We start from the raw sequence: 72,089 nt of genomic DNA, 5'->3' as shown, positions 1-72,089 counted from the left end.
TCTCGCGATATTTCAACCTACTAACACGTAACTTAACAGGAAAATCTACCTAATAAACGATTGACTTCATTTTTCTGTTGAATATATCACTGAGAACTGACATACAAGTTAAGTTTTCAACTTGTGTAAGAAATTATACTGTCGCTTTGAAATGACAACAGCAAGTAGTAACTTGCCACTGGTCGGCGCTTCGATCAGCCAGCAATCGCTATACATGACTTGTATGCAAACTTGGATACAATGGTGACTCACGCATGCGAACCTGTATGCGATGGTGATTTTCAACGTATTTTCATTTAAATGTTTACACAGGTTTTTCGGGAAAGTTTGTTCTAGCTTATAGGTCTGTTCTCTGTGAATATATTGTATATCACTAAAAAGTTTGAAAATGATTGGACATTAACGACAACACGTCCGGGCGATTCGCCAGTGCTGCCACTTCCCAATTCATAGATTCATAGTTTCTATACACAAATACTGAAGATAAAATTGTGTTACTCTAACTATACCCGATCAGAGCACTACACTAAACACTTATTGTACAGCAATTTGAAGATACCAAACACGTTGACTTTTTATCGCCTGTAGCGAACCCCGAAGTAAGTAATTGGGACATAACCATTATTTGAATCCCACGATTTGCGAAGAGACAAACGTCCACTGTGTTAGAGACTCGCTTATCGAATCTCTAACACAGTGGACAGACGTCTACTGTATTAGAGATTCGGTACGGAGAAGCACCTCGACTTGAGGACTCCTGTTTTCAGTCGCCTCTTACGACGTGGAAGCAGGCCCGATGAGAGGGGGGGGTCAGCCGGGGCGATTGCCCCGGGGCCCGGATCGTATTTAGGGGCCCGCGGTTTTACCCGGAAGATGGGCGAAAACGTATTCACAAAAGAGCAATAAAAATGGTGATTTCTTTGTAATTATTCATTTTATTAAATAGTCATATAATGAAAGCGGAAAAAAATCGAAAGACATTTTAATTTAATAACTTGAGAATTCGAACTCCTGTTGTGGATACCAGAACTTTATTTGATATTTGACTTAAAAAAAAAAAACTTTCGTAAGGGAGTTGTCTACTTTATGTACTAGATCAAAAAAGCCGAGTTTTATTGTTTGAATCAACGGAATACGCGCCGAACAGGAATGCAAGCGCACGGACGTATCCGTTCTCTTCTGCGTTCGATTCTTTGTTGGTGGTACCGGTTGTTGATTTGGAGATACTGAGAACGATTTTTATTGAATGAATTTTTGTTCCTGTAAGACCCGTAAATCTTGGTTTTGAAGCTTTTTGTGGGTTGCCACAAGGAAAGTATCTATTGTTTACGGTTATAGTGGGCGGACTTTTCTAAGCTACTTCTGTGCAATGTTTTCCGTGGTGCAGTGTCTTTTTGCAGAATTTGATGAGCAGGTTACATTTTTTTTTATTAATAGCCCGCTTCTTACCCCCACAACAAAAAGCTCACAAACGGAGCCCCCTGGTAGTGGACACATCAGTTCTCAGCGTACAAAAAAAGGTCAGCACAACAAAACAAAGTTACGAATCGCGGAAACGCTGAGAACAAAAAAAAAAACAATACGAGACCGACAAAACACAAAATTTGACAAGAAGCTACGGCGAGTACCCAGCGGAAAAAAAATCCTTTTAAGGGTCCCATCGTAGCTTTGCAGGAAGCTCATAATAATTTAAATTTATTTATTACTAATTGCTAGAAAAAATGCATTTATCAATTGTTAACCAATTATAGCTAAAGGAATAAGCTCGATTGGTGGTGAACGAAGTTTATATTAAAAATTCTCCTATTTTATTTTTTAAAATTAGTTTCAATTTTGCTTGGAAACGAGTGCGATATGTTATTTGCTTTAAATCAGTAGGAAGCTGGTTGAATAACTTAGGTCCGATGAAAGAAATGCGTCTTTGACCAAGGTTCGTGGATACTCTGGAGTATAATAAATGATTGGCTTGTCTAGTGCTGTGAGCTCGAATGCCTGTTGTAAATTCTAGATTATTATGAGCAATAGTATTATGCAAAGCATTGTGGATGTATATTATTGTTTGGTAGTTAGTCAACCCAAGCAAAGGTAAAATGTTATGGGCATTATTATTGTATAACAAAATAGTAGGGAACATAAATGGTTTTTTTATAAATAATTTTAAGACATCTGTTTTGAAGCGTTTGTAGCTTTTTCAGATTCGAGATACTGGCACGGCCCCACACAGATACAAGGTAGTTCAGCAATGAGTGGATTAAAATTTTATTATGCGCATAATAAAATTTTAGAAGTACATGCTGGGGAACAAAAAAGCATACTTTACGCATAGCCCCACATAACGATGCAATTTTTCTCTCTATAGATGTTATATGCTCAATCCAGGAGAGTGTGGGGTCTAAGTGAAGTCCTAAATATTTGAAGCAGTTAGTTTCCTGAATTACAGACTGTCCCATTCTTGGGTATGGATGCACGCCTATAGCTCTTCTAGATGAACGAAACAGCATATATTTAGTTTTTGATAGGTTCAAGGAAAGAAGGTTTTCGTTGAAATAGGTCGTTAGTGTTTTTAAATCCGATTCAATGTGGCGTACAATATCCAGGCAGTTGTTGTTCGGGTAGAACAACGCGGTGTCATCCGCGAAAAGACGAGGAGTCCCTTTTAACCCGAGTCTACCTAGGTCATTGATATACAATAAAAATAACAGTGGCCCAATATTACTGCCTTGGGGCACTCCTATTTCTATTGGTCTATGAGAGCTACACGAGTCTCCAATAGATACGAATTGGTTCCTATGCGACAGATAGCTACGAATAATATGATTTGATAATCCTCTGATACCATAGCATTCTAACTTCTTAAGCAGGATTGAGTGATCCAGAGTATCGAATGCTTTTTTTAGGTCCAGAAAAAGGGCACCAACAATTCTTTTGCTATCAATTTGACTAATGATGGAGTCAATTAGTTCGGTCATTGCAATTAAAGTGCTGCAGCCCTGTCTGAACCCATACTGGTAGTTGTAAATTATGTTGTGTTTGTTCAAAAACTCGAGTAGTCGAGTGATGAGCAATTTCTCAAGAATTTTATTGAAAACGCACAATGTTGAAATTGGTCTATAGTTGGAAGGTTGGTTTGGATCACCAGCTTTGAAAATTGGAATTACTCGGGCTATTTTTAAACAGTCTGGGTACCTGCCGGTTTGAATTATTAAATTAAAAGCTTTGGTTAGGATGTTTGCAAAAGTGGTACAGTTACTCTTAAGAACACTAGCGGGGATCTTATCAGGAACATCGGTTGATCTGCATAGAATAGTTATGTAAATAGGAAATTGTTTGTTGACAAGCATTCTTACCACAGGAAATGAGTTGGTAATACCCGGGAAAATGTTCCTCAAAGTTAAGTGATCCACTTCCTCGTATCTTGACATATTTTTTTATCACCATGTCAGGAGTGAGCGGAGATAAATCATGTAAGCGCACCTGTCTAGAGCCGTTGTATATATATATATATATTATATATATATATATATATATATATATATATATATATATATATATATATATATATATATATATATATATATATATATATATATATATATAATATATATATATATATATATATATATATATATATAATATATATATATATATATATATATATATATATATATATATATATACAACGGCTCTAGACAGGTGCGCTTACATGATTTATCTCCGCTCACTCCTGACATGGTGATAAAAAAATATGTCAAGATACGAGGAAGTGGATCACTTAACTTTGAGGAACATTTTCCCGGGTATTACCAACTCATTTCCTGTGGTAAGAATGCTTGTCAACAAACAATTTCCTATTTACATAACTATTCTATGCAGATCAACCGATGTTCCTGATAAGATCCCCGCTAGTGTTCTTAAGAGTAACTGTACCACTTTTGCAAACATCCTAACCAAAGCTTTTAATTTAATAATTCAAACCGGCAGGTACCCAGACTGTTTAAAAATAGCCCGAGTAATTCCAATTTTCAAAGCTGGTGATCCAAACCAACCTTCCAACTATAGACCAATTTCAACATTGTGCGTTTTCAATAAAATTCTTGAGAAATTGCTCATCACTCGACTACTCGAGTTTTTGAACAAACACAACATAATTTACAACTACCAGTATGGGTTCAGACAGGGCTGCAGCACTTTAATTGACTAATTGACTCCATCATTAGTCAAATTGATAGCAAAAGAATTGTTGGTGCCCTTTTTCTGGACCTAAAAAAAGCATTCGATACTCTGGATCACTCAATCCTGCTTAAGAAGTTAGAATGCTATGGTATCAGAGGATTATCAAATCATATTATTCGTAGCTATCTGTCGCATAGGAACCAATTCGTATCTATTGGAGACTCGTGTAGCTCTCATAGACCAATAGAAATAGGAGTGCCCCAAGGCAGTAATATTGGGCCACTGTTATTTTTATTGTATATCAATGACCTAGGTAGACTCGGGTTAAAAGGGACTCCTCGTCTTTTCGCGGATGACACCGCGTTGTTCTACCCGAACAACAACTGCCTGGATATTGTACGCCACATTGAATCGGATTTAAAAACACTAACGACCTATTTCAACGAAAACCTTCTTTCCTTGAACCTATCAAAAACTAAATATATGCTGTTTCGTTCATCTAGAAGAGCTATAGGCGTGCATCCATACCCAAGAATGGGACAGTCTGTAATTCAGGAAACTAACTGCTTCAAATATTTAGGACTTCACTTAGACCCCACACTCTCCTGGATTGAGCATATAACATCTATAGAGAGAAAAATTGCATCGTTATGTGGGGCTATGCGTAAAGTATGCTCTTTTGTTCCCCAGCATGTACTTCTAAAATTTTATTATGCGCATAATAAAATTTTAATCCACTCATTGCTGAACTACCTTGTATCTGTGTGGGGCCGTGCCAGTATCTCGAATCTGAAAAAGCTACAAACGCTTCAAAACAGATGTCTTAAAATTATTTATAAAAAACCATTTATGTTCCCTACTATTTTGTTATACAATAATAATGCCCATAACATTTTACCTTTGCTTGGGTTGACTAACTACCAAACAATAATATACATCCACAATGCTTTGCATAATACTATTGCTCATAATAATCTAGAATTTACAACAGGCATTCGAGCTCACAGCACTAGACAAGCCAATCATTTATTATACTCCAGAGTATCCACGAACCTTGGTCAAAGACGCATTTCTTTCATCGGACCTAAGTTATTCAACCAGCTTCCTACTGATTTAAAGCAAATAACATATCGCACTCGTTTCCAAGCAAAATTGAAACTAATTTTAAAAAATAAAATAGGAGAATTTTTAATATAAACTTCGTTCACCACCAATCGAGCTTATTCCTTTAGCTATAATTGGTTAACAATTGATAAATGCATTTTTTCTAGCAATTAGTAATAAATAAATTTAAATTATTATGAGCTTCCTGCAAAGCTACGATGGGACCCTTAAAAGGATTTTTTTCCGCTGGGTACTCGCCGTAGCTTCTTGTCAAATTTTGTGTTTTGTCGGTCTCGTATTGTTTTTTTTTTGTTCTCAGCGTTTCCGCGATTCGTAACTTTGTTTTGTTGTGCTGACCTTTTTTTGTACGCTGAGAACTGATGTGTCCACTACCAGGGGGCTCCGTTTGTGAGCTTTTTGTTGTGGGGGTAAGAAGCGGGCTATTAATAAAAAAAAATGTAACCTCTCATCAAATTCTGCAAAAAGACACTGCACCACGGAAAACATTGCACAGAAGTAGCTTAGAAAAGTCCGCCCACTATAACCGTAAACAATAGATACTTTCCTTGTGGCAACCCACAAAAAGCTTCAAAACCAAGATTTACGGGTCTTACAGGAACAAAAATTCATTCAATAAAAATCGTTCTCAGTATCTCCAAATCAACAACCGGTACCACCAACAAAGAATCGAACGCAGAAGAGGACGGATACGTCCGTGCGCTTGCATTCCTGTTCGGCGCGTATTCCGTTGATTCAAACAATAAAACTCGGCTTTTTTGATCTAGTACATAAAGTAGACAACTCCCTTACGAAAGTTTTTTTTTTTTAAGTCAAATATCAAATAAAGTTCTGGTATCCACAACAGGAGTTCGAATTCTCAAGTTATTAAATTAAAATGTCTTTCGATTTTTTTCCGCTTTCATTATATGACTATTTAATAAAATGAATAATTACAAAGAAATCACCATTTTTATTGCTCTTTTGTGAATACGTTTTCGCCCATCTTCCGGGTAAAACCGCGGGCCCCTAAATACGATCCGGGCCCCGGGGCAATCGCCCCGGCTGACCCCCCCTCTCATCGGGCCTGCTTCCACGTCGTAAGAGGCGACTGAAAACAGGAGTCCTCAAGTCGAGGTGCTTCTCCGTACCGAATCTCTAATACAGTAGACGTCTGTCCACTGTGTTAGAGATTCGATAAGCGAGTCTCTAACACAGTGGACGTTTGTCTCTTCGCAAATCGTGGGATTCAAATAATGGTTATGTCCCAATTACTTACTTCGGGGTTCGCTACAGGCGATAAAAAGTCAACGTGTTTGGTATCTTCAAATTGCTGTACAATAAGTGTTTAGTGTAGTGCTCTGATCGGGTATAGTTAGAGTAACACAATTTTATCTTCAGTATTTGTGTATAGAAACTATGAATCTATGAATTGGGAAGTGGCAGCACTGGCGAATCGCCCGGACGTGTTGTCGTTAATGTCCAATCATTTTCAAACTTTTTAGTGATATACAATATATTCACAGAGAACAGACCTATAAGCTAGAACAAACTTTCCCGAAAAACCTGTGTAAACATTTAAATGAAAATACGTTGAAAATCACCATCGCATACAGGTTCGCATGCGTGAGTCACCATTGTATCCAAGTTTGCATACAAGTCATGTATAGCGATTGCTGGCTGATCGAAGCGCCGACCAGTGGCAAGTTACTACTTGCTGTTGTCATTTCAAAGCGACAGTATAATTTCTTACACAAGTTGAAAACTTAACTTGTATGTCAGTTCTCAGTGATATATTCAACAGAAAAATGAAGTCAATCGTTTATTAGGTAGATTTTCCTGTTAAGTTACGTGTTAGTAGGTTGAAATATCGCGAGAAAAGCGTGATTTTGCATAGAAATTTGTCGTCACAACTTTGCCTTTGAAGTATGTGAAGCAAAACGCGAAAAAATACGCCAGTTCGTTCCGCTTAGCGCCTGCAGCGCCGCCTGGATCTGAACAGCTGATGCAACAATTTCACGGATGGAGGAGAATTCTTCACAGAAATCTCATGAATTTATTTGTTCAGAGCTAGTGAGATCGTTTCATGTCATTTTTCAATGCTTGTTTACCTTCATAAATATTTTTCTTTTTGTAAATACGTGCCAGAATAAAAAAATATTTTCATTCTGGAAGTGCAAATATATTGCAAATATCCAATTGATACGTGGATGTATTCGCGCGGGGCTTATTGTATATGAAGGCGGCCTCAGAATGTACGTGTAGGAACAGGCATTCTTGAAATGGGTCGTTGGATGTACAATAGAGCTATCGCCTTTCATTTTCAGGGCCAAACATGTGTACATCTATCAATGAAAATAAATATATCATTACATAGATGCAGACAAGTTTCTTCCATAAAAGCACTGCCGGACAGTGGGAATGGATTGTATACACAAACAGAATCTATGAATCTATGAATTCGGCCTGTGCAGAAAAAGAAAGGTTCCGTAGCTTTGATTCTAGAACCATAAAGGATTCTTCTATGTTAGAAAGCTAAGGATTTCAAAAAAATGCATCATACTGTAGCAGAAATGGATTTCCACTCATAATCGGCAGTGATACGAACACCCACCACATAATTTGGGCAGGACAGATATCAATTTGAGCGGCACTGAATTGATGGAATACTAAAACAGTACAAATCTGCGTATACTCGATCGAGGAAATCGTTCAATATTTTCACAATCTGGCAGGAAAGAGGTGTTACACGTAACTCTCTGCTCTGACAGTATTGCGCATGAGTTCCGAACGAGTTCGAACCGTCGTTATTTGATCATAAATACTTCATCTTTGATCATTTAAACGTCTTACTAGACATCGTTACATATCGTAATTCCGAATCTACGAACTGCGATCACTGTGAAGAGAGCTTAAGGACTAGATTTTTCAGGTATTTCCAACAACAGGTATCTCCAAGTGACTTGTATTAGCTCATGGATAGAACAAACTCACACATAGTAGCAGCATACAAGAGAGGCACTTCAAGCCACTCTTAAAACTTAGATTGCACTTGTAGTATGCTATAAAACCATAAATGTTACTTGGGGAGGCTGGCTCGCTTCGAGTTATGTGTGCTTCTAGAGGATCTTCATCTTCTTCACTAAGATGAAGAACTCATACTTTCAAGACTGTACGGAGCCATCACAAACGACTACCCTTCTTTCAGGTAGTTCTACATCTTGGACATTTGCTCGAAGAGTTATGACAACGGAATCGATCAAATGGACGCTTATTAGTTTTCCCCGTATGAGTCTACGGGAAATATGGATGAAGCACAAGATACGTTCTGGTACTGCATTCGAACATAGAACATTGGTGCAGCTTCCAAACTGGCGTTCAAACAAAAACTTTTCTGCCGGATGAGTCCAAAAAAGTCAAAGAACTCGTCGCATTGTTTGTTAAGTACAACTTCAGTATTTTAGTCATTGCACTGACGGGACATTGCGAGCTCAATTATCACTTGGCACTATTCGTGTAATCTTTATGAATCCGATTACGGAACCTCATATCATTTGATATGAACCTGCCCTGCAGTAATTCAAATGCATATCATGTATGTACAGCGAGGTAAAACTAAAAGATATACTATTGTTGCTAGCCCAGTGTGATGATGACCTATACTGTCCATGATCGCATATTTGTCCCGTTTTCTATGGGATTTCCGATCTTTATGGGACTGATTTGCGATCATGGGCAGTATCGGCTTTATCAGTACGTTCCATTTTTCCTTCAGGAGTGAAATATTCTGATTGTATTGTGTTGTCATTTTCAATCACACTACATTTTTCTTTCTTATCCCCTTCCATTCCCATCAACAAATTGAAGAGACGACATGGCGAGGCACACATATCCGAATAGCATGGGAAACGTGTCAATCGAGTCAATATATTCCGTTTCCTGATTCAGATACAAGTGAAATTCGACAGCTATTAAGTGTACTACACCTTTCGTTTGAGACGAATCGCAAAAAATCTCCCGGAGAAAAGATGTGTTTTTAATTTAGGGACTTTATTACTGGATTAAGTAATAAAGGCCCTAAACCTTCCAGTTCTATCGCAGGTAGCTTAAGTGGTCAAAGGGTTAATTGGCCCTCAGTGAACCATAATCACAAATCCCACAAAATTTAGAAAATATTTTAATAATTTTTGCTTCTTTTAGATAGAGAGGTGGTACCGGTTTAAATTGAGATTTGATGTGAGGATGTAAAGTAGGGACTTAAATAAAAGCCTTGTGGGAAGCCCATGTAACTTATTCTGAAAGTAGCAAAATCACCAGGCGATAAATGTATATGCTTTTCTGACAACAAATTATGCAAATAATTTTTCAATATTAGTGAAACCCCACCATGATGAAGCTTCTCCGAGAGCACAGCAAAGGATACCGAGTTGGATGCTCCTTTTATGCCTACACACCAAAAAATATGTAATTGCAAGCATGACCGAATTTAACAAACCGTAATTCACGAAATGACTAAATATAACCGTGATCCGTTTAATTTTACATGAAACATATACATTACATGCGCAATGACTTAAAATTCACTTACTACCATTCAGATCAAACGCAATATGTGGAGTAAAATTACGCGATTTACGAAATTCAACGTCATGTAAAATTAAACTCAATCTTAAAAGTAAGTCATTTTTGATGCTCGTATATGTCAGGGTAAGGAGACGTAAATTTACACGATGTTTTTCTAGGTGTGTAAGAACAGAGACGCCATTTGTACTTTTTTGCGTAAGTTGCATTTCTAACGAAAATAGCAACAGATAATCGTTCGTCCCGTTTCCCCTCCGGAAACCAAATCTTATAATAAGCCATTAGCCTTAATCCAATTGTTGAGCCGTTGTAGAAAAATTTTGTGACGCAGGAAAATATTGCAATCGGACGATACGAGTTTTGATCGGAGGGCGGTTTTTCCGGTTTTGGAATGGCGATCACTTTTACTTGTCTCCAGTCACGCAGGACAACATTCTGCTAGGGCAACCTGTAAAATAATATTAACATGCATCTTTTTATTCCCGATCAGGCAGATCATCACCAAGTTGGATTAAATTCTGTCTAGACCAGGAGCATTATTATTGCATCACAAGAGAGCAAATGCAAATTCCATTATCGTCAAGAGAGATCCGATAGATTAATTACCTGAGGGAATATCACGAATGATTTTATGCGTGGTGGAAGAATTTGCATAAACTTTTCTGGCAATATTAAAAATCCAACGATTCGAGAATTTTTCGGTTATTTCAACATATAATTCGTCAAATTTTATGAAATCTTTAAAGAGCTCCACAATTTTTTGTTAATACTGCGAATAATGTTTGTAATGTTCACGAAACAACATCGATTTTTGTATTTCTCATATAGAAAGGATATGCAATCAATCTACAAATCGATAACCAGCCCAGCAAATTTTTTAATAGGATAAATTTGCTGTAACTTCTACACGGGCGTACCAAAGAGTGTGTGGTTGGATGTCACTTTCCCGAAATTAACACCCCTCCCTCGCCTACTAGGACTCGCATCCCCTTCACTAACCTAGCAAACTAACATAAGGTAGGGGTTACAACCACTCCCCTCTCTATCTATTTACACGTACTGTCCCTCACATCCTCCATCCCTTTCTAGCACCCGGGCTCATCATCACCGAAAGGTTCCTGAGGCAAATTAATACAAAAAGGTTAAGGAACGAGCATGAGCATAATGATCGTGCACAGAGAATGAACAAATAGGGCCTGAAAATAGCTCAATGTGTTCACTTCGTCCACAATGCACGCTTCACGAGTTCTATACTTTGATAAACCAATAACGGCACCGACCACGTCCTTACAGACATCGGGGAAGGAAAGGAATTTTAGTGTAACAAACGTTGTTATGGAGACCGTGTCTACCTATGCATCTCCACGTTTGCCACGGGAATGAATTCATGTTAGTAGGATAGGGTGATTACACACATTTCGATTCACCTTTCTAAGTGATACGCTCTATGCAACTCTCAGAAGTGTTATCATCTGTTTATTGTTCTGGGCAGCCGGTTGCCCAGAATCCACGATAAATTTATCGTTTGTTGAATTAATTCTGTAATGCTTGGTTTGCAAAAAATGGAACTTGAACTCGGGACAGCCGACTGTCGGTAGTGTAATTCTTATATAATTGAATCGAACAGCATGTGGACGATTTTATTATTTCTTGTTTCTGTATTCCGGCGAAACACCACAGTCCCAGAACTATAGGGGAGAGTCAGGATAGTTGATCCTTAGGGATATTTGATTCCCCTGCAATATCGCATAATCTAAACACAAAAAGTTATCACAATATAAAAAGAAAGTGACATATTTGGTAGTTTATGATGTTTAAAAAACAAATCAAATGTATTACATTTGCTTTGGAAAAGTTGTATCATATTTTTGAAAATATGGGTTAAAATTCATCTCGAAGATCTTTTCACAATTTTTTTGAACGATTGTATGAGTTCGTCGAACTATTTAGTTATGAATATTTTTAATTACGATTACTTTATAAGGACTTTTGTCTAGAAAAACACGCTTTTCGAATGAATCGTTACACAATTCATACAAAAATCGATCCCTGTAACACTGGGTACTCTTGATCCCTATCATTAAGTCTCACACACACTTCCGAAGTGTATAGGAATAGAAATGATCACTTACATAAAGTACCTGACAGGTTAAATTGAACCAAAATGTGTGTTTCGCGAACAAATTTTGATATAAGTTATTGAAAGTTGGAAAAGCCATTCAAACAGCACTGATTTACCGCAAATATCTAGCTTCACGTTCTACTGGTGTTAAAGCTTGTCGTGCATCTAAAAAGATAGTCTTATTAGTTATTTTGTCAGGCTAGATGGTTAGCTTAACTTTCGTTTCTATTAGTCATAGTGTGCTCTGTTTGTTTAGTCCTAGTAGGTAGGGGATCAAGTTACCCCACGTTTTTACAAAAACATCATTTTGTAATGATTTTCTAAACTGTTCATATTACTGACAGTACATGGTATTCGGATTTACACATTATCCATTGCTCTTACAATTCGAATTGACTGCAAAATGACGTTTTTTGCAATTCAAATGTGTATTTCATTAAAAAGTCATGTGAAAAAAAAACAAAAGTAGAATATTGCAGGGATATTGCAGGGAAGAGTGTACCCACTCTTCTCTGAAATATAATGAAATGCCTTTAATGTCTCGAGATATTTATCGAAATAGATATGATAATACGTAATACGTAATAAGTAATTGAAGATTTCAAAATATAAGAATCATTTATCGTGCATACCTTTTGGTATTATTATAATAAATTAAATAATAATTATGTATTGGTATTGTTTCTCCACGAACGATTGAATAAGATGCCAACTCTCAGGGCCGGCGGAATACGTGTGTAGAATGGGTAGCACTACCCACTCAAAAATAACCGAGGGGGGAATTACCCACTCGAAAGTTTGGAACAAACCCAAACCTGAGATTAACCATGTATGTGTCTCGCGCACAAAATGAATGCGTCCGAAACTCTCGATGTACAAAAATTACAAATTTGTTTGCTTTACAATTCCTATTTCTTCAAAATGTGGGATAATAATTAGGATTCGATTGAAATTTGAAATTAATTTTTATTTCTAGAAAACAGGGAATTCTGATCGGTGTACAAAAAAATATTAACAGAATAAAGGATGCAGTTAGAACCATGTTAAAAGACTAAATATATGATTCGCAATTTTTCAAAAAGAATTATTATTTGATTTAAAATTGAAACAAAGAGAAACACTTTTATAAGGAAGGCAAAAGACATACACAAAAGGGATTGATTTCAATATCAAAGTAGCAGAGACCGTGTCAGGGGAAGTGAAGAGAGGGCGGAAATTTAACTTTCAGTTTTTTTGACAAACGGAAGATCACTGTCAGGACATCATGAACCGGATCGCCAACTGACCTCCTTGGATCCGCTGGGAACTCCTTTCTTTGGGACCTGATTGCCAGGTAGATGTCAACATAACTACCAAGAGAGGAGAGATAACTAAATTTGAATATCTATGGTGGTTCAAAATATGTATATGAGAGACACATAGGGAAGATCGAGGATAGCCAGCACATTGGAATGGGGCCGAATGTATTCGCTTAGCAAAGATCTGGCGTTAGAACACTAGGCGCACGACCAGACAACATATTTAATGTCGTGATAAGCTCTCTCCACGACCCCAATATCACGGAGATGCGCATTCAACGTATAATGATTGGACATGACCCGAGATATTAGGGGAGCCCGGGGCTAGTTGGCGGTTGGAGTAAGTTGGCGGAATCATTTTTTCTCCGTTTCCATTAGACATATAGCGCTGCTTCTTCTTGTGTACCTCAAGTTATGTGAAACCCGTTATCCAATGTGTTTTTGTTGCAAAACGATTTGTTTGGTGGAAGTTGTGGGTGATATTGTGTTTTCGAGTATGCCAAGTAAATTTTCTAAATTTTAAACACTTTGTGTTATTTAAGGTGATTTTCAATCTATTTCCCGAATGATTATACTTTTTGATAGCGTGTGAAAGGAGCTTTAAGTATCCGTATAGATATTGCATCTATCCATAAACAAAAGTTATTTTTTTAATAGTTTTTTATAAAATATGCGGTTGGGGGTAAGTTGGCGGTGCTGCACGCGGGGCAAGTTGGCGGTACTATTTACAGTGCACAAAAGTCATCAAAAAAATTTATTTCTGGAATTCACTCCAAAGTAAGAAAATCTTTTTCTTGTGTATCTCGCCAATGTAGGAGACATTTATTCCGACCAATTGCATGAAGAATTTCGACCATCTTGAATACTTTTGAATAGGGAGTAAACGTTAAAGTCAAAATGTTGGGGTATTAAAGCTGAAATATAATAGCAAATGTCGGTTAATATACAGTTTTCTCGAAAAGACATTCAGCACGTTCCAAAAGGACCCTTGAAGTAATTGAATATCCATTTGATTGCTTAGTTTTTGGCGTATCCACACATACCGCCAACTTACCCCGGGGCCGGGGTAAGTTGGCGGGTTTTCCGCGTCACATATTTTTGTCTCTAAAAATGGAGACAATGCATCAAACACTTTAAAAAAAATCAGAGCTGTTGCCAACAGTCTGCTCTTTCATGGCGCTTGTTCTATTTTGCAAGATCTACCTACATCAAAGCCTGAAAACTGAAAACACCGCCAACTAGCCCCGGTCTCCCCTACCCGAAGAAAGTTATGAACCTCATCAATCCCCTTTAACCATGGTTAGTGGATACCTTTGGGATCTCTAAACCTCCATGGTTCTATGAAATCTGCCAATTTTCCTGCGTCCTCTGACAAAAATACTGAAAAACTCGTTGAAATTACGCGATTTTTAACAAAAATGACATTTTAATGCCAAAGTATCCACCTAGAGCAGTGGGAAGGAACTCAAACTAATATTTGTAACTGGTAATCTGGCATGATTTTTCAGATAAAGCACGCATGAGCTCTCATATTTTCCCAGAAACTGTAACAATGTGGTCGCCCACGCCACTCCACTACTGTCATAATAAATAGCATAGAAACTATGCATAGCTATCATCTTCTGATGAACGTTACGGAAATATGCGCACTGCAATGCTTAGCGCGAGCAATGCTGTCAGATAAAAATGTGTTTTTGAAAAATAATCATTTCGTTTAAATACAACATTATCATTTGATCATGAAACGTCGATTTGAATCGTGATCTACACAGAATGCTGTCACCGAAAGATTATTGGTTGCGTGTATTTCGATCAAAGGTTGAATCGAATACACAACGTAGGGCCCAGCCACCAGTTGAAACTCTCATTAATCCGTCGACGAACCGGTGCCAATAACCCCGTTTTTCAGCTTTCGTCAAGTTTTTCATTTGTGTTTCTAACGTCACGTATATTCGTAATAATTCGGGCGATTCGACTTTCAAAAAGTCCTTATAAGACCTTTTCGCGTACAATTCTGAACACTCTCTGGTCACCACGAAGTGGGAAACCGTCCACTGTTTCCCGCGCCTGGTACTCGTTTCGTCTGACATGTAATCGCAGTGTATAGAATCAAACCAGTCCAAACCTTGTATGCTTCCACCGCAGGATTTTCTTGTTTCGGATATAGAGGACGCGTAGCTCTTTCAATCAATGGGCTCAGTAATTGTAGCGAGCTCGAGCACAATAATAAATCTAAAGCGTTTGGCCGTGCAGGTGGAGTAGGAATTTGTGTCATTTCCACCGTATTCAAGATGGTCATATTGAAATTGTCACAAATATCACGGCTATTTTCTCGGCCATGGCGAATAATGTGAAAATTGAGGAAGATCTACATCGGAAGTTAACCAGGTTTTACAAAATGCAAATGAATGGTGTAAAACCTAGGAAAAAATGTATGGACTGAAATGTAGGGACAGTTGGCGTTTTTGATGTCCTATGTGCAAAATCCTGCTCTTTTCTAGGATTCCCGAGACCAGGAACCACTTATTTTGGTATTGTAACAGCCCCTTCAAGAAACAGTCTCAGGGTTTTACGAGGAAGTTAAGGAGAGAAAGCGATTTTGTTATTTCAAAAATGAATATGGCACACTAGAAAATGTTCCCACAATGGGATGGTCAGACTCTCGCTCTTTAGTGAACGAGGAAGCGTATAAATTAATCATGGCCGGTAGCGTAGGCTTATTCAGCAATTCTTCTCGGAGCGTTCTTTGAAAGAATGCTTCAATTTTTCCCCAAATAATTTATATGTGGATTATGTTGAGAGACCACACGGAGTCTCTCCACAGTAGGAAAACTTTCCATAGTTCTCTCCGCATTTCCTTACCGTGCCTTATTTCTACAAAAGGTGCTGTAGGCCCAATGGTTTGCGACGAACAGGTAGACGAGACCCATTCAAAAGAACAAAGTGTAGAAGAACAGAACCTGCGAAAGGCTCAATATGAGGCTGATGGAAAATTAGTTGTTTTCTTACATTCCTCAATTTCACCGAACGCAATTACTTACAAACCAGAATTTTACTGACTGAAGCAAAGGGTTCTTAAAAAATACTTCGCAATTAGGGCCCCCGTAGGAGACTACACCATCAATCTGTACTTCCCAGGCGGGTACGTAGACAAGACTTCTTCGTACATGGCCGAGTGTTTAGTTAGATCCCGCATATATCGATGATGTTAAATGGCTTATATTTGCTACAGAAGAAGACTTTCTGGTACCTGGTTGTAATAGATGTATATAATTTGTATCGAAAAGTGGACTTATCGGCATTATTTTTGCCACCGCAGAAATATCCAAATCGACCTGCATTGAGCCTGAGGGAATGTCGGTCGTTGGAGATACTTTGCCGTTAGCCAACACTATCATGCAGGCTTCAGTACCCGCGAAAGGTTTCAACGGTGGGAACGGAAAATAATGCAACGAAATTTAAAAGAATGGAGTAATTGATAGTTAGCTGTGGAACATTTGAAGTATCAGCAATAAACGAACACATTTTCGCTGTGCCGTCAGCCATACAGCTCGTTAACAAAGAATGTTTCCAAACAGCCACCAGATATTATCCGTGAATTTTCCTGTTCACTTACATACGTCAGGTCTGATCTTTCATCACCACGGGTAGAAACCACTCTGAATCTTAGTACCCACTCGGGAAAAAAGTGTTCCGTCGGCCCTGCCGACACTTATGATATCATTATTTCCATGCGTTGGTATGCTAACAATGACAATAAGAACGAAAAAAACTAAGCTAAAGCAATAATGTGGTAAACTCAGAATATGCACATTAAATGTCCTGAGTATTTGTTTCCTAATTGGTCAAATAAACACTAAAGAAACAAAGACATTAGTTTGCTCAGTCCAAAGAATTGTTAACTCGATTAGCATCACCCGGCGGATACGTGCCATCAAATCAACGAACATTTAAATATACATACGACAAAACATGTGCAATTTTAAAAATAATAAAATAAAGGCAACTATTTATTTGCAATTAAATAAGATCAAAAATAATTATTTCATAACCAAGTTGGTTCGTTTTCAAATATAGCACTCTTGATGAATCACTTTATAAAAATATGTGATAAGGGATGCGGACGAAAATAACTGAATACCGTCATAAATACATGAAGGTTAAGGAAATAAGAACAGCTCGTCGCTGTTGTGCTATCTTATGACAAACGCCATTTTGGGGTAAACTGAGTTAGATATGCCACATTACTCGTCTAACGAATCTCTACAAGATGGCGTTTCCAGAATTTTGAAATTTTGCTTGGTTACTGAAATAAAGCGAGAAAAGTGATAAGAAATTGTGAGTTTTTTGCTTCAAATCATAATATCTTAGGATTGGCTTAAGTTATAATAAAGTTTTAGTTGCTTTTATGTGTAAAAATGTCATCAGAACACAATGGCATAATAATTTTCAAAAGAAAAATGCATGTATTGGGAGAAAAACGCAGTTTTATCTTTAAACTGGAAATATTGCCTATTTGGCAACACTGTAACTAAAAATAACTATTTTTTCTAGATTCCCTGACTTATTTCCTTCAAAATGCATCCAACCGATTGTTTATAGGACAAATGAAGCCAAAGATATGAATAAAAGTTTATAATTGGTGATTTTTTTCTATGGAAAATTTTTCATGCACGATTATGACACGTCATACAAATTTTTTCATCAATACACACCTATGACACGTGTGAGTGCGACTTTTGTTTACATTTTTAGTGAAAACTCGCAACATAGTCAACCGATTTTCGTAATATTTGAGAGATTAGTACAGAATAGGTACAAGCATCAATTGTCTTCTCTGAATTGTTTCTATTATTTATAAGTTTCATGATATTCAATCTTAAACTTTAAAAATCGTTTTTCTCGAAATGTGCAAAATGGCGCTTGTCATAAGATAGCACAACAGCGACGAGCTGTCCCTAGCAAATGTAAAACCAATAATGTCCCCATGATCATGGTCCAAATTCATCATCATTGCATGGTGTTTTGATCATGTTTGGAACTGGTGCAACCCATAAAACACCATCACCATGGTCCGGAAGATCCCATTTAAAAACCATATTCTGGTATTTTTATGGGTTTTTGAGACCATTTCATGATTTTTTGATGGTTATAAAATATATTCATGGTATTTTTATTGTATGATGTTTGAACCGATAAGAATTTGCTCGGGGTATGTGATTTTTCATTGTGTGCATATCTTTCTACAAAAATACTGCATACGCATTATTTTTTGCAGCCATAACAGGGCAGAAATTTACCACACATAGACTGTTTGAGTAAAAAGTATTGTATTAGCAGTTATAAAGAGCATTAACGGTACACGGTAGCTCGGTCAGATTTCCATTCACTATTTATTGTTGGTAAAAACCATATATCATTCCACATGGTGTCTGTATACCAATTCATTTTTTTTTACTATCCAAATTCAATTGGAATTTCCTACATTTGAGTCTAAGGTTGGTAATCAATCTGGGTGATAAGTTTGATTGTTTTATTTCTACACCGCTTTTATGGTCACTCCCACATACCAGAAGTCCTATCTCATGCAATCCGATTGTTTGTACCTACGTTCTTAATTCTTCTCGTCATATAGCATATTGACTTGCCGGCCACTTCTAGGTTCAGTTGTTTGCATTTTGAGCGGGTTTCTACAACTTAACTGCTAAGCATGACTTGGCTATAATGGCACATTCGCATTAGGGATCATTCATAAATTACATAACACTCTTAGGGTGGAGGGGGTATAGCAAAATCTTAAATGTTGAGACATAGAGGGAATAGGGCGGTAGTTAGAACGTTACATAACATGTTTTTACTGAAGATTTTTTTTAAGGATTCGTAACTTACTAGGGGAGTAGGGGATAAAGAAATTTGTGACATGGGGTGAGGGGAGTCAATTTTTTGGCAATTTTTGCGTTACGTTATTTATGAATGGGCCCTTATAAACAACTCCAGTTGATGATAATTGATGAGATCATATAACGAAAATACATAGAGATAATTGAAATAATACCTATCTTTCACCGTGTTACCACATTGTCCTACTAACATTTTAACCTGACTTCACCATAATCGATGGGAAGAAACACAAGTTACATAAGATTAAACTTCTCATGCAAATATTGTGATAGCACTTAGCTGGAATTTAAAACTTACGCGATCGAATGGCTTGATGTTCGCAAACATTGTCGCCCGTAATGCGTAAACATTGACTTTTTCAGAACACCGCTCAATCTAACGGTATTGCACAGTGATTGGAAATGTCAAAATCGCAATCCTAATAGTTAATACACTAGATGCCAAACCATCAATTATATTTTCAGAGTGGCTTTGGAAAAATTGTTTATATAAATGTTCCGATAAACATCGAAAGTTCGCAAGAATCTTTTAGAGGTGTTCGCATCTGCTCAGGCTACTTTCTCGCAGGGTCCTCTTCATTCTTTCTATAACTATGGTAAAACTACAATTTCTTCGAAAAAGTTTTAAAGACGGGCGTAATAAGCAATAGATGCTGCTCAATATCATGGATATGGTTAGATGTCCTTAAATTTGTTTTTTTTATTATAACATTTTTCCAAACAAGAGTAGAAGTAATATCTTTTTTTCTTAGGTTTTCTAGAAATTGCATGTTTTCGGGGGAAATATTTTGATTGCAACGTGCTACAAAAATAGTAAATCAATTTTTAAATCTTTGGGGCTCTAACAGTGAATTCATTTTTACAATAAATTACATCGGTGTACTATAAATAAACAATTACACTCAAGTTTGAAAAAGTGCAACACTAACTACACCGATGTAGTACAACGTTATAAAAGAAAATACAATAAGAAAATACTTTTCCGCAACTCCAAATCGGTAAAACATACAATTTACTCACACCTAAACCATCAAATTACAGATCTTCTTCCTGGCCCGTCGAACAGACTTTTCCTACACCTGTCAGCCGGTAACGTTTGCCACCACTCGGACTGGCTATGAAGAGATGTACTTGTCCTACGCCTACTTGCTGCTTAAGGTACTGGATCTGGCAGATACGATGTTCTTCATTCTGCGCAAAAAGCAATCGCACGTGTCCTTCCTGCATGTGTACCATCACGCCATTATGGTTGCGATGACCTACGCCGGAGTACTGTTTGTGCCAGGTAGGAAAAATCACATTGCAGTTCGGTGGGATTGTTTGTGCTTGGAAATGAAACTGTGAAAGCCTAGTAACTGATAAATCGTTTGCTTGTAGTCATTTTCGTACTTAGCACATTAGACATCTAGGTTACATTCAAGATCTGTAGAGGGTCTAGCCGGGCACCTTAAGGGAGAGGTAAGGGTTTCAGCGTAAAAAAAAACATTTTTTTGCGATTTTTTTAGAATTTAGGGTGAAGCGAATCGATCAAAACTTCAGTACTTTATAATGTATAATTTCAATAACATTACGTAATTTTACTATCTGAAAATATTGACAAACAAGTTGGTGATGAAGCTTTTTGTCGAACTTCTCTGGAAAAACACGATTTGCGGTGTTAACTGCCATTCAAAAACTACTTAACCGATTTATTTCCTTTTTTATGTATAAAATATAAATACCTAATCCATACGTCGAGTTTTCCGTCTTGTTAGCGGCATTGTTTGTTGTTTCAGATGTGCTAGATCCTGGGGTAGATAATTCAACATGGTCAGGTGGCGGTAGTTGAACAAATGTTTGTGAATTAATAGAAGCGCTTGGAGTAGTGGGCAAAAAATCGATTTCTTTTTTGTCCGCATAATTGTTAGTATTGAACCTCTGGAATAGTCTCGCGCAATCTCGGTGGCTATGCTGAACTTCTTTTGTTTTAAGGGGGGTTAAGGGTTTCACCGTAAAAAAATCAGTTTTTTGTCAATTTTTTTAGAATTTTTTTTAGAAGCGAATTGATCAAAACTTTTGTACATTATACTACATCATTTCAATAACATTCTGTAATTTTTCATGCAAAAATATCTACAAGCGACTATAATCGAGATCGACGTTTCTGGAAAAACACGATTTGTGGTGTTCACTGCCATTCAAAACCTACTTGACCGATTCATTTCAAACTTTGCATACACATTCTATGTAAAAAATTCCTAACCTCTACGTTGAGTTTTTGAGATAATTAAGGGATTTTTTTACTAATAAAATGGCGGAATTGCTGTTTTTCAAGAAAAAAATTCGCAAATTTCATGAGTAAAAAGCTCCCTTAATTAAAAAATTATCCCAAAAACTCAACGTAGGGGTTAGGTAATTTTTTCATAGTATGCAAAGTTTGAAAGAAATCGGTAAAGTAATTTTTGAATGGCAGGTAACACCGCAAATCATGTTTTCTGCAGAGACGTTCTACAAAAAGCTTCGTCACCGAGTCGCTAATTGATGTTTTTGCATGAAAAAATTACAGAATGTTATTGAAATGATGTAGTATAATATACAAAAGTTTCGATCAATTTGCTTCACCCATCTTTCTAAAATAATTGATTATTTTTACGCTGGAACCCTTACCCTTACCCTTACCCTCGCGTGTTTTTTGCTATTACACACAGAAACAATTTTCGAAAAATTGACAGCGATAAAAATACAGTGTAAACAATACCCTCTAAACTACTTCTACCCATACTTTCAAGAGAAAATACCCAATGGATTATGTTTTTTTCGTGATGCAATTTGATGAGCGACGCCCTTTAATGGCGTTTTTCGCGAAACCGATTATTTTAACGCCCTTTAATGTTAGTGCCCTTGGCGGTGCCAACCTGGCCAACCGCACGCTATGGCTCTGACCATGCCTATCGTCTGTTATGCCTAACGTATTTATGCCTAACGTCTATTATGCCTAAACGTCCGTCCCAGCAAACACCAATAGCTGAACAAGCCTTTATTACGAGGGAAAAAGCTGAATAAGAACTGCTAATACTATTCACATCCAACTAAATTGTCTAATGGGATACACCCAGAAAATAGAGCACCGTGATCTTAAAATATTTTATCTGCTCAATTTATACTGTCTATCTACAGGTGGTCACATCTTCCTGCTGGGTCTGTGGAACACGCTGGTTCACGCTGTGATGTACTTCTACTACTATCTGTCGTCGTTCAAATCCCCGTGGGCGGCTTGGTTCAAGATGTACCTCACCAGGATGCAGCTGGCACAGTTCGTGCACCTAGGTATTCATTTCGGCCGGCCAGCTCTGTTGGGAATCGACTGTGGCTTTCCCCAGTTGTGGCACTGGATCGGTTTTGGACAGGCGATCTTCATTTTGGCGATGTTTACCGATTTCTACATCAAATCGTACGTTAAGATAGACAAGAAGCGTAGCTAGACTAGATTAGGTTAAGTCGTCTACACAAAAGGAAAACGAAATATCAGCTCGAAGCATTTATATATATCAAACCGAAACTAGTGAGGTGATTCAAACAATTGAATTAGAGCAGCACATAATGCCTTTGCTTAATGTATATTTGCATGCTGAAGAGGAAATTATGAAGCAATTCTGTGAGATATACTAAAGATTTAAATGAAAACTGAATAAGCATAAATAATTAAAAACGATACGATAAGAGTGATGAAAAAAACGAAGACAACAAGAACAAGATGTCAATTCAGAAACAAAGCTAGACTGATGCTGAGTTCTTTTTTGTATCCGGATGAGAGTAGGTTTAAACTATCACAATTTGGCGTCAACATACACTGTAAAAATTGTCAATGATATTGGTTCATTAAATATTTATTATCTAATCATTTGGTTTGGGTTTTGCGTTTTGTTTTGTGCTTCACATAACAAAAAATTTCCTTGATCGAACCTAGTGGTAGATAGTTTAATCAAACAAGCGTTAGCAGTTTAAATCTATCAACTAGATACAAATAATTATTTACAACATCTTCTTAAAATAAACAAATTACTAAAGCAAGTAACAATGTGCGTTAAATCGAAAAACTGAGAGTGAATTTCGTAACCTGTGCTAGCCGAGAAAATAGTATTATGACTTGTACAAAAAACTCATTTCAGTACAATGGAAGACATTAATTATTTATTGTAAAACATAAACGACGAATAAATATACAATGGCGGACGAGTAAACCGCTTTCTTTTAAATAGATTTAAGCGTCATATTTAGTCGTTCCCGTTGCTAGACTTGCAGCCTAACGATGAAATCTATCTGACTTTCTAAACAACTAATAAGACACTGGTAGTTACTAATACGGAGAAAAGTATCGACTATCGTTTTCAGAATTGTTTTCCCTAATGTAAAGCTGAAGGCGATGTTAAAATCTAACATTTCGAGACAATACTGCTGCGGCCAAGGCGTAGAACAGGGACTGCAGTGTCGATATGTTTACTCGGAAGGCAGCTCCTAAAATAGATGAAAAATTAGCAAATTCGTTTTAATTCTCTAAACCATGTTCCGAATACCAACCGTGAAACATTTTCTCTCGTTTTTTGGTATAGTTGGTCCCCGGTATCGACAGCTGACATTCGATTTCGGCATCTTTAGATTCGTCGTCCAGGATATGTTGCAGCACAACATCGTACGATCCTTGTGTGTGCTCCTCGGTGACTACAACTTCGCTGGTTTCCGATTCGTCGATGCTAGAAAAAAAAAATCAAACGCTTTTTAAAAAAAATCTTTTCAAACTTGATCGGCATAGTTCAAATAATATGTTCATAACTGCAACACAACCAAATGCGTCCTAACTTACAACAACGACAGCTCCGGTTTCGGAAAGATATCGCTCACAACACACGAAACCACCGTGCTCCCGTTGCTTTCCAGATAATACGTCAGATTGAAGTCCGTTTCCGGCACAACGATTTGTAGATGGGCCGTTTTCATTTCATTCTCGGTGAACGTCTGCACCGAACAGCTATAGTTTCCGGTAAAGTTCGCCACCGGATTAATCAGCTTCAAGGCACGATATTTCTGCAACCGGTCGTCCGATTTGGAGTACTCCAGATCGACATGACCCTTGAAGGTGGCCTGAAATTTAGAAGAAAAAAAATTCAATATAATCATCACATATTGACGACTTGCAAGCGAAAACTCACAAGGGCCACCGGCTTCTTGGAGGGAATCCACTGGTAGATCGGTAGGTTGTTATGCTTCCACTTTAGCACGAATCCTTTCGACTGATCATCTGCCAGCTCGTACTCGCAGTCCAGAATGAGATCTTTAGCAGGTTCATCACCTCGCGAAAGAGTGAACGATTGTGGCACGTCTAGGTTTGTGATCTGCAGGCATTGTGAGGCTGAAAAAAAATGTAAGAACGAAATAAAAATTAAAGCCGGTGGTCATAAAAATTCACTTGACGTCAAGCCATCAACATGTGATGAGCCATGATAGAAAAAACCGTAGATTCTCATCATTTAGTTTTGGGTTCGTTCCAAAAATCGTAGAAATCGGAAGGTTGATTACAGGGTTCACGAATATTGGCACGAGCTCATAATACTGATCAATAGAGATCCACATCAACAGCCAGTACTAGTTTAAAAATTCCCAGGAAATGTTTTCTTGGGTTTTGCCACTGCGCTCTTCACTTTTTACCTTTCTTTTAAAATAAAATGTGTCCCACTTAGAATCCGTCTCATAAAAGCAAGTATTTGTCGGCATTTACTTGAGGTAAGATCAATGTAATTCAGTGAATATTAAGGTAGTTTGTTATGTTTTCATTAAAAAATACTAAATTACTTCGAAGGCGTTCTGATGAACCTTTGTTTGAAATACCTACCATCGCTGCCTCATACTGGACTTGTCAACTTTAACAGATTTTTTTCAGCATCTAGCCATCCATGCAGAATCCTGAGTCGTCTTGCGAGTTTTCTTCAACTACCCTTGATAATTGCCTAATACTTTTCGATTGATCGAAATTGTGGGAAGTGGGATAGATAAATGAATTGTTGACGAAATTTATCGTTTTGCAACGGTACCACTAAAGTGCCTCACTGAATTTTTAATTCTAACAATAAAGCGAGAGACAACTTTATGACATACGAACTGTGGTAGGTTGGTCACTATTAAATCATCTCGTAACGAGGTGAGTTAGGAAAAGTTTATAGATTCTTTCCAAAGTAATTCTTAATATTCACAAAAAAATAAATTGGGTTAAAATTCACAAAAAATATATTTATCTATGGACCGATTTCTTCACCCTCGTATAACTTTTAAACGGCACCAGCACTTTTAAACCTTGCTTAAGCGTTAAGCGAGGGCGAAGAAATCGGCCCTATAACAATTATAGAATAGGGAAACCCGGGGCTATTCGGACTTACTTAAGCAAATCGCCCCTTTAGGTGGATAGATGCGAAAAAAGTTACCGGTCAAAAGTTCTAATAGTTAGTTTGAAGCCTCAGCTACATTTTGGTGCCATAAAAAGTTCATTTGCACCACTCAATGACAGCCCTAGGCGACGATTTGCAAACGTCTACGATTTTCCATTCTTTTACAATATAGAAGTAATTCGGACCTCCTTACGGGGCAATTCAGACCGCCATTTTTCTTTTATTTGTTTACAATGGAATTATGTTTACCTATAATTAGTTACAAGAGACTATCCTTGAGAAGCAAAAAAAAATGGCTTTACAAAAACTTAATCTGATATGTCACAGCTGTCGATTGGCGGCCCATGTATTTTCTTTGCTGTTGCGTGTGCAATGGTGTGCGCAGTCGCAAGCCGCTGAACGGTAGATGACGGAATAGAGGGTCTGAATAGCCCCGTACGCTCATAACGCACAAAAGTGGTGAGCGCCTCGAAAATATCTCTGTTTTCACCCAAACAAAAATCATTCCATAAAATAGGAGCCTCAAACTTTCCATAACACTTACCTTTTATTTTTTCTTGTTGCTTTAATCACGATTTTCATTATAATGATTTCTGTTTTGAGAATGGCAAAACAACGAAAAACGTTTTATCTACTTTCTACAAAGAACAAAGAATCAACTTCAGCTCTCAAAAGTAATGTTTCAGAATAGCGGTTCCACGAATATGTACGATAGTCAGAAAGTCTTGCTATTTTCTGAGAAATCGAGGGGGTCCGAATTGCCCCCACTGTCTTAATAGACCCGGGTTCCCCTACATAATAACAAAAAAATATTTCAGAAGTCTTTACGGTGAACTCAATGAATTTAACCACAATTTTTATTTATATTCGCGATTTACTTAAATTAGGCTAGCTCCTTTCTTCTAGTTCTAGTCATTTTTCGTCGGCTTTTCTGCTAGGAGGCCAAACACTCGAAGGAAGGTTCACGGAGTATCACGCCTGTATATGTTAGCCTTACTTACCCTACCGTTCAGGCTAGAGCCTTGCTGTTTCTTGCTGTATGCAGAAGCCGTCTCCACTCCACTCGGTCCATTGCTGCTTGTCGCCAGCCTCGCAGTCTTCGTAGTATCCGCAGGTCGTCCTCTATCTGGTCGATCCACCTTGCTCTCCGTGCGCCTCGTCTTCTTGTTTCTGTAGGGTCACCCTCAAGAACCATCTTCACCGGCTCGTCGTCCGACATTCTTTCGACGTGTCCAGCCCACCGCAAACGCCCTGTTTTTGCGGTATGCGCGATGGATGGTTCTTCCAGCAGCTGATGCAACTTATGGTTCATTCGCCTGCGCCACGTTCAGTCCTCCATCTGCACGCCACCATAGATGGTACGCAACACCTTTCGTTCGAAAACTTCAAGGGCGCGTTGGTCCTCCACGAGCATAGTCCAGGTATAGTCCAGGTCTCGTGACCATAGAGGACCACCGGTCTAATCAGCGTCTTGTAGACAATCAACTTCGTGCGGCGGCGAATTTTGTTCGACCGGAGCGGAGTCCAAAGTAGGCACGATTTCCCGCCAAGATCCGTCTCTGAATTTCTCTGCTGGTATCATTGTCGGCGGTTACCAGTGAGCTCAAATACACGAATTCGTCGACCATCTCGATTTCGTCACCGTCAATCCGAACTCGGGATGGGAGCTTCACATTGTCGTCTCTAGAGCCTCTTCCTCTCAAGTATTTTGTCTTCGAAACGTTCATGGCAAGTCCAATCCTGCTGGCTTCAGCCTTCAGTCTGATGTACGTTTCCGACATCGCCTCAAAGTTCCGTGCCATTATTTCAATATCGTCGGCGAAGCCAAGAAGCTGGACGGGCTTCCTAAAGATCGTGCCACTTGTGTCTATCCCCGCTCTCCTTATTACTCCTTCTAACACAACGTTGAACAGCAGGCACGATAGACCATCACCTTGCCGTAATCCTCTTCGAGATTCAAAGGGACTCGAGAGTGTCCCTGATACTCGAACAACGCACATCACCCGATCCATCCTCGCTTTGACTAATCGTGTTAGCTTATCCAGAAAACCGTACTCGTGCATATCTGCCATAGTTGATCTCGACCGATTGTGTCATATGCCGATTTGAAATCGATGAACAAATGATGTGTGGGCACGTTGTATTCGCGGCACTTCTGCAGAACCTGCCGAAGTGCCGCGAATGCAACGCGAATATTTGGACCGTGGTGGCTCGGGAACCCATAAATCCCGCTTGGTAGTGCCCCACGAACTCCCATGCAAATGGTGACAATCGGCGGCAAAGAATTTGGGAGAGGACCTTGTAGGCGGCGCTAAGTAGTGTGATCGTGCGGTAGTTGCAGCAACCCAACTTGCCACCCTCTTCGTACATTGGGCAAACGACACCCTCCATCCACTCCTCCGGAATAATCTCAAATTTTGGCGATTACCCAGTGCAGCACTCTAGCCAGTGTTTCATCACCGTATTTTAATAGCTCGCTGGGTAGTTGATCTACACTGGCAGCTTTGTTGTTTTTCAGCCGACCGATATCCTACTTGACTTCTTGGAGATCAGGGGCCGGCAGCCTAGCGTCTTCTGTGCCTGCTCCAAGATCCGTTGCCATACCGTTTTTGTGCTCTGCTGCTTCACCGTTGAGGTGCTCATCATAGTACTGCTTCCACCTCTCAACCACCTCACACTCGTTCGTAAGAATGTTGCCGTCTAAGTCCCTGCACATATCGGCTAGAGGAACGTAGCCTTTGCGCGAACTGTTCAGCTTCTCGTAGAAATTCCGTGTGTCGTTTACGCGGTACAGTTGTTCCATCGCTTCGCGATCTCGTTCCTCCTGTTGGCGCTTCTTTCTCCTGTTTGTATCGCTCCACATTCTGTCTCGTTCCGTGTTGCAGCATCCTCGCCCGTGCTGCATTCTTCTCCTCTATTAACTGCTTACATCCGTCATCAAACCAGTCGTTTGCTCAATTCGGAATCGCTGTACCTAGTGCCGCCATAGCAGTACTTCCTATGGCGACACGGATCTCCCTCCAACCATCTTCAAGAGTAGCTACGCTCCTACCGCTGTGCGTAGTCTTGGGCAACCCCGGCGTTCCGAGGTTGCGGGATGTTGAACCTTGGCGTCCAATTACGACGAGTGTTGTACACGTACGTCGAGAGTATTGAGCGCATGCATACTGCAACTAGATAATGGTCCGAATCAATGTTCGCACTGCGGTAGATACGAACGGTGGTGATATCAGAGAAGAATCGCCCGTCGATTAGGACGTGGTCGGTTTGGTTTTCGGTACGTTGGTCAGGTGATCTCCAGGTGGCTTTGTGGATATCTTTGCGGGGGAAGAAGGTACTTCGGACTACCATGCCACGGGAGGATGCGAAGTTCACGAATCGTTGGCCGTTGTCATTCGATACGGTGTGCAATCTTTTTGGCCCGATTACCGGTCTAAACTTTACTTCCCGTCCTACCTGAACGTTCATATCACCGATGACGATTGTCACGTCCCATTGCAAACAGCCGTCGTACACCTCCTCCAGCTTCGCATAGAACGCTTCCTTCTCGTCGTCGGGTCTCCCATCGTGTCAGCAGTGTACGTTGATGATGCTGTAATTGAAGAAACAGCTTTTGATCCTCAACTTACACATCCTTGCGTTGATCGGAGTCGATCCAATCACGCATTGACGCATCCTTCCCAGCACTAAGAAGCCGGTTTCCAGCTCGTTGGTGGTGCCACAGCTCTGGTAGAATGCAGCCGCTTTTCCATACCTTTTTGTCCTGTCAAGCAAAGTTCCTGCAGTAATACGACTTCAAATTAGCGTGATTGGAGTTCGTCGTAGATTATCCTGTCGAAAGCTGGAAAGCAGAGTGACCTACAGTTCCATGTTCCGAGCTGCCAATCGTAGTCCTTATTTCGTCGCGTAGGTCTTTGCCGATTGTTTCGATTCGTATTTTTTTCTGCATTGTTCTTAACGGTTAATTTTCCAGGCCGGCTTGTTGGGCCTTCCCTAACCCCCTGTCTCGCCGGAGGACCATCGTGTCAGCTCTGTTTAGAGTCCCACGCTGACACGAGAACGATACATCAGCTACCCCTAACATGGATAACAGACGCTGTTTTGAGCCGCACCTAACATGGGAAGCAGACGCTCGGATGGACTCACCCTCCGAAAAGAAGAGCCCCCCTTCCCTGTCAGCATACGACCATGCACTATGCTATATTTTACCCTAAGGGAAAAAATTGGGTAAACACCAAAATTTCACACTAAGGCGAAAATTTTTGGTATAACCAGTCTTTTGTGCATGAAGGACACAAATCCAAACTAATGCGGTAACAGCAACAGCATTAAATAATGCGATTTTACCAAACATTTCACGGTTTTCTGAATCAATATTATTCTTATTTAAATCAATAAAGTTCTTATTTAAATCAATAAAATACTTGTTTCAATTCCTTTCTATAAACACATTCATTTGATGGATTTTATTTCTTTTGGTTAGTTAATTTTTGTAATATATAACTAATATCAATTATGTTATCATATCAGTTTTAACCTTTTATTTCATTCAGCATTCTTTTTATTAATTTTATTCATTTGAGTCCATTTTGTGCTTTATTCGTTTTCTATTTTATTCTGATCAGTTTATTCGTTTCGTGAATTTTATTCATACCATTCATTTAACTTATATTATACACTATTTTCATTTTATGCATATTATCCATTTTTTCCAGGTCATTCTTTCATTCAGTAATTTAACTTTGACAACCTAATTTTTTATTCATTCATTCTTTTCATTTCGCCCAAATTATCAATTTGGCATAAATTAATTTATCCTGTTATTTTTATAACTGTTTCATATTGCTCAGTTTTTTCATTAATTTTTCATTAATCATTGAATTCGATTTATTTCGTGTAGTATTTCTTCATTTTACTAGAGCTATTTATTTTCTTTATTATATTGATTTTATGATTCTTATCCAAATTTTTTTCCATATTTTATTTATTCTATTCATATCATTTATCTTTTTGTTTTATTCTATTTTTATTCATTCATGTATTTCATTTAGTCCATTTTTTCGTTTCATTCACTTCATATATTTTATTAATTTTATTTATTCTATTCATTTTATAAATTTTATTCATTATATTAATTTTCTTAATTTAATTAATTTTATTATTTTTTTAGTTAATTCATTTTATTCAGTTTTGTTTTTTTAATTTCATTGATTCTGTTCAGTCATTCCATTTATTCATTTCATCCAATGTTAGTTTGAATCAATTTAATTTTAAATCATTTTATATTGTCTAATTTTTGGCTGAACTAATTTGATTTATTAATTCTATTAATTTGATTTATATTAATCATTCTACCTATTTTATTATTTGATAACTTTATCAATTTTTCGCCTCAATAATTTTTGAATTTCAATTTTATAAATCACTAGCTAATACCCATCGCGCGTTGCTGCGATTTTCAACGAAATAGTAGGAAAATACAATTTGTTCCGTAGCGCCATATATATATATATATATATATATATATATATATATATATATATATATATATATATATATATATATATATATATATATATATATATATATATATATATATATATATATATATATATATATATATATATATAGATTTATATATAGATAGATAGATAGATAGATAGATAGATAGATTTTCCATAATTTTTATTAAGTGTTTTCGAGGTATTGTTCGTTCATTCCACCACGAGTTGGGTGCCTACTTCGTATGAGTTCTGTAAACTAATGAATGATCTAACAGTTATATGTGTTACTATGTTTTAATTGCCGCAAGGTTGTACTGTATCAATTTTGTTGGCTATTTTCGGCAAATTTAAGACTAAGAGAAACGGAAGCAATGAAATTGAAAAACGTATAGGTATTCTAGAAGGAACTTCCTAGACATCACTCGGGACAAGCCAGTCGTTTATGTTCAGGAAAAACGTATGACTTTTTGGATGCTAGTTTAGATTTAGCATCTAACTGGTACCAAGAAGGTGCTAGTTACTGATGAGAATCCGAAACGCTAAATACTAACTAAGTTAGGTATTGTGCCCTTTCGCACTAAAACTGGTTGACACCAATTTTTTTTTATTTTGCTTAAAAAATTGTTTTTTTTTAATAAAAATTCTATAGGTAAACATAATTCAATTGCAAACCAAAAACAATTACCACTGCATTGTAAAAGGATGGAAAAAAGTAGAGTTTTGCAAATCGTAGCCTAGCGCTGCCTTGAAGAGGTGCAAATAAATTTTTATGGCTCCAAATTGTAGCTGAGATTTCAAACAATTAGGACCGACAAATTCTTTCACATTTACATACTTAAAAAGGCGATTTGTTTAACTGGGTCCGAATAGCCCCGGGTTCCCCTATCAATCAATAAAGTCATTTAAAAAACTTGATAACTTTTTTCATTTTTTTTTTTTTTTACCATTTTTTTGTTAACCATTTTTGTTAACGACCTATTGAGTTAATTTGTCAACAGTTTTTTCGGCATTTAATTAGCAAGGGACTGGAAGGTGAAGTATATTTTTCAATATTTAGAGCCATAGTACTCAAGGGAGAGCAAGGTGTTGAAAGGAGAAAGTTTTAGAAAAGCGTGGAAGGATCATATATGCAAGCTTAGAGCTCACCGGCGACTTAACCCTTTGTCTGCTACCGTAGTGGTCAGGGTCTTTTGGCATTAGAAATGCGAATCACCTGAGTCTACGGCATGTCCGAACAAGCGTAAAGTAACTTGTTACTTCATGCTGTCGGAACCGACCTTCTTCTAGTCGGTTCCGACAGCATGAAGTAACAAGTTACTTTACGCTTGTTCGGACATGCCGTAGACTCAGGTGATTCGCATTTCTAATGCCAAAAGACCCTGACCACTACGGTAGCAGACAAAGGGTTAAGTCGCCGGTGAGCTCTAAGCTTGCATATATGATCCTTCCACGCTTTTCTAAAACTTTCTCCTTTCAACACCTTGCTCTCCCTTGAGTACTATGGCTCTAAATATTGAAAAATATACTTCACCTTCCAGTCCCTTGCTAATTAAATGCCGAAAAAACTGTTGACAACTTTTTTCATTCTCTTGCTTTAATGCATTTGATTATTTGAATTTGATTTGTTTTATTGATTTTCTATAATTTATTTAGTTTTTCGGAGGTTTTGTCCGGGCAGGACTCGAAATTTTATCCATCCCACTTTTTTGAGTTTCTACTTGGCATGAGTTATGCAAACGAATGAATGATCCAACCGTGATATGTGTAAGAAATGTCTCATCACACTTTTAGGTGAATTAAATCGGTTTTTATGGAAAAATCTCTGGAAAAAAATTATTTCTAAATCTTCGAAAATATACAATAATACCAAAAGTGGAAAAAATTGTCTTTACCAGGAGGCATGTTGGTGGACTTGACTTATTCGTACTTATGCTGCCTAAGCTCGACCCCCACCAACAGAAGACAAAAGTTAAGCCCGTAAGGTATTGACTCTGTCCTAATGACCTTGCCACTTCTAGTTTTCCGATCTCTATACTTCACATCCTTGCTCTCACTTGAGTACTATGGCTCTAAATTTTCATAACTTTCCCTATTCAGAAACCTCTAGCTAATTGAATGTCGTTAAAATGTAAAAAAAGTTATTAGAAACATTTAAGTTGCAATACGTCCGAACAGTCGATACCGAAGATTTTAAAATAAAATAAGTAAAATAAATAAATGAAAAACCCATTTATTAGCAAACGATTTCCTTATTGCAGCCGTTTTTCATGGCAGCTGTTCTATACAGACACACCCCCGTTTACGGAAGTGAGGGATTGAGAAGCGTTCCATCTTGTTGCATTCGAGTGATTGATCGAAGCTCGAAAGCATGCCGAGTGGTGGTCTAAAAATAAATCATTATTTAATAATTTTTGCGAATGTGCTTCGCGGTGTCCCCGTAAAATCCGTTGAAACGAGTAGGAAATCATCCGAATCGGATGATGAATGATAGTGGTTAAATTGGTGATATGGCGGCTGTCTAGAATATTCGTTAACCCATTATATCCTAGCGTATGAAATTTCATACGCAGAACTCTCCATCGTTTAACGCGTATTTACCGCAGAATTTTGGCATCTAACTGCTTTATTATTGCGCTAATGGGATCATTGCACCTCATAATTCATTATGAAACAAAACAACTGCCATTTTTTATAATTTTTTTTACATTTTTGAACCGTGTATAGTTGGGGCAAATGGCGGCTGAAAAGTAAGCAATACATTTAATTGAATTGTATTGTTGGAATTCGTGCTAATAATTCCATTATGTGACAAAACGTTCCTAAAGGGGTAAAAGGAGTGTTGTCTATCAGAAAATCCGAAGAAATATGTCAAACAACTTAAAATTTGTTGTTTTTATTTAGGCGTACGAATTTTTTTGCACGAGATATTTTCATTCTCAAAAGCATTTTAAGCGGTAATTTTATTTTTCCCATAATCTTTGACACATTTTTTGGTGGAATTGAAGATATCACTGCATTTGGCTCACTTTTTGAAACCCCTGGGTTATAATGGGTTAAGGGTATTATTGCATATCCACGATTTTCTGCTTGTTACTTGTTTTTAATAATTTTATTTTGAGCGCAGCAATATGGAGCGAAAATATGTTGATGGACATATGAAAACTTATGGTGTTGAGGTGTGCTAAAAGGTTCTGAAATTTACTCGTAAAATAATAAAAAGCCTCTCATGCAAGGAAACAACGCGAAAATAAAATGTTTAACCGCCTTTTAAATCGGCAACCCAACCAGTTTATGAAACTGGGTTAAAGAGGATATTTGTGTTCAATATATTGTGCACAAAATAGTGATTCAAATTATGCAGATTCCTTTGAATTGCGAAACAATGAAACGATGACGAAGAAATACAGTAAACATATGTTTAGATGTTGCTTAACTGCCTATGTTCAGAGGTTACATTACCATTCTTTGAGAATTCTGGCAACTGTTGCGTGAAATGACCACAGATAATGTTCGGATGTTCGTGATTTCCATAAGGGGCCATGCATAAATGACGTAGCATTTTGGGGGGTAGGGAGGGTATACCAAATTTGTGACGAAGTGTGACGAGGGGGAGGGTAGGGTCAGAAGTTGTGCGACGTAGCATTATGTTTAAAACCCACTGTTTAGAGAAAACAATTTAATGATCCTCCATTCCCAAGAGAATTAATTTAAATTCAAACAAGTTACTTTTGATGCGGTTTTTCATGAGGTAAATTTTACGATTCGCAGAATTTCAATTTCAAGTTCGCAAAAATACGAAAAGATTTTGTATGCGGATTAAACTTGCTACATTAGTTAGCTAATGTTGCTAACTAGTAGACTTAGTTTGGAAGCTGAAACAAATTTTCACTTCGGAATCAACCAAACTAAATTTAGTAATTTAGATGAACGTATGCTTCTTATAATCATTGGCAGGTACAGGATTGAGAGAACTTCTCTTCATGCTGCCCTTGACATATAAAATTCAAAACAAAACTATCAACACTATATTTGTGATGAAATGGGCTTATCTTGCACGTAATTTGCTGTTATAATGAAAATGTTGATAAAAGTCGTCAAACATTTCGAAAGGACATGTATTTAAAATAATTGAAAAACATGTATTTTTTTCATCACCCGGTCGCTTTGCATAGGACGAAGGGGAGGGGGTAGGTAAATGCTACGTTATTTACGAGGGGGAGGTTAGAATTTTGTGACCAAATGCTACGAGGGGGGAGGGAGGGGTCAAAAATCGCTGAAAAAAGGCTACGTCATTTGTGTACGGACCCTAACATATTTAGGCCAACTTGTTCTAATTTTCAGGTTAGGTGTGGTCCGGGAAATAGCGTGACAAAGGACTACAAGTTCAGCACAACCCGCGACAATGGTGATGGTCAAGTGGAAAAAGCTTCGCTTCCCATTATGACACGATAGCATCAGGCTTCAGGCGTTGTCCTCGGTGACAGCTGATTTATTATATTGTTGCTTCACCACCACCACCACCATCGTTATTAATTTCCCAGCTGGCTGTTGACTAGCGGAACCCCACAAGCAGATTGATCAGGCTCGCGGTATATTTATTCTACCATTAGTGGAATTTCCGCACGTCCGGGTCTTCGGTTCTCCATGCGAGGGATGAGACTATACTTGTATTTTTAGCTCAACGAACGATTTCAGAAAATTGCACTCGTTGCGATCCGCATCGGAACGGTTTCATCGACAGTCAAGTGAACTACATATAGTGAAACTAAACAACATTAGCCTCAAATCTCAAAGAGTGCACATCAAACATGTTTACTTCAGACCACTAAAGAATAGCAAGTGAAGCCGAGTGTGGCGGACCAGTGATGCGGCAACTTCTGGGCTCGGGAGTAGTCGGGAAATCCTTGACGCTAGCCAGTCATCATTGTAAACATATCACATTTAGAGTGGTGGCCGCATTTCGTGTAGAGAATAGGTACACGCTTTGGGGCAAAGAGTCACTGACGAAGCGTCAAAACCCGAATTGAGAAGACAGCTAAACCATGAATTACTTTCAACACTGAGCGAGGCGAATTTATCCCGACAGATTCGACACTTGTCAAATTGTGCCTAGCGGAGCATACTATTAAAAAACATTTCTATCATCGCCTAATTATGAAGATAGTAACAATGAACTATCCACCCTAGGGAGAAAAGAATATGTGGATTCTGGCTTTCCTCGAATATTTTTTTGGCAAACTTCCCTAAAAACATCAAAACACGTGTGAATTTTGTCGAAACATCGGCTTCGCTACGGTCAACCCAAAATCTGTTGGTGGCGCGCCTAAAATTAAGTTCATTACGTAAGGTCGCTCTACGGGCACCGCGACTGTTTATTTACGTTAGTAGAGCACGAAATGTAAAGAAAATTTCGAATATTTATTATGTGTAGGCAAGTTCACGCTTCCTTCCCGTGTCGTTTTTCCTGATCTTTTTGCTTTGGTAAAACATCAAATAAAGGCGTCATCGCGGGTAATTCAACGGTTGTGATAAAAAGCAGACAGCAGACAGGTTTCCATTCCTTTTGTAAGTTTATCATTTTATGTGAAGCAGTACATAACATCGTTGAAATTTAATTATACCGAAACGGGATGGAGTACCATTTATATATTATCTATTGCTTAATGTTTCTTCCTTCGTTCGCCTTAATCACAATTTCCACAGTTCAATTACATTGTTTAATTAAATTATTTAGTTCGATCTACTGTTGATACTGCTCAAATTGTTGATATAAACGAAGGAACCCTAGCTATTTAATTGATGATAATTAACTACAACACTACTATTTAGATTTGGAAAATTGATTTGAAATGAGCTTTTTACGATGCCACAAAAAGAGGCTGCTCCCAAACCGATTTCACAAGAGTAATTTTTCAAAAGGGCGATTCTCAAGAACGATTTGCCCCCTTAAAACCCTTATAGCCGTAAGCTCAAAAGCGTACTAACTGTTTTTAAACCGGACTAACTTTTAAACCGGCCTAAAATATTTGGTTAGCTTTAACCAAACGATGCCGTCATTTATATGGCTGCGTTCTGATCTGCGATACACGACAATGTTAAAAACAATGAATTCAAGTTAAAGAAAATGAGTAAATTAGACAATACGGTGAATTATTTTTCATCCCGATATTTTCTTGCATTAAAATAACATTTCTTCGTTATATGTTTCGTTCCATAGCGTGTGAGAACAAATTTGTCAACTTATAGCCGACATGTTTCTGAACTCAGAACTTTAACTTTGCCGGATAGTTGATAGTTCACTCCAAAAAATAATGAAATTTGAACGACATGTAAATCAATACGAATGTAAATATACAAAACTGGAATCAAAAATTTGATTGAAAATTAAGTTGAATTCGATGCACTCAATTGGAGCATTAAAAACCATACGATTTTACATTTTCATTCGTGTAATATTACATGTCAATTTTTTCACAGCAATGTTGGATTAAAAACACATTAAAGTGCATTGCTGTCCAGTTTAATGAAACTGTAATTTTCAATCAACGTGTAAAATTGTACTAAAATTCGTTGAAGAAGGTTCGACAAGTTGTGTGTATTTGTGTTGGAACTTAGTTTTACATTTATAATCATGCTCCAAATATGTGCATGAAAATAAATTTAAAATTGCAAAATATTTGTTTCTGTGTTGGTCGATGATGTACATCATTTTGTAGTGATATTATTAATATTCAAAGCACAAATGAAAATAAATTGGTGTACATATGCATGATTTCATTCAGTTCGAATACAAGCTCGTCGAGTTTGAGGTGGTTGAACCATCGGTTGTAACTGGTGCTATGATAGTTATTTTAAACTTTCATTGAAAAATTATTTGAAATATTTCAATTTTAATGCAAAATGAACTAAAAATGTAGAATGACACGATACCAATTATAAAGATCACACTCTGCGAATTAAAACTGTACACGTTTTTACATTTCTTATAAAAGAAATGTATAGAATTCGCTCAAACTTTCAAGATTTTTTCCGAGGCCCGGAGGGCCGAGTCTTATATACCAATCGACTCAGCTCGACGATTTGGGACAATGTCTGTGTGTGTGTGTGTGTCTGTGTGTGTGTATGTAACGGACAAATTCTCATTCGTGTTTCTCAGCAATGGCTGAACCGATCTTATCCAAACCAATTTTAAATGAAAGAACTAAAAAACAGTATGAACGCTATTAATTTGTTTTTGATTCTGATAGTTAGTTTCCAAGATATGAATGTTTGAATGCGTAAAAATGGCGTTTTTTGCAGTTTTTTTAAATTATCTGCCGAAATTGACAATATAGATTAACAATTTATATATTTTAAGACAGATTTAACGAATACCTTTCGAACAAGCTATAGATTGTAGAAATCGGACTATTATCAAAATAGATATTTAACATTAAATTCGGACGAAAGATTTTTATCATTTCCCATTGCCAGAAATATGACCAAAAACATATAATCTATTATTAACGCCAAAACGGCTTATTTTAGGTCAATAGTATCTTCAGAGAATTTAATGGAGGTAATATGGTCTTTCTTTTGGAATTGTGCTTTTGCTGATTAATCCCCCTATGAGTGAGATATTTGCACAAATTTTCTTGGAAGTGATTATATCGAAATGATGTCTTCAGAAAATTTGTAGCTCTTACTTTTGCGAATAACTTTACTTAAGACTTTAAATATCTATTTTGAATACTTTAAAAGTTATGGCTTGTTGTTTGTTGATTACTCTTTCTCGCCTATTTATTGTTCAATATAGTAATAATCCATTGAAATAAGCCAAACATTATTTCGATAAAACGAATTTTGTATTTTATTTTACTATCTACAACCGATAGAAATAATCACCGAACACTTCCAAGTTGTCTGGAAGGAACTTGATAACTTATCAGTACAAAAATGTTCATTTGTGCGAACCTTCTGACTGCAATTTTTCTAACTTATAACCATCGGATCCATCTGAAACATATCGGAAAATGAAAAGCGAAAAAAATAACTCCAAGCAACGGCGTAGCCAAGAGGAGGTTTTGGGGTTTAACACCATACAACACCCCCCCCCCCCCCACAACACCCAAAAAATATTGGATTGAAGCTGAAAATTTATTGATGCAGACTGATTTAATTCAATATTACAATAACAATTATCTGATCCGTAGATTGATAACCTGTTGTTGTTAACATCATTAGGACTTTTGATAAATTGTCGGAATGGGGTCCTGATATGTAACTGATCTATTGGTCTTGATTTCACAGTTGTCTAATTGCATCAATATCAAATTCCTGCCTGAAAACATTCCATTAGAAAATTCCAGAGTTCTGTAATCAATCATAATCCTCAGATTTCTTTTCAAATTGAACTCGCTTTTGTAGAGATGTACTATAATAAGGGTCTTTATTTAATAGGAAGCGAAGTTAAAATTGATTTAATGTCTATGAAACATAGAACTGCTCACCAAAAAATGCATAACTTTCAACATTTGCTAAAAATGTTTTTGCCTTTCTCATTCACTCTAAAATTCGTCAATCTAATCCCGACCCGGAGAGCCGAGTGTCATATGCCAATCGACTGAGTTCGTCGAGATCGGAAAATGTCTGTGTGTGTATGTGTGTATGTGGAAAAAAAATGTGACCTCTGTTTCTCAGAGATGGCTGGACCGATTTGCACAAAGTTAGTCTCAAATGAAAGGTACAACCTTCCCATCGGCTGCTATTGAATTTTTTATTGATTGGACTTCCGGTTCCGGAGTTACGAGTTGAAGAGTGCAATCACACAGCAAATTCCCATATAATCTGAAATAAAAATTTTCAAAATCAAATTTGTATTTTCGATGCCAAATGACTTTAAAATGCATGAAACATTGAGATGTTTGACAAAAATTGACTTCTTTGGACTTTGGTACATTTTTGCCTTTCTCATATAGAAAGGTTATGCAATCACTCTAAAAATCGTTAATCATACCGGCCCAGAGAGAGTATGCAGTGAGGGGTTGCTACTTTAAAATTAAAACTTATTTAAAATTTCTTAACAAGTTGAAAATTTTCGGCAGGACCTGGACCTCCCGGATCTTTCTCCATGAGCCGCCGCTGGTTTCAAGCGATGTTTCAGTATCACATAGTATCTCAAGATCGTGGCTGTCGATCCATTGTATGTATGTGCAAATCGTACTGAACATGTAATATTCATTTCCACCATTGTATTGAACATAACCAGCCATGGAATCGTAGTCTGGACAAATAAGACAAGCACAATTGCACCACTAGATGGATTAAAACAGGTTTTTATTTTGGGAATGTGTCGAGTTGAGACGAAAACGTAATATGATTAATAACGAGGATAACACTTTCCGAATGTAGAGAGAAATTTATGAAAAATTACGATTTACATTCGACTCTAGCAGGTTCTGATCGATTTTGATGAGCATTTGATTTTTGTTGTATGACCAATTGTATGTATAGGTCAAATGTTTAAAAACAGTAATTTAAGGTCAAGATAACATCATTTTGAAACCGCAAATTTCGGAGGTTTAGTATCTTCGATGAGTTTTACAAACGTTAAACAGCGCATTATTTGATAAAATAATTTTGACGGTATATCGTCCAAGAAGTATGTATGGTGAATTTTCTCAGGTTAATATTCATGACTACAATAAAGTCTCAACAAATTCGCTAAAGATACGAACCTTGTTACTATTTTCTGTAAAATAATTCTGCATAATTTTAAAACTTCAAAAATTATGGTTTCGGAATTATGCCGTTTGGACAGTAAGATCGATTTTCACCAAACCCCCACCAAACCGAATTTCTGGCTACGCCGCTGACTTCAAGTAAGTAGAAACAAAGTCGTTCTACACTCGTTCACAGAAACTTCTTCGAACGCTGAATATCTATTATAATACATTGACACCCCAATTTTATCAGCCAAATATGAATTGCCAAATATGTTTTTTTTATTGCATCGAACTACAACAATTTTTAAGTAGCTTTCAAGGGGTTATTTTATAGACTTCTTCCAAAATTTGGCGAACCTATTCCAATTCGTATACCGTTTCGTTGCAGATAGAGAAAATACTGAAATTTTCAGCTTTTTTCCTACACAATATTACGAAAGCTTATTAAACAATTTTTCCTAATAAGTTTGTGAAAATTATAAACTATTTGAAATTTTTTAATAGTTTAATTTTTTATTTAACCGTGATTTTTTAATAAATAGTGACCGTCGCTTCACAACGTAGTCTATTTTTCATGGCTTGCGGTGAGCACGATCTCTCGAATTGCTGAAATGAAAATTATGGAATAGAAAATAATTTTTAGTTTTACAGATTTAACTCGCCGCGCAGATAGCTCTGAATTAGACCCGCTGGTGCCCTAAGACGATTTCGCTAGATTTTCGGAGCACTGTGCACCCAGTGCATTAACGCAAGTGACGGAAGGCTATCGAAAAGTTTCGTGAAAATGAAAATTCCAGTAATGATGATGATTTCCCCAAACGGTTCGTTTTCGAGAGGTTTTTATTTGTTCTTTGGCATTAGGATTAGCGATAATAATTCAAATCAAGGATACTACTGGGAAGTCACCTTTAGAAAAAGTCGATGTCGAAGTAAAATTTGGAACTATGCACGCATGCACTTCAGAGATAGCGTGACATCAGGAGCTGCGATTTCATTTCAACGCTTTTTTGTGAAAGGGGCGATACTCACAAATGTAAACATAAGGCTTTTTTCATACATGCGAATGATAAATAAATAACCCCTTTAGGAAAATTCAGTTTTCCCACCACAATTTAGATATTTTATTAACAGAGCATTAACGATAATTCTTGTCCATGGGCCATTTTTTCGCTTTCCCATTGATTTGGTTTGAGATTTCTAGCACTGATGTTGTCCTATGCTGATTTGAGCGATTCTCTGAGTCCTGCCACTATCCCATGTAGTATGTGTTATCAAAAACATCGCGAAACATCAAGTTCTAAATGTTCTCAAACGATATAATATCCGAAGAGAGTGATAAGAGTTATAAGAAATGTCTCATCACACTGTTAGGTGGATTAAAAGCGTTTTTTCAGCAAGGTTTAAATAAAAAGTAAACAAAGGTCAAACAAAAAATTAAACTTTGGCAGAATGACCATTTTAAATTCACAAGTGTTATATTTCATATTTTTGTTTGCACTGTGACAGACAGAGAATATAGATGTATTTCTGTAATGCATCAATGCAGATTGGAAAGATTTTATTTGCTAATAAAATTTCTACGAATTTATGAATAAAATAATAAGTACATTAAAACAGAAATTGAAGTTTTCAGCATCCTAGCAATATATTTTTACGAACACCCAGTAACTATTTGTGCCATTTATAAACAATTCCCCTTTGAACAAACTTAAAATTACGACAACTGACAGAATCTTATATCTGTTTAATTATTTCAAGAGTTAATTAATATATTAATCTGACGGGTTAGTATGTCGTAATATTTTCTGATTCGCCGCTCAAGGTATATTTTTGAAAAGTAGATAAGTAGAGTAGATATATGTACCGGTGATTCAGAACTATTGAAGCATATGCCAGCAATTGAAACCAATATATTGATTACCGTTGCATTCGCGATTAATTTCAAAATAATTTGCATTTAGATGTTTTATGAGAGCTTGTTCTTATTGGAACAATGCACATATTTAAAATCTGATATTTAATCTTAGCTTAGGGTATTTGCGGAGCTAATTATCAGCTGTTAACATTCAATTGATAATTCGATTTGTTAACCAGGAGTGTAAATAAGAAAACTCATAAAATACTGAATTTTACTATTCATATCCGATTTTCATCTATTTGGATCTATCCCCTAGAAAAAAAAACTAATTTTCTATCGTTATTTATTTTCTTTGCTGTGTGATACGATAGATATATAGGCAATAATTCGTGAAAATATGTTACTTGTTCTCAAAGCGATGTGCAAAAAGAAAAGAATCAAGACAATTATTATTGCAGTTCTGTTTGCAATTCTCAAAAACAACTTCGATCTGAATATGAATTCGAATCGATTCAATTTATCCAAACATGCTCTACTGTAACCCTTTGATGTGCAATTGGAATCAAGCGTGTAGAGTGAAGGAAAGAACGAGGAAATCGAAAATGCGCGTAGATATAGTTCGACGGTGCTTGTCTTTCCTACCTGATCAAACTGGCTTCCTTATTGTCATCTTTATTGCGAGCAAAGAGAGCCATATTTTTGCAGAAGAAAGCCGAAAAGAGAATTGAAAACAACGAAATGTGCGCAAGAGGAGCATGACAAATTTTTGCATGTTTTTGTCTTCTTCTGGTAACATGATGCTGCCATTTGCATTACTGCGTTCTGATCGGCAATATCGGCAATGAAAATTTACTGTTTACGCCATTTAATCGTCTGATGCAGGCATTGTAATTCGCTCTCACTCACGCGAGAAGAGGCTTATCCGATGTCCAACTTTTCCGAGATAAGATGAGTCGCGAAATTCTCCGTCTTCACAAATAGTGTGAGAATAAATTTTCCGGATAAAATTTATTTGATTTTTACCTTCTCACCGGAGAAGGTGACAATATTTTAATTTCGTGGAAATCAATGAAAGCGTCAGAATGTACACTTAATTTCAAAGAAAAGCGTCAAAGAAGTATGACAGAAGTATAACTTGTTTTTTCGTGTTTTGGAATAGCGACATCAAGGCAGCGAACGCAAAAAGGATACCATGATAAACTCATTCGCTCATTCTCCGGCGGTTTTCTTTATCCAGAGAAATAACACGTTGTATTTATCCGGAGGAGTTGTGTGAGTGCCAATAACTTCTCGTGTGGAAATGTGAGTTTTTATTGTCGCAGTAGCAAATTATCCGGACACATTTACTCATATGAGCGATAAATGCAATGCCTGGTCTGACGTATTTATCTTTTAAAACAATTTTGGAATACTCGATTTAGCTTAAACAAAGTAAAATTAGAATTATTTAAGATTCATAATTGGCTAAAACGTTATTTTGCTAATAAAGGTGCATATTATAGAGAACGTTATGGAGTTGTTTGTTAGTCGCTGGCCACTCCAAGGACTGACATTATATTTAGTAGTCAGACAGTTCAGCTAAATCTGACCATTTCAAATTAAATCAAATGCTTATAGAAAAATAATGGAAACTTACCTCTTTTGAATCATTTGTTTGAGTAGCACTTTCTGATCCCTAAAAGTACCCCTCCATATGAGTCTTCTCGATCCAAGCAGATAATGTTAAAATCGTGGAAATTGAGGTTTATATTAGAAGTAAGCCATGTTTCACATAGGGAAAGTGCATCACTATTATTGTAATCTAGCAGGTGTTTTAATGAATCAATTTCGGAGATAATACTTCTGCAGTTCCACTGCAAGACAGTGATCAGATCCGTGATTCTGTTCAATAAGTTAGCCATCGAATGATACGATCGCTGCAAGGAGTGGCCATTGTTCAGTAAACTGTTTTAAAAATGTTCTTACTGTTGGTACAATAGCAACCAGCAAACTTTTCAGAGGAACGGTAAAGTTGAAAGCTGTAAATATCCACTCCACAATGTCAAAAAATTTAAGGAATCCCGTGTTAGGTTGAGTTTCTGACTGTAAAATGGGATCACTTGGGATTTTTGTTGCCCCGGGGAGTGCTGGGAACTCCTGGTTGTATCTCAATTTCCCAAAACCAGGAGGTATTATCTTCGGATTTATAGCAGAACTTCCAGTTGATGGATTATTTTTATTTCGTACCCTTGTTTGGGACAATCTAAGACCCTTACGTGGAAGTTCGGGTCAGCTTGGATTAGGTCTTTTCCTAGTGTTTCCAAGTGGAGCCAAAGAATGCCCCTCACAAGTGTCGTTAGAGGCGTTAACCGAGCAAATACTCATGGGTTCAAACACCACATAGCCCCTTGAAAAGACCTTAAATATGGAACAGTTCTTGTAAGCATTTCTTCGTAAGAGTGTCTAGAGCGATCTTTGGCGGAACGCTTCAGTTTATTCGAAGTTTGTATGTTGGTTAGGTGTATGGCTTTGCAGTCCAATTTTTAAGCAAAAACAAACTATTTTGTCTTCATCGGGACGAAGACAAAATAGTTTGTTTTTGCTTAAAAATTAGACTGCAAAGCCTAACCTAAAAATTGGAAACAGTCGACTCCAGTTAAAAGTTTGTATGTTGGGCATGTCAGAAGTGCATGCGGATTCTCCCCACAGTAAACACACTTCTCAGCGGGCCTACTGCAAGAATCATCTGCATGGCGTTCCCCATATTTGCCGCACCGTTGCTTGTTGCTACACTAGGTGGCCGTATGACCTAGCTGCTTGCAAGTGGAACAATTCATGACCCGCGGTACAAACAGACGCACAGGAAGACGAGCTCCTCCCACTTCAACGTAGCTCGGAAGTGCAGATACGGCGAAGATTACGCGAAACGAGTCTGATTGATAGCATCTTTGATGGACTTTGAGTGCAATTGCTTGCACTCCAAAATCTTAACTGATTGAATGTTAGGGTCCTTAAAGCGGCCATCTTCATCATTCATCAGATCATCGATAATTAGACCCGCATCACTTACCACACCGTTAATCTCCACATCACGAGAGGGAATGTAGACCCGATACTCCATCGTAAAGAGGCTATTGCTAACGATATAATTGGCCTGTTTCAAGTCAGTAACGACTGCGCTCAGTTTATCTGACTGAACCTTTTTAATCCCGGTTACGGGCGAGTAACGTATTGTCAGCTCCCGCGCTGCAGTTATGCTGTTCAACGGTTGATTTTTGGGCAGAAAGCATACCACCCAAGGACCAGCGGATCCATCCTGGTAAATCTTGACTCGGAGAGGCTGTGAGACATTGGGAGGAAGTGAGGAAGGTGGATCTTCTGTCTCCGAATTAAATAGGTGTCCCTCTTCCCCAAAAGATTCATCTTTGGAGGAAGATCCTTCTCCTTGATCCATTTTGTTGTGGGAGCAACACGCTCGACCGCACTATTTAACTTAAACCAAAATTTAAAAAATATAAAAACAATGAAAACAACGATAAGAAAAGTAAAAACGGAACGCTTCACCAGTTGGTTCCTGACGAGCTGGTAGGTGGATTGATCCTTCGTTTATTTTATCTGTCACCCGCGTGACCTTCACACAGTAGAGAGCTGGTATAGCTCGTCTAAACAAAGCGGTCTTTCTGGTAAGAAAACTGTTTAGCACCGCACTACACTGCACTGCCTGACACAATTTATTGTTTATAATGTTTATACTCCAGCCCTTGCTGGGATAAACACCTTCACCGATATCGCCTAACTCAAGGTAATGTTACACCAAACAATGCGCGCGTGCAACGAACGAGCGCTCGGTTACGAATGCTTTTGAAACGTTTGTGTTAGCTGCTGTTCTGCAGCACATGAAAAATACCAAGTACAATTATTTATTTGCTTCAGATAATTATGTAGTCCTTGGAATAGAAATTTGACATTTTAGCCTGGTGGGGCTTATTATACAGTCCTACCCAACTACTCCACTAACCATGCCTATAGAATTTGGCAGACCTACTTTGCTGAAAATGACGTAATTCAAATTATCAGCACGATTACCTAATCAAGCCTGACCTTGAGCTTGAGCTTAATCAAGCCTGAAATACCAAAAGTTCAGTAATTGAGCTGAGAATTTGACGATTTCAAAAGCTGATTTTCAGCGAAGTAAATCTGTCAAATGAGTTAAATCCGAATTGCAGAGCTTTCAACATCTTTGATTTGCTAAAACGTTCAATTCAACGAAATTTTGCTGACGTCATGTAAAAATTGAGAAAGTTTCAAATCCCGGTTACATAATTATAAATTACAATTATTTACTTCCTATAGTCTGCAATCTGTCTTATAATGAATTGACAATTATAACTTTACAAATTTAACCTGACACTGGATGCAGACAGTGAATCTTAAGGAAGCACCTCCACAAAATGCGGTGTAAACCATAATTTAGAATTTCCTGGACCAATCGTTCTGAATTTTGCACAGTTCTTCTTCTTCACATCATTGCCCAGGTAACTACAAGAGCTTTTTGCAAAATTCTTAATATTATTGTTTTTACAATAGCATGTTTATCATTTTTAGCACTAATCGGACTTTGGCTTAAAGTGCTGCGAAAAATTCGAAAATCGACCAAAAAATAAAAGCTCCCTTAGTTACTTGTGGAATGATGTGAAAGACAACAGCACAAATATCTCAACGATTGGTGCAGTAGATTTTTAGTTATGATGCGCACCGCAAAACCAGTTTTCAACGTGGCACCTGACTGAATAGACAAACAATGCATCGAAAAAAATTTAAGAATCTAATTTTCTGTCGATAGTACCTTACACAACCCCCTTAAGTTCCGACACGATTTAGGCGATTCTACCGTATTCAACTTTTTGCGTCATTTTGCCAAGTCATCTGTCTAGTCTAAATTTTCACAACTCTTTCATACCCTGTGCATATCTGTTCGTCCAAGATCTGGGGGAAAATTATAAATAATGAAACAATATAAGCAAGCTTCGATATCATTTAAATAACGATCAAAATGAGAATATTTGTGACAGATTGTTTGCCGTCTTATTTAAAAGTGTTACTTAGGTTATATGCCATGGCTTTATTTACAATCTTTTATTTAATCTTAGTTTGGACTCTTTCGAAGGCAGTAAAAATATAAATAAACTTCCACTTGCTAATTGTGTTCTTTGTGAGAAAATGTGATTTCTTATTCTTTTCTTTTTATTCGTCTTGTTAAAATAACTAAAAAATGTGGGCATTTTGATATCCATCGATAAACTAACAAACGAAAACAATTTGAATTTAATGCTTTTCTGAATCCGATTATAAAATTTCGTTCAACGGTTTGTTTAAACATGATTCGACCTCTGCTGACCTGCAATATAACTCTTCGATGTGGCGTTTTGAAATGAGCGTGTAGCACATTCTGTGCAGGACCATAAAGAGTATCAAAAAATATCATTTAAAACTCGATTATAGCTGTTTTTCGTACGGGATAAAACTTGCTTACTTGCCCTCATATGGTTTGTGTGCAACATGGGCCAAAATATTGCACATAAAGGTCGAAAAGTTGATTCAAATTATTGAAATGTATGCAAGAGGAACATAGCGGCCTTTTACACTGTTTTCATTTTGCTGCAGAATGCAGCCATTTCTGCAGTGACAGGTACTGACATCTTAGACCTGATTGAACTCAGGCCTAAAATCAAAGATAATACAGTGTGCCGGTACCAGCTAGCTTCAAGCTTACCGCTATAACAGTTTCAAATTTCAACTTTCAGCTGAACTTTTAACGAATAACATGAAAATCTCATAAAAACGACAGCGTGCGAAATTCCATCACAGTATTTTTTGTATATTTATATGTAGGATGATGAGCCTATTTTCACCATACTAAGCAAGGTGCCTCACTAATTCGGTAATTTCTTGCCTTACAATCAATGGAATGCGTAAAAATTTACATCAACCGCTTTGCTTCGTTGTTAAGAACCAATATAATAACACAATTACGTTGAAAACAGTAAAATACTCGTGTTTGAGCACAATGAAAACTCGAATCGAGTGCCCCTATTGTTGCGCTACCATTTGACTCAATGCGTTGAACAAAGATGGTAGACACTGCTCTAACCAACGGCTTCAAATGGGTAGGGTGATAATAGAAACATGGCGCAAATAGGCTCATCACCCTATCTGATATGTAAGACTTTAAATTACCTTGAACAAGTAGCAGAAGCAGTCCAATTTTATACAATATACAACTGCTGCTTTGCCTGGTATCCATTTTCACTCTATTCACTCTTCCGTTTTTCTAGATGTCGTAAAATTTCCGTTGAATTCCTGTTCCTTAACGTTGCGCCAGCGATCTCGTCGGAGCGCTGGCAATCCCGTCGATCACCTCACAAGGTTTTTCTCACCCACTCGTCACGAACGTCACCGAAGTTGCTAATGCCAGACTCTGTAGCCACGCCACCACCACACTAATTAATCTGTTTACACCAGTCGCCGCTGTATTCACACTTTTCCACTTATCACGTCAGTTTTCCACATCGTCAGCTTTTTGATCGATCTCATACGCTCGCCATCTATCACCTCTAATTTATGTTACGTGCCACTTCGTACTCTCAGAAACGCATGAAAGCTGATTGAAGTTTGAAATTTGAAAAATTATCACTAAATATTTTCACCAATCTACCTTCGGCGGCATCCTTCCTTTGAACTGCCGGGGTCCCCAGAAAAGCAATTCGCCCGCATCATGTAGGATAGAATAATGAAATGGCTTTATTTTTAGCTTCAAACAACGCTGGCTAAGGCGTAACGAATTGCTGAGCTGCACTCTGGTGGTCGAAAGGAAAAATGCATTCGCAGAAACTGCCGCATGCCGCGAAGCCATCGCATTGCATCGTCAGACAGTTTTCGTCCTACATCATCACTCTATTTCACGAGAAAATTGCACTCGATTCAAATTTGAATCGTGATTGCGCAGGGCGATTTTTCTGTCCTGGATGCAACAAGTGTGTGTGTTTTTATGGTGTATGCGTTTGTTTCTGTTTATGTCCAGTGCACATCGAGAGGAGTGAGCAAGTTGGGAATTTTTCCGAGAAATAGCCGATTGAAGATAAATTTAAACGCAGTTGAATTTCGGATAATTGAGATGTGTTGTAATTTAATTGTACATGGAACGCGTATTCCTTGTTTCGCGCGATAGAAAGGCACCAACAGAAAGAGTAAGTGGGTGTTGCAAGTCGGGAATGGCATTACGCATTTCGAAATGAATGATTTTTTGTATGAAAATATAACAAAATATTTAAGTCCAACCCGTCAAACTTCTACGAAAATGTAAGCACGTCTCTATTTGAGAATGGTTTTAGCCACATGGGTAGCATATTTGACAAAAAACAGAAATCAAGGAATTGAATGGAAGTTGTAGCCCTATTAATTCAATTTTATAAAATAATTTTTATTCATTATCTTATTCCCCGAAATGCGATAAAAAAATTCGACTACGTATATTTAATGACAGTTACATCGGAAAAGATCAAAAACCGCATATGTTTAAAGACCCTGTTACGTCAACATTTACACCGTTCACAGCATACCTAACGGATGTTGGCAAGGTGTACAACTCTTCACCGTCACTGGTATTTCCTAGGTTGCCCACGCCTGCCGCGGAAAAATAATGATCTACTATCACGAATATTTTAATGAGATCTATCCTTGTTGAACGATGGAATGGCACTGGCGGTTCCAGGGAGTGGTACGGGCAAGGCAGCCAGAGAGTGTTGCAAAAGAAAAAATGATTGCATTTCCCTCCCATAATATTTTGTAAATTAATTGGTTAATATACTATATTATATTTCAGAAATTATTAACAAAGTTTTCATTTCATTGACATACTTTTGTATATAGGACACCTTCCCAAAAGTTTGAAAAACGTGTATGATTGTTTTACCATTAATAACTTTCATTGTGCTGTACGGGATCACACAATTTTTGTTGCGATCAGTCGGTAAAAGCTTCACTAATGTTGTATTAAACTACACAATATCTATGATTTCTATAAATAACGCCAAAAATTGATTTTCAGAAAAAAAATGGAAAGCAGCTCAGAAAAAATCGTAATTTTCCAGTATATTTTGGACAAAGCCTAAATTATGTGAAATTTTAAATATAAGTTCACTGCAAATTTGCTTGTAGTGTCTGCACACAAAGACAGTTTACTGATGCTGCTGTATTTGTTTCGTTTCGTTTCGTGCTACCGAAACGCCTATTGGAAAATGTTTCTTCTGCTGGGCGATTCATTCTGTACGTGACAATAACGGAAATCAGAGCTAGCATAAAACCATATTAACAATTTATTTGAATGGTTGTTCCTTCATCAACAATTACATTTACATTCAGTCCCGTTGGAAACTTGCATAAACACCGAAAACAATATTTTTCAAAACATCCGATCGAAGTTTGTTCGGGTTGTCGTTAATTTCATGTAAATATTTGTGCAATCATTCGAAACCAGGTATTCAAAAGCGACGGACGTAGCATTTACTAAGGAGACTGTAAATTAAAATTGATATACTAAAAAGATATTTATTAGGAGCTGTGACTGGTAGTTTATGCGTTTCTGTTGAAGATACTCTGGTTAAGTCGCAGAGTTTACCCACCTATATTTTTATACCAGCATGTTATTTACTGAGAATCCGGCCTAGTCGCCTTGAATTATTATTGAAAATTTATAAAATTTATCAATTTAGACTGTCTTCAACTTGCTTTTCTCAGCAAATGGATTATTGTAAACATTCTAGGGGAATCGCATTAGAGGAATTCCACGAAGGTCCGTCCGAAAATCTCTAAAACCGTGTCCGACCATCTCAGATTCCGATAAAACTTTACAGGTTCAACCGGCATGGAAAACTAAACTTTTTCCACAGTCTATAAGAGTATTTTGACTCAAGCGTAATTTTTTAAAAGGGCCTAAACGATTCTACGTTCAATAATTCCAATTTTTTTTGTTCGATTGCACTATTTTATACAGTAAAACTATCTGAGAACGAGTTATAGGTAATGAATACTTCTGCACGAAAAAATATACACTGAAAAAAATGTTGTCATTTTTCACAAAAACAAAAATTTATGATAAAAATTTAAATTACAAAAAAAACATTTTTTCTAATTTTTTATATTTTGTCAACAAAAATCTAAATAGAAAGGAAACATTTTGAATTTCATAATGGAGAAATTAACAGCAAAAAAGTTTTTCTAACAATAACTTTATACATGTTTTTAAATTTCATCCTAGTTGACATACAAAACTGTAATTTTATTACAGAATATAATTCTAAGTATCATTTTAAAACAAAATGCATTTAACAAATATCTTCCAAAATGCGACAGTTTACGAGATGTTTGGAATTTTGCTCCAACAAAAACAATTAATTCATGTAATTATGTTCTTTTTAAAAGTTAGTCGCGTTACCCCATCATAAATTGTCAAAAGTCTAATGTTTATCGTTTTAAAAGACGTAACAGAAGCTTTTTCAGTGTATTTGGATTATAGATAAATAAAAAAGTTTTCCTAACAACTTTTGACAATTTTTTTTAATTCATACTACATATTTGCAATCAAAAGTACAATTTTATTTTTAAATATGATTCCAAACGCCATTTTAAATCAAAATTCTCATAACAGCAAAATTCCAAATATCTCGAAAACTGTCGCATTTTGGAAGATATTTGTTAAATGCCTTTTAATTTAAAATGATACTAAGAATTATATTCTGTAATAAAATTACAGTTTTGTATGTCAATTAGTATGAAATTTAAAAACATGTATAAAGTTATTGTTATAAAAACTTTTTTGATGATAATTTCTCCATCATGAAATTACATTCAAAATGTTCCTTTTCTCTTTAGATTTTTGTTGACAAAATATAAAAAAATAGAAAAAATGTTTTTTTTTGCAATTTGAATTTTTATCAATTTTTTTGATTTTGTGAAAAATGACAACAGTTTTTTCAGTGTATGTTTTTTTTCGTGCAGAAGTATTCATTGCCTGTATTTCGTTCTCAAATAGTTTTACTGTATAAAATAGTGTAATCGATCAAAAAAAATTGAAATTATTGCACGTAGAAACGTCTAAGCCCTTTTGAAAAATTGCTCTTGTATCATAATATTGAAATTGCCAGAAAAAATCATGGAGATTCATAAACCGAACACAAATGTAAAGTTTCGTTCGAATCGACGATGGTCATATTTTGCGGTCGGCCGGTTTCTCATGGAATCCGTCATTGAGCATTAAAAAATTGAACAGCTTCTAACGCTGCAATAGAAGCACCTAGCTTGATCAAAACTAGTTTTTCGTGTAGCTTGATCCTAACAGTTTTAAGAAATTTAAAACCCTCTATACGTTAGAAAAAAGATGGGCATGAAAGAGTTAAGGAATTTTTTGTCAATTCCACTGTCTTCGTTAAGCAAATTAACGGTTACGTTGCGTTGCGTAAGCACAGTATACTTCGTAGATTGCAAACTGATGACTCTCATTTCCAGCCAGCTACTTGAGGAGCATTGTTTGGGAATAGCAATTGATCCAGTCAAAGCGAGAATTTCGCCTGAGAACCACCGTTGCGGGCCACGACCATCTTTGCCGTAACTTGGGATACCAGAAAGGATGTGTTGATGTGGTACTTACTTAACCGAAGGCCCCGACTCAGTGACACTCCCATTAGTACGACGGTTTGGATAATGGGTGGGCTGTTAATCAGGATTCGCCTCAAGCAAGCCATGCAACTGAGAATATATTTTCATGCATAAAAAATTTCAATAGTTTATTGACTGTAGGATACGTAAATGTTTTAGATGTTAAGGCGTTTAAACTCTGCGTAGCTGTTAATCGAGAGTTTGTTTCATCGAAAACAACTTAAACTCTGGACAACCGGCAGTTGGGAATGTTGTCGACAATATAAAATCAACAATGAGTTTAGAAGTGGTATTGTGGTCATAAATTATGTCACGCAAAGATTTTCCAATACCAACTAACTTTCTCTCATATTACTACGCTCTTTATCCCCTTGGTCTAAAACGAACCAAACGATTTCACTCTTTCCTTTTTTGTAGGAGCACAATATTGCTGCTGCACGCAAAAGTGTCCATGTTCTATGGAATCTCTTACATGTGTCGTACAATCGTGCGTAAAACAGCCGATTGCGTCAAAGCACATGACGTGCTCCCCATCCCATTTACTATCTGTCACTATTAGTCGTAGCTCTTCCCACTAATAGTGTGGAAGAATTTATAAATGGTCATTTATAGGTATTATGACAAGCATATTGAGATCCCATAACATGAAAGTTTACACCTCGTTCGAGTAAACGTTGCGATATTACAATGAAGATGCGAAACAGAAAAAATATCGAAGCTACATTCCTAAACGATATTAATATCATGCACGAATCAAACACACCCCATCTCCAAATAGTATGTACTTATTCTTAGCTCAGTATAGTAGACCATTTAATGGACTAAAAGTAAACCATTATATATGGCAATAAAACATTTGTTCCTCGTGCTGAAAAGATTGCCGCAAATTGGTAATTGGTTTTGAATTGTTCTTGCGAATTGTCATTTTTCACTCAGACAAGACCATGCGTATTCCCCACGTGCATTAAAGACGTTTCCTAGTTGGTCAAATAAACACTTAACAATCAAATAAATTAGTTTGCTCAGTCTAAAGAAATGTCAGCTCGATTGGCATCAACCGGCGGATACATACTAAGTCAGCCAAAAGTTGTTCAGTAATTTATTTTGCCGACTTGCTCAGTGAAGTAATATTTTTATGGAGCTGTCAGCAAATTGTTTAAAAAATTGCGGTAAAATTTTCATTTTTTAGCGATTTTCAGTAATTTTTCGAATAATTTGCTGAAACCCGCAATATTTTTAACTGAATTTATCAGCACTTCTGTTTTTTCGGTACATAAACATTATCGAGTAAAATACTGACTGATCATCTATCAAGTCGCCATTTTCAGAGGAACCTGCTGACTGACCAGTATTTTTTGACGTTTGGATAGAACGGATTACGGAGAGTTCGGTAACCGACTTGTTTTACTGAATTGATTACCGAACGGTTTGCTGTTCAAAACCCCAGTAAAATTTTACTGTAATCAGTAATTCAAATTAAGTGTGTACAATACCATCAAATCAAAGAACATTTCAAATTACATGCTAAACAATATATGCAATTCAGAATATAACGAAATGAAGACTGGTTAATTACTTGCATTAAAAAACGATCGGAAAAAAATAGTTGCATAACCAAGGTGGTTCATTTTCAAAGATAGCACTGCTGATGAACCACTTTACAAAAATAGGTGATAAAGGGACGCGGACGAAAATAGCTGACCACCGCCTGTCTTCGCTAAACAAATTAATGGTTGTACATAAAGGGTGCACGTAATCAAAGTTTACCACTTTCAAATTGCTGTAATTTTTTATCCATAAGTCATTTTCTATTAAATTTTAGTTAAAATCAGTTCAATATGTGTTGATTATATACACTGAAAAAATATTGGTAAAAGTAACAGTGTTCCGCTCTTAGCAAAAAACAACCAAGTCCTACTTTTAGATTGAAAGTAAAGCTTTTAAATTAATCAAGAGTAATAATCAAAACAAAAGTTTTCGTTTTAAGATAATGAAGAATACTAATCAAAATAAAAGTTTTATTTTCAAACTAAGAGTATGCGTAAGTTGTTTTTTGCTAAGAGAGAAAAAACTCTTATTTTTACCAACATTTTTTTCTGTGTGTAAGTTCCAGTAGTGATTGCACAATTATCTGACGTCAATAAAGACACAATATTCTACATTTATTGCAGCTCGGTTGACGTTGACGGTTTGACGAATGGTGCTCGTAAATATTATAAAGACTTTCCTAATGAAGCCATTACCTAATAAACCAACGAAAATCGTTTCGTGGTTTTTAGGAAGAACTCCTAATAAAAAATAAAAGTGTTTCAATAGAACTATTCATCATATGTACGAAAAATTCGTATATTTTATGAAAATTGTCTGTGCGACACTAATTCGTAGCGATTTACGAATATAAATAAGGAAAATATTGATTTCCACACAAAAATAAGTTGATCCAAACATTGTACAAGATTTTATAAGCAGTGTTAAAAGAAAGATACGTGCATTTGGATAAAGAACTTGAATATAACGAACATGGGAAAACTTTAACAATGTTTTACATATTTTCTTGGCTGAAAATTTGAAAACGTTCATGATGCAATTTGATTCCGTACACCCTTCATTTATAGATGCTTTATTAACAAATCTTTTTCAGATCGGTATTACTTAAACTGAAAAACCAACCCTATAAAAAGTTTGTCCACAATGTGGATTACAACTTTGGTAAAACCTAACTGCTTAGATTTTTTTTTAATAAAAATGTTTAAATGATTTTAAGGTGCAATGGTGAAATTAATCTCAGAAATTTATTATTTTTTTCAGCACTGCAAATGTTCACCAAAACCTACCTTCTCAATCTCATATCTTAAACATATCTCAGAATATCAGTACGGTTTCTCATTTTGCTCAGTTCAGAAGCTAGAAATCGCATCACTACTATAGCACGGCAACTAATCAAATTTACCCGTGCACCGCTTTGTCTATTAGCAAAAGCAAAAATTGATTCCTTCTACCTAGTGTGTGAAGCGTAAACAAACAATGAGTGACAATGCAAAGCCAGTTTATATCCTGTTGCTGTTGACTACTCAAAATGTCCGGTAAGAGCATGGATATGCGAAGTGGAGCAAATGTTTAAGGTGAACTTGAAGCTCAACATAGCAGAAGTTGCAATTCCACAATTTACGTCATGCGGTACTGATTATGTTCAATAATATTAGTCAATCAGAATCATTTGCTTCGCAGAACGGCTTAAAGCATGTCGTCGAATGTAATTACATATTACACAGTATCCCAACGTATATAGACGTTGACAGTATTGAAATAAAGCTACATGACCTAGCACCACGTACTAGTTCCATCGATATCAAACAACTCATGTCAATATTCGGAGAGGTGAATACTGTTAAGGAAGATACTTGGAGGAACTTCTTCCCAGGACTTCGCAAGGGCGTTCGTGTAGTAAGAATGCGTTAGATAAAACCTATTCTCCCCTACTTGACCCTCTCATGCAGTGATCAGCAAGGTGTTGAATATTCGCAACGACCACTAGGTATGTACCCAGGGCAGCCGCTACACCATGGAAAACCTACCTTCATAATCAGGAAAAATTATACAGCGAGCTGTTTGGACCCATAAAATTTCGGTCGGAGTACCTAAGAGCTAAATGCTAATTAAAACAAGCATCGGCAATGGGAGAAATTCCGCTGCCGAGGAATTCTCAACAAGGAGTAGCACCTAGAAAGCTACAAATGACTTGGTCCTCCAAACTTTAAAAAAAATCTTCAGTTTCCCCCTTTCGCTTTTATAAAATCTACCCCTCCCCCGGAAAATTTTCTGCGCACGGGCCTGCACAGAGATGGAGTTAAAAACAGTAAAACTAGGCCTTACAAAAATGATTATCTTCATAAAAACTGGCATGACGGAAGCTATCGTAAGCTGTGTGTCTCCCTATACTTTTCTTCAGAAATAGTGTTTCTTGCAATGTTTTTACCGGACAGTGGCAACTATAATGCCACACCTTTTTCAAAACAGTTTTAGGTATGAAATAAATGGAGGAAGAGTTCAGGTTTTTGGCTTGCTTAATTATCAACAACGCGAATTAAGCTCATACTAAACCAGTACCCGGCGCGGACACCCTCGGACGGTCTCCCACTTCGTGGTGGGACAAAGAATGCTCAGAGCTGTACATGCAGAAGTCTACTGCGTAGGGGACCTTCCGGGACGACCTGCTAGCAATCGACAGTATGTGTCTTTAGAAACGCGAATGAATTACAAATGAAAGCCAAAAATGCAGTTATTGGCTCCGGTTCGTCAACGGTTTGACGATAGAAACAGCGATGAGCACTTTTCTGAGTATGGCTCGACGTATGCGTAAACGAAACAGTAGCAACGAGAACGTGGAATCTTCAAACCGCTGGATAGTCGCTTTCGCCTAAAAGATCTGTCCTGGTACAGGAAACGTGCCGCGCCGCGTCTCCTCACGTTGCAGCAAACGAAACACCGTTTTCGATTGATGAGCTCTCACTTGCTATCTTATCATGCAAAAATAACGTGCTAGGGTTAAACAGAATCAAATACAACTTGCTAAAGAAACTACCTGACACTGCAAATTTAATTTGTTGAATTTATTTAACAAGTTCCGCGAGGGTAATATTATCCCTTATGACTGGAGCAAGTGAGTGCCATCGCCACTTCAAAACCAGAAAAACCAGCCTTGGATTGTATGCACTCAACCCATACGATGGGAATCGGTGGCGGGTGTTCTCCCACTGAAAAATAGATTTTGGGAACTCCCATGTCGATTGATCATCGGATGCGATATGTTCAACCCGTTGGAGTTTGAAAACTTCGAGAGGATCATCAAGCTTAATTCTAAAACCTGATTTAAGGCCTTGTACGTCGACTACATTGAACAGAGCATCAATCCTTTTTCGTATAATCCCGACCGTGTCTGTTACTTCTGATTCAACTCCCGGTTTATATACGCCCGCAAGTGATCCCCAATATATTTTATTAAATATTTCGAGAAATCAACTGTGACAAAATGTTCTGCACTGACGCGACGGATCAAATTTCGATGGGTCCACTTGATTCGGTATCTTCAATGAATATGTCACCACTTCATACAAGCGTAATTCGTTCGTGCGTAGTAATTACAGTATTTTCCGGGGAAGATACGGGAGTCCATGCGTACTGAAAAATCTTGCCGGTTTAGCTTTGTTTGCACCCCTTCTCATTTCTCCACGCCGGGTAATGAAAAGGCCGACTATTTAGCAACAGTGAGCGTATTAGATGGTGACATCTACGAAAGACCAATTTGCTTTAATGAATATTCCAGTATCTGTAGTCATTTGATACTCAGCAACTGGCAAACCTCGTGGAGCAATGGACGATAGCTATATTTTAATAATCCGAAAGTATCGACAAAGCCTTGGTTAAGGGGGATGGTTTCATGTACATTTCCGACGTATTGGGGTTGCAGAGAGTAGTCTGTGCGCTTGTGGCGAGAGTTATCACGACATCGAGCACGTTGTCTGGATATGCGTCGGGTGTTGCGACGCCAGGTCACAGTTAAAGGATTCCCTCTGAGTCCGAGGATATCCCATTTTAGGATATCCTGACAAGTCGCGATCTTCTCTCTATGTCTCTCATCTACCTTTTTATTAATACGCCGACACTAGCTAAATTTTAAGCGCGACCTAATATCCTGACCACGTTTGGAAGATTCACTGTGAGTTCGAAGAGTACCACCCGTCGCCCCAATTCATGATATCAAGGCAACCCGAGGCTGTATTTAATGTAAGTGACCTTCCGTTTGCCCTAATGTTGCAAGTTCGAGACTCCCCCTCCTCCCTTCCCTCCTGTCGTTACTGTTCACTTTCTCTTTCTCCTGCCTCTGATGCGATTACTGCTATTGGTATGTGAGTTGTTGTCCGCTACAAAAAGGAAAATTGATTATATTTTCCTTAATATCTCTTGGTAAAAACCTCAATTAGCCTTAAAAAGTGTATCTTTTATTGAATCTCCTCTTCCACGTTTTCTTAACAAAAATCAACCGTCCCCCTTCTTGTAAATAGAGTTGTATTCCTAGTTTTAAGCCAGCTGTGATATACCATAAAACTATTATTTTCCCTCTTGTATATCGAATTGAATTTCTAGTTTAAAAAATATATAAAATTTGTCATCTCAGATCCAACACGACAAATTATTTCAAAATTATTATTTCCTAATATTAATATCCTTAAAAATGTAAAAAAATTAAATAAATGAACTAATAAAAAAGAAATGCGATATATACTGTCAAAATACTCTAATACTTTAGTACTAACAATATGCTACCTAGCATACAAATTTAAACTTCCACGATAATTTAGGGTTTCTTTCCGCTAGAGAAAAAATAATGCGAAAAAGTTCCTCGGAAACGAAAGGTTGGACAGGCCGGCGAACGATAAATTTAGCAACAAAGTTGAAGGAATGTATGTTGAAATATGTATATGTATGTATACAGCGGAAGTTGTCGATTTGCTCCAATATCCGAATGCACGTGTAACCCGTCGTACTAACCGCGCGAAGAGCAATTGATCACAACAAAATACTCTGCCAACTTTACACTTATCACTATCGATATGATGTTATTACCATAATAAATCATAGCTCGCGGTGGGATGTAGGGTCAAATGAAAGAAAAATATGCATCAATTTTTTTCAATCTTGTGATATAAATCGATTGCAAGCGTGGTCCTTGCGATAGTATTCAGCAAACCATTTGACATTAATCAATCATCCCATCAATCAAGTCTGCACAATTTCCAAAACATGTGTAAAAATATTGTATGCTGCGCCCATTGATCCCATTAGTAGCATTAAATTCCGTTAAACAATTTTATTTTTTCTCAAACTCATTACTAATCTTCATCAGCCATTTTCGTCGGAAAAAATTTCCATCCGATTGACTACACGATCCCCACACTACAACACACTTGCTGCCCGGTCCGCACAATTTTTAGCGAACATGATATCGCCATGTAGGTATTCCATCGTATTGGGCGATCGCCAAGATTTCACCCGTTTCAATTAACCACCCCCCACGCACCAACAACAGAACAGTTTTCCACGCTTCAGCGAGCGCCTTTCGAAGCTTGCAGATACCGGTTGAAATGTGTAGTACCTCTGCCGAGTACGGTAGGATAGTAGCCACGTGCACTTTCGGAAAACAAACGAGCGCGCGCGCCAATTTTCAATACCAAACCCGGACGCGGGAAAAGTCTACTCAGTCGAACACGTCGAGCGAAGAAAAACGACTGGCTATAGCGTTGGTGAAAAGTACTTTGTTGCTTGGTGCTCTATGGGTTTTCTCGTATTTTTCTCTTTGATCACTGCTCTCTCTTTTTCTCTCTCATATAATTGAAAGACTCTCGCATATTAGAAATCCTCACCGTTAGCAACCGAGGATACATCGCTTCGCCCCTGAATCAACGGCCATGGCAGGGATGTGGTGTGTGTGAATTTTGTTCTGATTTTCAAAATATTATGCCAACAATTTTGTATAAATAGGAATATAGCAAGGCAAAATTCAAGATGACACCACCATGCGGCAGCAGTTTAGATTAGTACGAGAGATCGCGCACGCGAGACACTCGATCGCCGGATACGAATTTTACTCACCACCCAGAATATAAAATCGTTCTGCTCACCCCAACACCAACCACACGCCACGCAGCGGAACAAATTCCCCCGTCAGGCTCACTGAACCAAGAAGGAGTTGAGTTGTTGGTATCGTGGCCACCTGCGATCAAAATGTAATGTAGGGGACTGTTTCCGATTGTGAATCACCAGTCATAATTTGCGGGGTTATTTACATAGGAAGCGCTCCGCGGTTCAGAGGATTGTTACCTACCTTAGATGTTTGATGGAAATACATCGGCAAAAGATAAAAGTAGCTTTGGATCTGTACCTATTGTATGATACAAATGAATTTTTAATAGAATAACTATCTACAAAAATTAAAAGTCACGAGTCACAATCATGTCCCGAATAATAAAACACTCAACACAAAATAATATTTTTATGTACATTTTTGTACTTCAGAAAATACTTTGTGTATGTAGTAAAATCCTGGAATGTCGATGTTTCAAAAATTTACATTACAGTTTTTAAACAGCATTTGAAGCAATCTCGCATTTTTCCCGCGCTTGTAGTTTTCAACTTAATAGCTTCTTTGGTAAAACTGAATACTCGAATATACTTTGTAAAGGTATATCAACCAACCAGATTGGATTAACTTTTCAAAAGTTACAGGAAGAAACAAAATCTGTTGCAAGGGGAGGGGCATAGCGTAGTTGGTAAATCGATTACCTTGTACGCGGCTCACCTGGGTTCGATTCCCAACCCCGCACATAGGGCAGGAATTTTTGAAAAGAGATTTTTCTAACCCGAAGAGGCGAATGACCTTAAGGTTAAAACCTCTATAATCGAAATAAAAAAAATCTGTTGCAAACTGGAGACACTTCCGTATGGCAAAATATTGAGCAGAGAAATAATGTTTTTGTCGTGCCACTTACAACAGTCGAATTTATGATGTCAGGCCCAATGAAGTAGGATAGATGCTCCCTTATTCATCTCATTAGTAGCCCATTTGCGGAAAGTATAATTATTCTGCTATTTACTCACTTAACAACAAATAAACGCTAAATACAAAAATTGAACATAACTTGTGTTTAAATCTAAAAACTGACTCAATCCACCTAGCAATGAGATGGGACATTTCTCACACTTATCAATCATGGGCGCATGCCCCCTAATAGAGGGTGGATGAGCATAGTTTCTAGTCCCGCACGAATAAAACTTCGAATAAACTGAATAAATTATAGAAAATCAATAAAACTAATGAAATCCAAAAAAATATAATACAAAAAAACTATTCTTTCATAAAATGAGTGTAATAATCAATGTAATTCAAATGGATAAGTCAAATTAGTTCAGCTCATCAGAAAAAATCAAAAAAAAAATTAAATTAAAAACAAGTAACGTATAACAAATAGACTGCCTCCAACTACGAGTGAAATGAGTGGACCACAAAATAAATTTCGCCAATTACGGGAGAAAACAATCGCCATTGACTTTTCACAGACCTGTCTTAGATTTACAGCTACATCATACGAGACAAGTAGTACCAATACAGGCAGAACTCCTTAACCGAGGCAGAAAGCTTCGTAGCGAAGAGCAACATACAACACGACGTCGAATATGAAAACTTCAAACCAAGATCCCCATGTATGTAAACCTTGATCTGACGAAAATTGCTCATTTGAAAACCAAACTTTTTTTATTTAGTGTTTTTTCCATATATCGAATCGTTTCCTTGTTATCAGTGATTGAAAAATGTTCAATTTATTAAACTTCTAAAGTCAAGGGGTGAGTCGCTTAGCACAAATCGAATTGTGCTCACAAACAAATAGCGTGGTAGCTTGTGCCGCAATGTGCCACGGTGTGCCACGATGTGCCATGGTGTTCAGTAAAACAAAAGCAATGGTTGCTATGATTATTCAACTACACTTTGTTGACAATTTTTGAGTTGTCAAAAGTGTGCCTCATGGTGCCACACATTGTGGTAACGAGTGAAATGATCGTGCATTACTGTGAATCGTAATCTTATATCGTGTTACCGTAGGTGATACAGTGTGTATGGCACATTGTTCTAAGCGACTCACCCCTTGTCTAAAGTTCAAAAACTAATAACTTGAAAAAATATCATATTCAACAAAAACAAAAAACGCGTCGATTATTTCTAGCTAAAGAATGCAAGGAATCAAAATTTTGGTTGTAAATCTGACGTGGAATGACCCACTTATTGTGCAAAATTTGTTCCACTAGGTTTACAAATCCTAGATTTTCAACCAAAAAATCAATTTGTGGCCGATGGTGCACTACAGTTAGCCATGCATCAAAACAACTAAAGAAAATTCATCTACTACAACCAACAAAATCAAATATCCTTCGACATCTACTGATACACCACAGACATCCAATATTCCAAAATTAAAAAATAAAATAAATGGAATAAAATAATAAAAATGAATAGAATGATTAAAAAGAATAAAATGGACGAAAATGGTAAAATTGATTAAATTAATCCTAAGCCGCCAAGAAAGAAAAAAGAACTAAACCGAAAAGATGAAAGCAAAACAGGATGGAAACACTAGAAACTGCATTGTATATTAATAAGACATATTTCAAAAAATGGGATTTTCACACACATTTCTGAACGTTCTGTAATAATCGTTCTCAAATCCGTACAATTCATTTTATTTTATTTATTAATTTTATTGTTTATTTTTATAACCTGACTATTTTTGTTAGTCATTCATTTTATTTATTTCTTCTAAATTATTACTTTTATACAATTTAATGCATTCTATTATTTTATAACTTTGTTAAAATCGTTTATTTTTTTAATTTTAATCATTTAATTCATTATATTCTGTTTTATTGCTTTTTCTTTTATTCATTTTATCAATTCCGTTCATTGTGATTATTTTATTCACTCTATTCATTCTGTTGATTTTGTTAATTTTATCCGAATTATTTGATTTATTTATATTATTTGCTTTATTTTTCAAATTCTTTATGGAAAATTGCGAATTTCTTGCTTCAAAACTGAGTATCTCAGGATGCGCTCAAATTATATTGCGATTATAAGTGTTCTTTATGTAAAAATGTCTGAGAAACACGATGGCATTAAAATTTTCAAAATTAAAATATATGTATTGAGAGAAAAATTAACTTTTAATTTTCAGCAAAAAAATCGCATAGTTGGCAGCACTGCCGCCGAAAATTAATGTTTTCCTAAACTCCTTGAACAATTTTCTTCACCATATTGCGGTTTGATTAGTAAATACAACGGGAGATATGATCAAAAGAAAATCAAGGTTTTTGACAGTTTTTCAAAACGGGGGGTGCTCCCATGGACCAAAGAGTGGTTCAATTGACACAAAAAAATCGATTTTTATATATTGACCCTAGATGAACAATTCCTCCAAATTTGGTGAAGGTCGATTTCACGTGTCTTGACCACTTCGCAGGGAATGACCCATTTCTAACGTCATCTTAGTGAAAAATAAAAACTGAAGAAAAAAAATCGATTTCTTGAAGCTGACTGAGGAGACCCCCTTAAACCTTAAATGCGCAATGTTGTTTTAAAACAACATTGCGAAAACCATCTCAACATTATCATAGTAACGTATTAAAACTGATAGACAATTTTCAGAAAATTTGAAAAAAATGCTTTGCGCCTTTAAGGGTTAAAAGAAACTTACACATCATACTTATTTGTGATACAGACTGATGGCAAATAAGAAAAGTCTGTTACGCTAACCAAGATTTCAATTAGCGCTGGGGTGTAATCCACGACACTTTTTCAGGGTTAAACATAAAGGGTTATTTATCTAAATTTATAAAAATTTCCTGATCTTGCTTAGGTTCTGACAGTAAAACATTTGATGAAAACTATGAATGAAGTACGCCAAATTTATTAATCCTATTTGGTATGCAGCACTACAACTTTGGCGTCTAACGTTCTTTCGCTTGTCATGTGAGAGCATCTTCTGAGTTCGATTCACTTAAAAAACATACTAATGTCAAACAGCTGTAGATTTTAAAACTTCGATATCCATACCATCGGCCTCCCGCTAACTTTGACATTGAACGATGAGATGTCAAACAAATAAAAAACTCAAGACGCAGCTGATGTGCCATTTCAACCCATGATGGTTCCGCAGAGTGAGAGTGGAAAATCTTTACTTAGCTCTCTTCCTACCAGTCTACCCACATCCACCTGCTCCTAGTACGAACCGAAGGGTTTTACATTCTTACTGTTTAGTTTATCTTACTTTCGACCTAGACCTTGAGAGTGCGATCATCAGAAAAAAAAACAGACGGACGAAGGGGAACTAATGGTGCCAGAACAGTTATTCAAGGTCAAACATCACTGATCAACTACGCTTACTATAGAGCACTGCATGAAAATGTATAACCTCACTTTTCTGACAGTTCAGAGAGCTTGTTTACATGGACTTAGAAAATTTTTGATTCCACCCAGTTCAAGAAACTTGGTTCGAATTCTAACACCATGTAAATAAGCTCGCTGAACTGTCATTTTTTCGAGCATTTTTGCTCATATGACGTCATCTTGCAATGTTGAATAGGGAGCTTGTAGTGTAGGTATCCGAACTAAATATCATTGTTATTGTTGTTGGTTGGTTGGTTTCGTTGGAAACGGCATCAGGCGGTTACACGAGAGTCAGCGTGTTGTGCGGTTTATTCTTAGTAGAGATGACACGGCTAAAAATAGTTTAGTGAGAATTTGCAGTTTCTTACCCGAGGCCAAGATGGTGGCGGAAAAGTCGAACATTTTGGAACGTAATGAGAAATACGATTCCGAGAGCAGGCGAACGCGTCTCTGATTTTCTGGCTGACTACAAATACACCTTCAGAATGATGTCACTGTGTTTTAGTTGATTTTCACCAACGTTGGTGTTTTTCTATCAATCTTCGGTTCAATTCTCTGTTCTTTTCCCAGTAGGGAAGAGGAAATGTTTTTCAACTTGTTTCTAAAAAGTCCAGCCCGACGAATTACGAAACGGCAAACATCCTACCCAAATGTGTAATAATAAACAAAAAGCAAACGAAAAAAAAATCATATGGACATTAGAGAGATAATGAACGGACAGCTACGATCATAGAAATTGCTCATTCCAATCGACGCACGCGGTCGTTTTCGTATAAGTTTAGCTACTAACACATTCCTTGTTTCAGAAATTTATACCCTAGCTAAATACGGTGCGTCTGGAGTTCGCTATCGGCGCGGACGGGGTTAACTGAATGCACCAACAAAATACTTCCAGCCCAGGTCGAGTTCTGATGGTGGAAATGAAAGCCTATATAAATATCATATGGCACACACAAACATCGGTAGCGGTTCCGGTGAGGAACTCGACCGATAAGTAAGGTATTTTAATCGTTTTAGTGGTTCCAGTGAGTGAGTTTGACTTTCTTTGTGGTGTGTTCGTGCTATGCAGCACGAAGACTGTATTCGAACAACTCACTGCAGCTGTTGTTGAAATCCAAAAGGTAAATTGAAAACGGCAGTTAGCGCAGCAAAAGGTAACAGACAACGGACAAATAACAAACGTCATCAGTGCGGAACATGCATCTTCAGCTATATCACCCATCTTTTCGAATGTCAGTGCGAACAATATGTTTGTTGCTTTTATTTATTTAGCGCGCAAGATCATTTTTCAATTCATCTTAATACTACTTGGGACGTTTGAAATACTATCAGAATAATATTACACTCAGCTTTTTTACGCGGTTTTTACCGCGGTATTTTTACGCGGTTTTTTACGCAAGACGGATTTTGAAATTAACACGGTTTTTGAACTTTACGCGGTTTTCATTTCCGCGGATTTTTGAGTTTACGCGGTATCCATTAATGAGTTTTCCATAAACGCGGCTTCTTAAATTTACGCGGTCTTCATTTACGCGGCCTGTAGGGGAACATGGGGAGACTTGACCAAGCGCAAAATTCTATTTTTGGCTATGGCGTCATCTATTCGTTTCTTAAAATTTTTTCAACAATATTTTTACACTTGTTTCGTTCCCTTAAGGTAATTTTAAAAGCTTGGAATGAAAAATCCTTTCCTTATAGAAAATATTACGTGATTAATAAATTTGCATTAAATGATGTAATTTTTTATCAAACTTTGTATGGACATATCTACTCGACTACTAATTACTATTAATGTACAAATATACCATCTTAATCCTTGTGAAGCAGTGAATTGATTTTACATATATTGGAACATTGGAATAGTTATTACTAGAATTTGCATGACATTGAATGCAATAACTAATGTTGGGGAGACTTGACCAAGATTTTATGGGGAGACTTGACCAAGACGCAATTAGCTGAAGAAAGATACAAAATGATATTTATTATGCTTTGGTATTTACTGTTAATGTTAATCACGCTATAAAAAAAAATCCCACCTCAAACATAAGTCTTTATATTTTAGTATTAGTAAACAAAGTTACAATAGTAGGACTAATTTCGTGACGTGTGAACATGCAATGCAAGCAGTACAGTTAATCCTTAAAAAGAAATGCATTAAAAAAATCTAAATTTATCAAATGCAACCCTTTTATATTTTTTACTGCTACCTAAGGATCTCGACAATATGCAAAAAATAATTATAGTATGTTTTATGTCATTATTTTTTGTTATGATTTTTCAAAATTCTCTTGGTCAAGTCTCCCCACGCCTTGGTCAAGTCTCTCCGCAGTGGGGAAACTTGACCCAAAAAAAAACGATCACAGAAAAAATTTTGTAACTTTTCAAAAATTAAAATAGAAATTCGGCAAAAAAAATCATGAAGACGCACAATAGCTTTGCACATTATATCTCAATGACTTTTGAGGGATTGAAGGCTTTTTTAGAGATTTATGCAGTTTTAGCTGAAAACCTGGTCAAGTCTCCCCATGTTCCCCTATCCCCCGCATAAAAAAACTGAGTGTATTAGTATTGAATCAATAGTTGTAAATTCTATTGTGAGTAGCGCACACTTTTTGAAGACCAATGAGGCCGTACTAATTTAGGTATAAACATGGTTTTGTCAAAAAGTCGCCGTTTGTTTCTCAAAATTTTTTACCGAAGGTGTTTTTTTCTCGTATGTATAGTAATGAGCCTATTTTGAACTCCTTAGGGAGGGCACCGCACTATTTTGTTGATTGTTCGGTTTACAATCGATATAATGCGTATAAATTGGTACTAAAATCTTTGCTTTGGTCCCAACAACTAGTACAGTCGCTGGTTGGTCACTTTGGAACTGGACCGCTTCTTAGTTGGAGCTCCGTTCTTTGGACGCATTGTCCAACTAAAAAGCATCTGAATGCCAATATCTTCAAATTCGTTAGTTGGACAGAGGGTGTGGCCCGACCAGCTAATCATGGCTGAGGGTGTAGCCCAACCAGCTAAAATGACGTGAAAATAGTGAAGTACTGTAGATTCAGCGCAACGAAAACCCGAATCGCGTGTTCCAACTTTGAAACGACAGATGGTCAATTAATCCATAAAATCTAGAATATGAAATGGATGCAATCGATGGAGAGATAACAATTTAAATGAAATGCTGATTAAATGATGCTTCAATGAACAATGGGCAATATTTCCAATCTAGCAGGAAAAAAATATAGGGTAGGGCACCTGTTTCAGTACTATTAGGGAGACTATAATTAGGAATAAAAAACAAAATTAAGAAACACGAAAAGTTTTGTTTTCGTAAAGATAGGTGCTTCTCTCGCAGTGCTAGAAGCTGCGCAATTTTTACCTTCCAATGCTCAATACAATCTTCTTAGAATATTTACAATACTTTAATTGCGTAGAAAACCTAGCCAAAGAGTGTCTAAATTGATAAGTTTTTTCCAGTTTTCATCATAATATTACGAAGATATTTGAAAAATAAATTCATTTTCCGTCGTCAACGTAAACTAACCCTGGCAGCACTGCTCGATCGGAATCCAATGAAATAACTTCAGTTATAGAGCTGATCCTAATAACTGTTAGTGTCCAAACGAAAGGCAATAGTTACATTCATTAGCCTTACTTGTTTTGTGAGCAAATCTTGCCTCAATAAAAAGTTATAGCTGTTTTTAAAATGTTGTTGTCCACAAACAACATGAGCATGAAGGATTTAAAATGAAGCAATATCTTCTTTATATATAAAAGTAAATGTTTGTATGTATATGATTTATAGACTCCCAAACGGCTTAATCGATTGCCGTTGGGGATTATCTGCCCGCCAGATGGCGCTTCGGAACAAATTGTGTTTTCCTCCTATTTCGATGAAAGTCGCAGCAATGCGCAATGAGTATTAGCTAGTTAGATTTAACCTTTCTCAGAAAAAAAGTATAATTGAACCGTTTCTTAAACATCTATACAATGCTTATTTATCAAAAATGTCTCCATTTTCAGCATAAATGGAAATAAATGTCCTATTCTGTGAATCTATACACACCTTAAAGATCCAATGATTGGCTTCTGGGCGTGCCAATTTTTACCTTATCGAAAAACAATTTGGTTGAAACGAAATGCCTTATTTGCCGAAAATTCCATTTGCGTCGATTCTGATTTCGTATTACGATCAAGAACGCCACCGAATGAATTCTTCTTCTTCATCATATTCTAATTAGTTTCCGTCGACCTATTTCCGCTACGAGGCCAAACACCGACGCCAGAGAGCTGATTCACACTATCTAGACTATATCTCGACCCATCAACTTATGGACCGGGGACCAACGGTTTTACTTCCCTTCCAAAGGATGTCGTGAACACAGATTTTTTTCACCTCGGCTGGGATTGAACTTAGGTGAGTGCGGTCACGCTTACCACTCAACCACCGGAACCGTCAACGCATAATTTGTAAAACGAATCATTCTACTTTTTTCAGTCGGTCAAAACAAACGTAAACATCACGCACATGGACGAACATAATCAGCTGTTGGAGACTAGGGTAAACAAGTCTAACACGCCCCCCTTAAGCAAAAATAGCTATATTTCACCATTGGACACTATGATCTTCTCACTAACTACTCTAATTTATTGCTATATTAGTTAGAAATTAGCACCCGTTTCATTTTTTTATTAAAAACTTCCTGATACAAGTACTATTAAACATTTTTCAAAGATGCCAAAATTCTTGTTTTTTCTTTCACCCAGGGCAAAATGCCCCCGGTGAAAGTGTAATATGCCCCACAACAAATGGACGGTGTGCCCCACAGCAATCGGTGAGTATGCCCCACAACAATGGGTGGGGCGTTTTGGCCGGTGAGGAGCTGTTGTGAATACATGAATAATTCTACACACACTCATAGTTTTAAGCCAAACTAAAAACTAAGATAGTAACTATAATATTCTAGTAAGCTACTTGAAATAGTTCTATCGAATCCGACTGTTTCTAATTGGTTGTAATGGTCTTGGAAAAAGTGGGATCTTACATTAATGTAGCTCTTTTGAAATTTTTGTGTATATTGTTGTTGTGCAACATATTAAAAATAGCAAACTAACTTAGTACGTTGATTTCATGAAACGATACTGTTATCAGTCATTTTTACTTTTTAGATAATTCAGGAATCCTGGGAATCGAAGAGGGGAATTTTGCCCCGGTGGGGCGTATTATACCCTTTTACCCTATTTATAAATTACATAAAGCGTTTAGGGGGGAGCGGTTCGACAAGTTGTGGGATATTGTGACAATTGGGGTAGTAGGAGTGAGCTGGAACGTTAAGTAACATGTTTTTACTGAAGAAAAAAAAATTAAAAGGAATTTGTTCCGTAATAAGAGGGGGTGGGGGGGAAATTTGTGACAATTTGTTACATGGAAGGAGGGGAGAGTCAATTTTGGGAAATTTTTGCGTTTCGTTTATGAATGGTTCCTGGAAGAAGAGCGCCCAGTATTGTACTCAAAAGAAATAATCAAGCGAAGGCTAATAACACTAGTTTACAAATTTTGGGGTGATTGCATGAAGTTAAGAAAAAATGTGTTTTCTAAGTCAGTTTTGGGTTGCTGAACACGAAAATCATATTCATTTTCTTTTTCAAAGAACCATTTTCGAGATTTTTTGAAAAACGTGTTTTTGAGCACTTTTTGCAGTTATCGGTCAATATCTCAGAAGCAGATCTATCGATTAACACAGCCGACTCACCATTCGAAAGGTAGTGATGTGCCCATTCCAAAAATGTATAATATGTTAGGATAAATAATCAACAATTTAGGGTTAAGAGCAACCAAAGTCAAAAAAGTAGTGTGTGGTAAAATTACTAATTTTTAGTTGATTTTTATTAAAAAATATAACTCGGCAAAAAAAATCTTTTGAAATCTTATGTTACAGACAAACTTCTCACGTGAATTTTAAGCCTAAGATCACGAAAATCCTATAAAAACTGGTGATGTTATTAAGCACCGAGTGAAAATTGTTCTGTTTTTCACATATCTCTTTTGGTCTTAAATAAGATTACACTAGTTTACAAGAAAAATGAAGTTGCGAGAAAAAGTATTTTCTAGATTAATTTTGGGTCGCTGAACACGAAAATAATACTCAATTTCTCTTTCAAAGAAGGTCGAGTTTAAAAAAAAATAAATCGTTTTTCTTTTGCTTCCTCATTCTTGGTTTTGCTCTGTTTTTTATTACAGAAAAATGATTTTTTATATTTTCAGAATCTAATGTGACAGATTCTAACAATTTTATGGTAATCGCGATAAGCTAAAAAGAAAGTTGTTTTTTAAGTTAAGTTTGGATCGCTGAATACGAAAACAAAGTCCACTTTTTTTAAAGAAGCATTTTTAAAAATTTCTTTGAAAAAGGTGTTTTTGGGCACTATTTTAGTTATTTGTCAACATCTCGTCCAAATAGGATCCGATCGAAACAGTTCGAAAGGTATTGGTACGCCCTTTCCGAAAGTGTATAATATGTGTAGATCAAATGTACATTTATTATGATTATAACAGACCAAAGTCAGAAAAAAGTCAAATGTTCGACCTTTTTTTTTAAAAAAATGCATATTTCTAGTTATTATTTTTATAATAAATCAAGGACAGAAAAAAATTATTTTAAAATCTTATGAGATAAATAATCTTTTTGCATAAATTTTATGCCAATGGTCACAAAAATCTGATGAAAAATGTAGATGGTATGAAGCACTG

The 72,089-nt window shown here is 36.9% G+C and overlaps 2 protein-coding genes across 5 annotated transcripts; one reads left to right on the top strand and one right to left on the bottom strand.

Annotated features, from left to right (window-relative positions):
• Positions 1-19,759: 19,759 nt before the first annotated feature.
• Positions 19,760-23,395, top strand: LOC131689456 (elongation of very long chain fatty acids protein 4-like). Its single transcript, XM_058974551.1, has 3 exons — positions 19,760-19,771; positions 20,217-20,460; positions 22,332-23,395. The coding sequence occupies exons 1-3, from the start codon at positions 19,769-19,771 to the stop codon at positions 22,634-22,636; spliced, it is 552 nt and encodes a 183-aa protein (XP_058830534.1). The 5' UTR covers positions 19,760-19,768; the 3' UTR covers positions 22,637-23,395.
• LOC131689454 (uncharacterized) lies at positions 23,026-60,633 on the bottom strand. Of its 4 annotated transcripts, none has more exons than XM_058974548.1 (6): positions 60,503-60,633; positions 48,874-49,297; positions 24,362-24,561; positions 24,016-24,293; positions 23,733-23,905; positions 23,026-23,669 (listed from the first exon to the last, which is right to left on the bottom strand). In XM_058974548.1, the coding sequence occupies exons 2-6, from the start codon at positions 48,938-48,940 to the stop codon at positions 23,581-23,583; spliced, it is 807 nt and encodes a 268-aa protein (XP_058830531.1). In that variant the 5' UTR covers positions 48,941-49,297; positions 60,503-60,633; the 3' UTR covers positions 23,026-23,580. The 4 variants fall into 4 exon arrangements, with proteins under 4 accessions (XP_058830531.1, XP_058830530.1, XP_058830533.1 ...); XM_058974547.1 differs by having other exon boundaries at positions 60,484-60,621; XM_058974550.1 differs by having other exon boundaries at positions 48,874-49,279; positions 60,503-60,615.
• Between the last annotated feature and the right edge of the window lie 11,456 nt (positions 60,634-72,089).

This window comes from Topomyia yanbarensis, chromosome 3 (genome assembly GCF_030247195.1).
Source record: "Topomyia yanbarensis strain Yona2022 chromosome 3, ASM3024719v1, whole genome shotgun sequence".
In the NCBI taxonomy this organism is placed as follows: Eukaryota; Metazoa; Arthropoda; class Insecta; order Diptera; family Culicidae; genus Topomyia; species Topomyia yanbarensis.
Note: the sequence above shows the minus strand (reverse complement) of the source record. Positions and strands in the feature narration are given on the sequence as shown.

What these genes read in the sequence shown, in the direction of transcription:
- LOC131689456 (XM_058974551.1), top strand. An exon ending in CGGAGTACTGTTTGTGCCAG is followed by an intron (nt 20,461 to 22,331) that starts GTAGGAAAAATC and finishes GTCTATCTACAG; the next exon opens with GTGGTCACATCTTCCTGCTG.
- LOC131689454 (XM_058974548.1), bottom strand. Translation starts at nt 48,940, where the DNA reads ATGGATACCAGGCAAAGCAGCAGTTGTATATTGTATAAAATTGGACTG. An exon ending in GCTTCTGCTACTTGTTCAAG is followed by an intron (nt 24,562 to 48,873) that starts GTAATTTAAAGT and finishes ATTTTTTTTCAG; the next exon opens with CCTCACAATGCCTGCAGATC. An exon ending in AAACCGGAGCTGTCGTTGTT is followed by an intron (nt 23,906 to 24,015) that starts GTAAGTTAGGAC and finishes TTTTTTTTCTAG; the next exon opens with CATCGACGAATCGGAAACCA.